At 38.3% G+C, this 72,089-nt stretch overlaps 4 protein-coding genes across 8 annotated transcripts in view; 1 reads left to right on the top strand and 3 right to left on the bottom strand.

The window, feature by feature from the left end:
- Nucleotides 1-18,857: 18,857 nt before the first annotated feature.
- LOC149397753 (uncharacterized) lies at nucleotides 18,858-19,637 on the bottom strand. Its single transcript, XM_089614338.1, has one exon. The coding sequence runs from the start codon at nucleotides 19,635-19,637 to the stop codon at nucleotides 18,858-18,860; it is 780 nt and encodes a 259-aa protein (XP_089470464.1).
- A 4,858-nt stretch (nucleotides 19,638-24,495) lies between these two features.
- On the top strand, nucleotides 24,496-25,705 carry LOC149397752 (uncharacterized). The gene has a single exon (XM_089615480.1). It carries the CDS (start codon nucleotides 24,572-24,574, stop codon nucleotides 25,418-25,420), a length of 849 nt encoding a protein of 282 aa, XP_089471606.1. The 5' UTR covers nucleotides 24,496-24,571; the 3' UTR covers nucleotides 25,421-25,705.
- A 9,691-nt stretch (nucleotides 25,706-35,396) lies between these two features.
- On the bottom strand, nucleotides 35,397-39,805 carry LOC149397751 (spermidine synthase 1). Of its 5 annotated transcripts, XM_089614821.1 has the most exons (12): nucleotides 39,429-39,805; nucleotides 38,858-38,934; nucleotides 38,622-38,744; nucleotides 38,393-38,497; nucleotides 38,219-38,291; nucleotides 38,070-38,141; nucleotides 37,758-37,953; nucleotides 37,195-37,290; nucleotides 36,931-37,047; nucleotides 36,543-36,638; nucleotides 35,962-36,240; nucleotides 35,397-35,840 (listed from the first exon to the last, which is right to left on the bottom strand). In XM_089614821.1, the coding sequence occupies exons 1-9, from the start codon at nucleotides 39,436-39,438 to the stop codon at nucleotides 37,017-37,019; spliced, it is 783 nt and encodes a 260-aa protein (XP_089470947.1). In that variant the 5' UTR covers nucleotides 39,439-39,805; the 3' UTR covers nucleotides 35,397-35,840; nucleotides 35,962-36,240; nucleotides 36,543-36,638; nucleotides 36,931-37,016. The 5 variants fall into 5 exon arrangements, with proteins under 5 accessions (XP_089470947.1, XP_089470942.1, XP_089470944.1 ...); XM_089614816.1 differs by lacking the exon at nucleotides 39,429-39,805 and having other exon boundaries at nucleotides 35,397-35,852; XM_089614818.1 differs by lacking the exon at nucleotides 39,429-39,805 and having other exon boundaries at nucleotides 35,397-35,849.
- A 30,264-nt stretch (nucleotides 39,806-70,069) lies between these two features.
- The window catches only part of LOC149397750 (uncharacterized), a 2,633-nt gene continuing 613 nt past the window's right edge, over nucleotides 70,070-72,089 (bottom strand). The window contains exons 3-5 of the mRNA XM_089614337.1: nucleotides 71,453-71,465; nucleotides 70,849-70,922; nucleotides 70,070-70,771 (exon numbers count right to left, since the gene is read on the bottom strand). Of these exons, the coding sequence (XP_089470463.1) occupies nucleotides 70,214-70,771; nucleotides 70,849-70,922; nucleotides 71,453-71,465 (645 nt within the window). The 3' untranslated portion in view covers nucleotides 70,070-70,213. The remainder of the gene's footprint in view (nucleotides 70,772-70,848; nucleotides 70,923-71,452; nucleotides 71,466-72,089) is intronic.

Here is a 72,089-nt window from a genome sequence, read left to right as displayed (position 1 = left end):
ATTTCCTCTTTCTCTCTTATGTCACATGACCAAGACATGGTATGTAAGTCCTTGGATTTGTTTCCTCTTTTGTTTTGCTTCTCTCTTGCCTTGTGTTTGCCGCCCATCTATTTCCTTCTAGAGGAGATTTGTTTCCTATCTTTCTTTTGGCAAGTATCTTCATACATCAATGCACAAAATAATCTCTCTTTTTCTCTCTTGTTTGGACGGCCAACACCTTCTAGAAGGCGCTTCTAGATTTTTCTTCATTTGTTCAAGACAACATAAGGAAAGTCCATTAAGAATTTTCAAGTAAAATTCTATGAAATGAAATTAATTCTCAAGGCCCAAATTTGATGTTATGGCCGAGTGGTTAAATTGCTTGTCATCATATGACAATGTCAAAAAACTTATTTATTGACATTCATTTCAACACATGCCCAAAAAAGACAAAAATATCCTTTAGACAATTTTCGTAAAACTTGTCTAGTTCTTGTTTTGACTTAGCTTCTAGTTTAACTATTCCTACTCAAAACGACTTGTGATAGTGGCCTCATGGATCCAAATGAACGAAGCTTGAGCTAACATACTTCGACTCAAAAGTTCACAAACCTTTTCCAAGTTTAGGTTAATGTTAACTGACTCCACTAAAGAGTTGACACTGAGAATCTCTCGGTTCAAATGAATTTATTTTCTACTCAAGAATTCAACTTAATTGTGATGAATGGATCCACTGAATATTATCTATGTGTACCCTTCATGAATATCATCAGCTAGATGGGATTTACAAAATTACCATTTTACCCTCCTAGCTGTTATTTTCTCAACTCATTTGTCGCTTGTGAATAAGTTAGAAACAATGTATTGCCGAGGAGCTAACAAGTAACATTGATTCATCCAAAAGAGTCATGACTCAATTTGGACACTGGCCAGTTCATTTTATTCACATTCCAAGGAACAAAGTATGAGGTGATATACATTGCATTTCAGCAATCTTGTACATGAATTCCATATCTATGAGATCTTCACAAAGTTACTCATGACATCTTCATAACTTAGTATTTCACCAATAGGTTCTGTTCAGAATCACATAGTGAATCCGAACTCTGACTTTCTCAAATGAGAATACGTAAGCTATGAAATGACATGTCTCATTTCAGGATTGAGGTAAGCATGATGCAATTCATACGTAGTAACTTCGAGACATAAGAGGTTAAATGGTTTGTTCTTATCTTGTCTCTAGAAATGCACTGGTCAATTCAGTACCTTCATAAGATACCTAGAAGAACTATAGAGTCTCTAACTCTCTATGCCCCATAACCAGACTTCATATATTCTCCTAACAATCATACTGAGATCAATAGTCCTTTGATCCTTAGATTGCGAATATATTGTTTTAAGCAAACCATGAAGAGTTTGTCCATGCAAATCTACATTTGTCTCTTCATATATTGTTAGGTTTGTTTAAGGACTAAAGACTATAGATTATCATAAAGCTTCAAACAGACAAGGAAGAATGAATGAACATTTCAACTTTTATTATTGATTAAGCAGTTACAAGCAAGAGTCTTTGTGAGACTTTATTACATCAAATGTACATAAGTAAAGACTACTACTCTTCTTGTGGGCACTTTTGACAACATAACCATCATCTTTTTTCTTGTGTAGATCATCCTCTTTACATTTTCCTTCATCATTCTTCTGATCTTCTTCTTCGTTCTCATCTTCTTCGTTGTTGTTCTCTTCTTCTTCTTCCTTGCTCTCCACTCCTTTGGACTCTTCTTTCTTCTCTTCAATTTCTGACATCTTCTCCACTTCATCAGAGTCGTTCTTCTCCATTTCATTTGACTTGTTCTCATCTACTTGTTCATTTTCCTCGTCCTCTTCCTTGTTCTCTTCTTCTTCTTCTTCTTCTTCTTCTTCTTCTTCTTCTTCTTCTTCTTCTTCTTCTTCTTCTTCTTCTTCTTCCTTTTTCTCTTCGACATCATCTCCATTCCCATGACCTCCTGCCTTCTTCTCCTTGACATTCCCATTGTTCCCGTCTTCTTCTTCTTTGTCATCTTCCATATACTGGTCATGTTCGCTTCCTCTTTCATCTTCTTATTTCTCCTTCACCTCTTCTTCATGGATCTGATTGTTGATAAAATCATCTGGCTGGTTTTGTTGTTGTTTGTATATAACTTCTTTCAAATTGTCTGACATGGCTCGTATTTCCGAGGAAAATTGTTTCCTCCACTCCGAAAACTCAAATCTAAAATGTTTCAAATAGGTTTCAATGAAAGATATCCGAATCTGCAATGTATACAAATAATTTTGTATTAGTGAGAATATATTCACAAAATGAAGTCTTTTGGGAGAATAAAGTCACGAAATCAAGTATTTTTGTGACAATAAAGTAATGAAATCAAGTATTTTTGTGACTATAAAGTCACGAAATAAATACGTTTTGTGACAATAAAATCACGAAATAAAGTTGTTTCGTGATAATTAAGTTACGAAACAACTGGAATTCGTGACTTTTATGTCTCGAAATAATTTAAGAGATTGAGAACAAAGTCACCGAAATCAATCGGTTTTGTGACAACATAGTCATGATACCACTTGGTTACGTGACTTTATTGTCATAAATGGTCAATAAACCTAACTTAGGCAAAGTTGAAACCTCGACTAGGTCTAGGTCAAAGCGGTTTACGGTGTATGATCATAAAAAGTATTATTGAGCTTAGGCCGGGATGCCTCAAAGAACGACTTCACTCTAGCTTATCCATAAGATCTCGGATCTACGATCTGACAGTTGCAAATACATCCAAATTAATGCATATTTTTTCTTCTTATATCATTGTGGTCGTGAGACCATAGCCGAACGAAAATGTAAGAGGTAATATCAGTAAAGTTGCATACCCTGGCGCGCACTCTCTTAACTCCCTCAATTCCTGACTATTCACATTGTACTATCTCCTGCCTTAATTGAGACTCATGTCTTGATCAAAACACGGCTCTTCGACTTGAGTTCTTACATGTCAATAAAAGCAAAAGCCTGAAAAAGCTCTCCATGTTATTCGTGATCAGCAAATTGTAATAATTTTAATAAGTTTTTTGTTCCTCTTCTAATTATACTATACGTTTTAGGATAGCCTTACCTAACTTCCTATTATATGTTGACAAAATATGGGCAAAATTATTTTACTATCCATTTTGAATATAATTACAAAACAATGAAGAAAGAACTATAGGTAATACACAATTTCTCACATTAAATCATCAAAAAATTAATAAATAAAAGTAATTGAAAACATTGGGAAATAAATTAGATTTTAGCTTTTTAGGATCTCTCACTCTTAAAAAGACAATCTCATTTGACTATTAGCGACCATTCCATCGTCGAAAAAAAAATATTTTTTTCTCTTCGTACAAGTGATCTTTTTGAATGTCTTGACTTAGGTTCGAGCCAAAGTGTGAGTCAAGGGAGTTTGTTTTTCTGATGTGGGCCTGGGAACCAGGAGTGAAAGAGAGTTATTGCCAATTTGGTAGAGAGAGTTTGTAATAGAGAGAGTTCAAAGAGTTATTATTGTATTGTTTAGAGGGTTTGGAAAAAAGAGTGCTAATCATTTATAGTGATTTTTAGTCGTTTCTCTGGTGGAACACTTGAGTGACGAGGATAATGAGATTGTTCAAACTTCTTCGTTCATTGCCAAAAACATGTTCGTATCGGAGAAGGTGGATGTGGATGGAGAAAGTAGAGAACTATTGTTTCTCGCCGAGAAAATAGTATCTCCTTACTCATTTGGAGCCAGAAGAGTCAAAGAGGTCTTTAATGGAGTCTGGAGGTGTTATTCAAGGAGATCAAGTCGGGGTTACTGCAGTTCTGCTTCGAGGGATGTGATGACATGATGAAGGTAATGGCGGGGAGACCTTGGAGCCTAAAAGATTTTCAAATGATCTTGAAGCAGTGGCCGGAGCAGATGATGGAGGATGAGATTGACTTTTCCACTTTTCCGTTCTGGGTCAAGTTATGTAGGTTGCCACCAAGTTATCATAACAATGCGTATGCAAGAGAACTTGCACCGATGTTGGGTGCGCTCATAGGGAGAGGTCAAAGTTCAGAAGACCCTTTTCGCTGGGTTCTTTCTTGACAAAGACATGTTGCCACTTCTTTGGATTCAGTCCAAATACGAGAATCTGGGAAAATTGTGCTGCAAATGTGGCATGCTTGGGCATGTGGAAGGGGTTTGCACGGGAATAAATGGGCGACGGTCCAAGCGATTCACTCGCCGGAGGTCAAGATGTATGGTGCTTGGCTATATGAGTCGTCGAAGATAAAGTCCCGTTTTGCTGGGTTAGAGAGATTCATTGGGAAATGGGTGATTCACAGAGGTGGTGGAGTGGCTGGGTAGATCGGAGAACGACGGCTTTATCCCGGATGACATGGTTCGTAGGTGGTTGGGCTCTCAGATAGCCACCAGCGAGGGTTTGAGGGTTTTGACCCTTGATAACTAGGGGCGCTGCTAACGAGGGGAACCAAGGAAAATCCGATGGGTTCTCTGATGATATTTCTATGGATACTACTAATAAGGATGTTGCACCGAATGACAAGCATGGTGGCAGAGGGATGTGTCAGGCGAAAAAAGATAGAGTGGGTACGAGAATCCCGTGATTATTTCAACAAGTGGGCTTAAAATTGATAAGACCCATTTGATTAATAAAGACGATGGACCTGGATGTTCTGTGCCTAACAAAGAGCTAGAAGAATTGGATGTGGCAGGCCTGTTGTCTTAGGATGATTTAGATGCTATGGATAAATTGGATAGCCTAATTGATGGGATGCGGTCTAATCATAAAAGGAATTCATGGTGGGGAAGTATTATGGAAGGAAGTATTCAGAGTCCGCTAAAAAGAAGACTGGAGGCATCTCTGGATTGTGACATCAGTAACAAAGGTGAATAAGGCTGGGTGGATATCTCTAAATTAGCAGCGGATTTCAAGCTTGCCTTGAACCGGTGAGAATAAGTGAAGGAAGTACAGCTAAAGATAATGGAAAGATCAAATGGTATGTGGAAAGGAACAAATGAGTCAAGAAGGTTAACAATGATAAGAGCTTCATGACCGAGGAGACAGGTCATCCCAAGCCTCATCCCCCAATGTTAGTCCTCTCTTGGAATTGCTGAGGTCTCAATGGAGACTCAGCAGTGGGAGTCCTTAAGGGATTCAAAAGGAAGAGGAATCCGGTTTTAGTTTTGTTGATGGAGACGAAGATGGGTATGTAGGGAGAAAAATGTGGCTTTTGGAGAGCTATGTCTATTCTGGAGCTTAACGCAGTGAGGGGTTTGTTTCTTTGGTGGAGAAGAGGAGTTATAATGGATGTGTAGAAAGTTACAAGGAACTTGATATGAGGGATTGTTCGTGGGGACTCGTGAGAATAAGATTGGGAATTTTTTTGGGGTGCATGGTCCGCCATATGAGAGGGATCGATAAGTGTTTTGGGAGACCATGGGTGATGGTTGAAGGTCTCAATCTAATTAGGGATCCTAGTGATAAGTTGGGGGAGTCAAAGTGACATGGAGAGAGGGTGAAATCTTGAGGAACGTTTTTGACAAGTCCGTTGGGGGGGGGGGGGGGGGGGGGGGGAGGAATCGAGGGCTCTTCGTGTGGTGCAACGGCCGAGGTTCTAGAGACTGAGTTAAAGAAAGGTTAGAGTGAGCCATTGCTAGTTCGGAGTGGTTGTGTCGGTTCCGGAATGCGGGGGTGAAAATCTTGCCTACATTGGGCTCAGACCATGCCCCGTGATTGCTTGATTGCTTTCTTCTTGATGAGAAATGGAAGCGTCCCTTCTGTTTCTATGAAGCTTGGGGGGACAATCCAAGCTATAGGGAAGAGGTGGAGAAAGCTTAGGAAAGTGAAGAGAAGTCCTTCATGTCTAAAGCGAAGGTGGTGGGGAAAAATTTTAGGCTTTGGCAGCCTTTCTTTGGAGGGGGACCATGAATCAGATCAAAGCTCTAGAAGGTGAGCTTGGTGAGTTCCATTCCAGGGTTTTACAGTGAGCAACATTGTGAGAGAAGTAGTATTCAAGTAGGAGATCCTGGCTTGAGGAAGGTCGAAGAGAATGTGTTGTGGAAAAAGTCGAGTGAAGCTTAGCTTAAGGATGGAGACATGAATACAAGGTGTTTTTTTCACATGGCCTCGATCGTTAAGACGAAAAGGAATTACACCGGGAGCTTGAAGCTTGATGATGGGAGTTGGATTGAGTCTCGAATGAGAATCAGGAGATACTTGGATTGGAAATTCGGGCAACTTTTTAGGTCCTCCGAGCCGGAATTCCCAGGTGACCTAGAAGGTCTCATCTCTCCGGTGTTGAACGATGAAGATAATTTAGAATTCGATAAAGTTCCTACCGCCTGGGAGATAAAGAGCATAGTGTGGGCTGTGCACGAGCTCAAGGCTCCCGGGCCAGATGGGCTTCAAGGCCTCTTATATAAGAAATTTTGGAAAATGGCGGGTTCGTCGCTTGTGGAATGCATCCAATGTGTCAACCTCACAAGGAGGTTAGATGCGAAAATGAGTTATGCTCATGTGGTGCTCATCCCGAAGATCGAAGGTGCGGATACCTTCGACAAGTTTAGGCCGATAAGCCTTTATAATTTTAGCTTCAAGTTCATCACTAGGATCATCACGGCAAGGTTAAGGAAGCACTTGGATTTAATTATTTCCCCGTTTCAATCGGCATTCGTGCCGATGAGATGGATTACGGAAAACACGATTATAGCTCAAGAAGTCATGGATAAGTTGAAGAGGAAAAAAGTGAGGGGCGGTCTTTTGGGAATCAAAATTGATACGAAGAAATAATATGATATGATGTAATGGTGTTTCATCTACAAGGTACTCGAACGCTTTGGTCTTCCCAAGGAATGGTTGGAGATAGTGGAACAATGTGTGAGCTCGGCTTTGAGTTCTATCCTCCTCAATGGAAGCCCTCTTAGAGAATTAAAACTCAAAAGTTGGCTTCGTCAAGGAGACCCTTTGTCGTCTTATCTCGTCATCATCGCTTCCTAGCCACTTAGTAGATTGCTCATTCAAGAGGAAGCCAAAGGCAATATCCATGGCATTAAGATAAGGAAGAGTGTGCCAGATACCATCCTGTTTTGCGGAGATAAAGCAGATGACGTGGAGTTTGTGTGGAGGTGTATTGAAAAATATCAAGCTTGGTCCGGACAAGAGGTGGATCGGCGAAAATCAGGGCTTCGTTTTTCCAAAAATTGTTGGGCGCAAGTTAGGGAGATTTTTAAGACTCGTCTTGTAATGGATGAATGTAATGACGAGTTGGTTTATCTTGGTAATCCTGTACGCTTGGGAAGGAATAGGGGTACAACGTTTGATTTTTTTAGGAAGAAAGTTCATGGGAGACTCGAATGGTGGATGGCAAAGTAGACGTCGAAGGCCAGGAGGACAACAATGGTCAAGACCGTTATTCAAAGCATCCCTTCTTATGCGATGGCTGCGTTTAAGCTCCCTGTAACTTTTTGTATGTCGCTCGATAAAATGTCGATGAGATTTTGGTGGAGCGAAAATAGTGGGCAAGGGTACTACTTGGCTTTGCAGAGTTGGGATCGTTTATGTTGGTCCAAAGGCTGTGGTGGTCTCGGATATAGAAGATTTAAAGATACCAACTTGGCCTTTATTGCTAAGTTAGGTTGGAAGGTGGCGTCTATTACAAAGGATTTTTGGGTCAAGCTGTGGAGGAAAAAAATATTGCGCCTATCAATATTTGTTTAGAGTTACGGTCAAAAATCACAACTCGAGCTGATGGAAGGATATTATGGCTACTAGGAATTTTATCCACGAGGCGGCCTGTTTTATCATTAGGAATGGGAAATTAGCTCGAGTTTTCAAGGATTATTGGTGTTTTGAAGACAGGTTGGTTTCACCGAGGAGCATGGGAGTAGGGAGGCTGAATCTAGTTAATGGTTTGCTTGTCCCAAGGAAAAGTAGATGAACCAGGCTGCTGTGAGGTTATGGTGTAGCGAAGCGGATGTTGAGGCTATTCTGAACACTTGGATTATCCAAGGGAATGAGGCGGATAAGTTGATGTTGAGATCGAACTCGAGCGGCAATTTCTTGTTCAAATATGCGGCAAGGTGGAGATGGCGAGGAGCTTTTGGTGAAAGAGATTGAACTTGGATTGTGTTGTGGGCTTTGAAGATTTTAGAGAGGAGCACAGTGTTCTTTTGGATAGTGGCGACACGTTGTCTTCCGGCTAGATATGCTTTGGCTAAGAGAGGTCTAGTGGGGAATGAATAGTGTATTTTATGCAATGTGGCGCAGGAAACAGAGTTCCATTTATTTTTTTCAGTGCTTTGCAACGAGAGGGTTGTGGGTCTCGGAAGTTTTCAGGAGTAGATGGGACGCGCCTCAGATCACAGATGAGTTTGAAGCTTTTAGAGTTATCCTTGAGATCAACGTGGACTGGAACAAGCTAAGAAGAGACACGAATTTGTTTGTGACCAGTGCGTGCGCGTTTTTAGAAAGAATTTGGAGCTGGCGGAACTCTAAAATTTTCAACCAGGATGCGTAGCCTGAATCAGATTGTGCGCAATATTCGAGCAGTAACTGAGGAGAGGTTAGGAACTAGGGGGAGGAAAGAGGCCTCTGACACGGCGTTGAGGATGGTGTCTTCTCCTACAGAGGAAAGTTTGGAGGAGAGGTATGGTGTCTCTTCCAGGATCTCTGTGGATGCGGCGTTTCGGGGAGAAGAGGCGGTTGTAGGGGTAGTGTCGTGGGCGGGGAGCTCTATTGTGTGGATTTGGAGATGTCACATTCTAGCAGCCTCAGCAGTGGAAGCATAACTTCTTGGGGGTTCATATGGCTGTCCTTCTAGCCAAATTCAGAAACTTGAGAAGAATTTCCATTGAAGGTGATAATTTGGGCGTCATGGAAAGTCTGAGAAAGAACCAGAGTTGTTTGAATTGGAATCTCTTTTCGCTTTTTTCTAATGTTATTCAGTCTTCTTTAGATTTAGATGGCGTTTGTTTGAGATGGATCAACATCGACTCCAATGTTACGGCTCACAAGATTTACAAATGGGCCTTAACTTCTGGAGTTTCAGGTTTTTGTAAGGTTGAGGAAGTTCCGGCTCTTGTCCGTAATAGTGCTAACTTTGGGCTTTGAAGTTATGAAACGGATAAAGTTTCAAAAAAAAAAAAAAAAATTCTCTCATTCCTAGATTTCCGCTTCTATAATTTTTTTTTCTTCTAATAGTCTACAATAATTTATCATTCTTCCAGTTTATATATATATATATATATATATATATATATATATATATATATATATATATATATCATTCTTTTAAATAAACCATTATCGATCGCATTCAAAGAGATCTCTGATGTGATGGCCATTGAGTAACTTTTTTCAACTTTATAGCTTATTCCTAGGGAAAGAAAAGCTTGAAATTTCAATTCATTACTATGAAAATGATAAATAAGTTAAAGATATAATTTAATGACACGTGAGTGGCACAGATCTTAATCATGATTTGAAGGATAAAATTGTCAAATTATCTTAGGCTAAAAAATAGTAAATGATTCTTCTCTTATAATAATAATAATAATAATAATAATAATAATAATAATAATAATAATAATGTTGACTCTAATTTGATTTTGGTATCTAGTCCATGTCCAAAGCTCAACTAACTTTAAAACTTTCTTCAAATAATTGAAACTATTAATGGGAATCTAGCTATGAATGACTCATGGGTTAGATTCGTAGTCTTCTAGTAGATTGGGAATTCAATTCAACTTATACAAACCATTCATTCACTCATTTGTAAACTAGAATCTGCTGAAAACAACTGTCATAAGATCTGCTATTATATCTAATCAATTTTGATCGATTATTATAGTTTAAACTTTAAACCGCAGTAAGATAGAAAGTGTGCTTATTTTTTATTTTGGGTAGATAGATCGATCAACTATTGATTTTTATACGATGTTCTAGCAGAAAATAACTCCCAATATTACTAAGAATATATTTTAAACATACTATCAACCTGTTCAGCCTTTTTTGGGAGTTCTTACAGTTTGTTCAGTTACATTTTCACTGCATTCATTACATCTAAAAAAACTTTCGTGAACATGGGTATTTTTTTTCTCAAAGAACAAGTTATATAGTTTTGTAAAAAAATATTTAGGGAGATTTACTGGTTTTTTTTTAATTAAATATGTGACACTCAGAGAAGCATTTTTGTTTCGTATTACTATTAGAATTGAAAATAGTAATATAACTTGATCAAACTTAATGTGGTTTAAGAATTGTTCTAGTTTGAGCAAGTTTTTCTTTTAATCATATCTTGTTTAGAATTAATTATTTTAAATGGACAGGTGAGATCAATGGGTAGTCGCCCTTAATAGTCATAGGTCCCCAAAAATAAACGATTCGTTCAAAAAATAAAAATAAATGTTGTCACAATTGTAGTAGGTTATTGAATTAAATAAACTTGACTACTCTGTCTACCCTTTTTTGTTTAATTACTATCTGGCCTTCTGTCCAACTCTACAAGTTTTACCATCTAGTTTTTAGTTTTTGCATGCTCTCTACACTACACTTTGTAATTTGGACCCATGATCTCAACTAATGCATTTAAAAAAAAAAAAAACTATATAGAATGCTTTCGTTAATAAATAAAAATTACTTAAAGCACCTTTTTATTTAGAATTTTCAATTCGCACTATAACAAACACATATTTATGTTTTCTCAAAGTATTGTATAAATCGTAAAAAGAACAAAATGATTGATTTTCTATGTAGTTCATTTTCTTATACCTTTCACTTTTTGGTTTTTAAGATATCCAGGAAAAAAAATATGTAGTAATATAAATGGACAAGTAGAAAGCTATTACTAATAGCCAACGTTTTAAAAAAAACAAATGAAGAGATACCGATATCTATTTCTATTGCAAATTAAATAATTTGGAGTATAATAATTTATTTCACAATTCTGATTTGTCGCAAAAAATATATATTTGCTATCAGTGATAGAGTTATTTTTAAAAGAATTTTTTATAACTAACCAATTCTCTAGATTTGTTTAAGATTCTAACCAAAGTATCATTTTATTAAGAAAATAATTCATTAAACCAAAATACATTAATTAATTGGTTAGGTTAATTTAAATTACTCAAAGTCAAAGTAAATTAAATCAACCTAGTCAGTTAATTAATTTGCTTCGGCTTAATGAGTATTACTTTCTTAATAAAATAATACTTTGACTATTTTAAAAAAAAATAATAGGCTATTGAGCTACTGGTTTAACTGCTCCTTATTTTTATAATGGAAGAGCATAAATTATACCCCGCTAAATATAATAGGTTTCATAATAATAAAAATAAAAATAAAAACTTTAGCCACGATTACCAAAAACTTAAGCAATTCTGAAATAACTAAATTTAGCGGAAATTAGTCAAAATAATTTAAAATACAATAAAACCATAAACTTCTACCGAGATGAGATGAGTGTAATACTTATGTTTGATTTGTTTATAGTTTATAATAATTATGTAGAATTTTTTATGCCTAATTTATTAGCTCAAGACAATCTTCAAACCATTGTCAAAATAACGTCAATTTTTTACACAAAAATGTTGTATTCGTTACATCTAAGAGTAGTTTCAACTTGAGACTATTTCTCTAGTTTTAACAGACACAAAATGCTATCTTTTAATAATTTTAATAGTATTAATACTTAAAACTTTACGGAAGAAAAGCTAATAAACTTATAAGAAACTTGAATAGATAGTATTAGCCATTTTAGTGTTTAGCCATCTCACCAAATTTATTAGTTATGCATTAATTTTTTTTTTTTAATTTTATTTTAGATAGTGATATACACTATTTCACAAAACTAAATAGTAATATACTTAAAATGGGTTGGAGCTCTTTCTCACTTCAAACTCCTAATTAAAACACAATATCGCCTAAGTTAGAGGTCATTTTACTCTGATTAATCTTTGATGATCGACTTGGTGGGAGGTTTCTAATTTAACATGACAAATTTTACTAAGTAGCCTCACTAACATACATAGAAATGTTTCGTACGTAAAAAATTACAAAAAAGATCATCGGCGTCGTACCATGCCACAATCCACTTATTTTGACACTATTTCATATTAAAATGCCCTTACGTTCAATTACTTCATTTTTGTTTTCATTATCAATTCAATTTTTACACTCAATTTATTGTATTCACGTTTCATCTCTGATATTATATCTATTTTCAGTTAAAAATTATAATACTCGCATTTAACATTATTTATTCGTACTAGTAGCTTTTTTTTTACTTGTATTTTCTTATACATATTTTCGGATATTTTGAACACACTTTGAAGATTATAGAGTAACACATTGAATTATTTCATCGGATAATTCTCCGGATTTCGATGCCCCCAGCTTTTTTCCCGGCTTCTAACGGATTTCGATGGCTTTCGATGCGTCAAAACTAACCAAAAACATACAAAAAAAAAATATTTATTATTGGACTTTTCAAAATGAAAGAGAGACCACATGATGAGATATATATAAAAAACAAGTATGTTTAAAAATAGAGTTAAAAAATACCGCTAATAACCTTTTATTCTTAAATATAAAAAGTCTATTGTATATAATAACTTTTGAGATATCAACATTTCTGTGTAACTTATTAGTACATTACTTTGTGAAATTTCTTTTAAACGATTCTCACTTTTGCTTTACAAAAGTATTTTGTCTGCTCTCATGGCAAACATTAAGCAAGGAGTAATTTGTGGGAACTTTAAGACAGATCGATTTGTATATGCAAAAAGAAAAAAATATTATAAACCTCAACTTGGTTTCTACCGAAAAATATTTGTTTATTTGCAAAAAAAGAAAATGCTAATAATTTAAGGTATTTTCATGAGAAATTGCTCAAACTACAACCATTTCAATACTTTTTTCCAAAAATCCACCAAACTATAACTTTGGCCAAAAATACAACTTCCTCAAAAGTGAAAAACCAAATTTACCCTCAACTTTATTTTTTCTTTCAATTTCACACCAACCTCATTTAATATCATTCCAAAATAAAATTTCTATTTTTTATCTCTTTTTTATTCATAATTATTTATATATCTCTCTCTCTCTCTAACCGTGTAAACCATTTACCATTTACTCTCTCTCTCTCTCATTCGAACTCACCTAGCCAGAATCGCCTCTCTCTCTCACCCTGAATCGCCTCTCTCTCTCTCTCTCATTCGAACTCACCCAGACCTCGCGACTCTCTCTCCCTGAATCGCCTCTCACTCACTCACTCTCTCTCTCTCTCTCTCTCTCTCTCTCTCTCTCTCTCTCTCTCTCTCTCTCTCTCTCTCTCTCTCTCTCTTATTCAAACTCACCCACAATCGCGACCAGTCTCACTCACTCTCTCTCTCTCTCTCTTATTCAAACTCACCCACAATCGCGACCGAAACCCTTGCCCGAACTCGATTTCACTCGACCAATTCCTCAAGTCGCCATGTCTGACCCACCCAATCCTATTTTCGAACCCACAACGCGAAAGAGTCCTAGGATGATAGGGCTCAAACAACCGGAGGCGTCCGGAGCGACCACGCCAAACACTTCTCCGGCCCGAAAAAGGAAAATGAGTGCTTCGCCCAAGTTGAACTCGAAGAAGGCTACGAAGAAGCCCCGCCGTGGCCTGAAACTCACCTCTGATACGGACCAGGTAAACTCACCGGTTTAGATCTCTTAGATTTATTGGTTTTGGGTAGTGAATTAATTATGTTGGGTAGTGAATGAATTCTGGTGTGGTAGTGAATTGATGTGTTACAAAATCTTTGATTATGGTCGGAAATTGTGTTTGAAAGTGTGTGAAATTGTTCTCGGAATTTGTGTGAAATTGTGCTCGGAAATTGTGTTTGAAATTGTGTGAAATTGTGTTTGAAATTGGTTGAAATTGTGTTTGAAATTGTGTGAAATTGTGCTCGGTATTCAGGGGTGGAGGAGGTACATTTGTGAATCAAATGTGGTTGATCATAATATCAGTTTTTATGGGACGTTGGAGACGTTCGATAAATCAGCGGCTATGGGTCCAGAAGTGAAGGCTATGTTCAGCAACTCTTGTTTTGGCCAATTTCTGGATGTCCCGAAGGTCACCCGATCCTCTAAGATAATTAACCATTTATTGATGAGGGTCGGTTACTTTGTCGGTGAAGAAGAGAGGGAAGATACTCTCCTTATTGAGCTCGGGGGAGAACCGCGGGCGTTCACAAGAGAGGATTTTTGTTCTATCTTAGGGCTGCGCCATGGAGACGTCCCAGCCTTGGATTATACCGAGCCGGCCGAAGGTGGACTGTTCAGTGAATTGTTCTCCAAGGGGACGACCAACAGTCGCGTCGTGCTTACAACAAAATTGGTGGAATCGCAAGGGTGGCCGCATGAGAAGCGAGTCAAGCTCTTGCTGCTTCATTTTCTCTTCAACGTACTTCTCGGTGCCCCTTTGGGTACGACCATTCGAGATTGGTCGTACGTTAAATTGGTAGAGGACTTGGACCAGTTTAACTCGTACCCGTGGGGCAATGTGGTTTGGAAGTTCTTCGTTGAAAACTGCCGTAAGTACGTGAAGAATGTGGAGAAGAAGGATTCCAAGGCGAAGATAAACCTTCCTTCTTTCATGTACCCACTTCAAATTTGGGCGTACGAAACCATGCCCGTCTTCTCGACACTCTCGTATTGCGAGAGATTGTCTGATACCGCTGTACCTCTCATGCGTCGGTGGAAATCAACGACTCATGTCGTTGACAACACGTTCTCAACCATTTCGTGGCAATCTGAGAACTTTGTGTTCAAGCCAATGGGAGGAGAAGAGGTTAGCTTGAAGACAATGAAGAAGCCGAGCCAACCGAAGCTGAAACAGAAGGTAATCGATTAATCTTGATTATGTGTTTTTTTATGGTTTTAACGTCAATCGTTGACATTGATGTCAACAGTTGACGTCAATCGTTGACATCGATGTCAACAGTTGACGTCAATCGTTGATATCGATGTCAACAGTTGACGTCAACTGTTGACATCATTGTCAACAAACAGAAATGTCATAAATCACAGATGTCAACAGTTGACGTCAACCGTTGACATCAATGTCAACAGTTGACATCAATTGTTGACATCAATGTCAACAATTGACGAATTGTTGACATCAATGTCAACAATTGACGTCAACTGTTGACATCTGTGATTTATGGCATTTCTGATTGTTGACATTAATGTCAACAGTTGACGTCAATTGTTGACATCAATGTCAACAATTGATGTCAACTGTTGATATCTGTGATTTATGACATTTCTATTTGTTGACAATGATGTCAGCAGTTGACGTCAACTGTTGACATCTGTGATTTATGAGAGTTGCCTAACCTTTGTTGACATTAATTTTGACAGGCACCGGTGGAATCAAGTGGAGGCACATCCACTCCGTATACAACACATACGTCCGGCATCGGAGAAAACTCTGAGGTTTGTAAATCTTTCATACATGATTTACTCTTTAACATAGGCTCGGTTGATGTCAACAGTTGATGTCAATAGAAAACATTGGCTTACGTCTACTTTTAACATAGGCTCGGTTGATGGCCGTTGAAGCCTCTGTCACCCATATAAGGACAGAGTTCGCGGCGTTCAAGACGGAGATGGAACAGAGCTTCAAAGAATTCACTAGATGTGTGAATGAAAAGTTGATGGAGCTGGCCAAGAGGATACCGGGAGCTGTCCAAGATGCACAACCTGAAGAGCTACAGGATCCAGAAGATTCGACCGAGAAAGACGGTGATGAGGAAGAGGCTGAAAAGAGAAAAAAAGACAAAGAAGAAGATGGAGATGTTGAGCCGGTTGTCAGCATAGGAGATGACATAAGAGATACACAAGAGACTCAAGAAGGTATTATTGGTTGAAGAGTCGAGTTTGGTTTGTGTTTTATGAAAAGTTTTTGGTTTGTCTTTTATGAAGTTTTTGGTTTGTGTTTGATGAAAAGTTTCTGGTTTGTCTTTTATGAAGTTTTTGGTTTGTGGTTTATGGTCTATCTATGTTCATCAATGTCAACAATTGACGTCAACAGTTGACATCAATTGTTGACGTCAATTGTTGACATTGATGTCCACAGTTGATGTCAATTGTTGACATTCATCTTTTTAAATTCAGGGTTGATCAAAGACAGCCAGTTAGAATCAAGTCAAGAACTAACAGAGTCCCAATCGAGAGCCCGCCTTCTAGAATTAGATTGTGAGCAGTTTGAAGATGAGATGTATGATGATAGTCAAGTTATCTATGTAGGCTCGGTTCCTGAGGGACAAACCCGCGAGGAAATGGAGGACGTGTTAAATGCCGCAAAGGATAAGGAGAATCGGGATTCATGGAAGATGATTCCGATTAACATAGACGATTCACCGCAAAGACCTGTGAGAATCACTCGACCGCCGGATAGGTACACTCCTACACCCATTCCGAGGCCGTTCGCGAAGTTTACGAAAGGAATTTCGCGTCCATTCAAAAATCCATTGACTCCTCCTTTTACTCCATCAAATCTTGAGGACATCACTGTAATGGAGACATGGCTGAAGTTTGGATTGTTGAAGAAGAAAGATGATGAACAACGTTGGTACGAGGCACTGGAAGATAAATTGCCATGGGGATGGAATTTCACAGAAGTTGAAATTAGATCAAAGACATTTTTCCGTAACCTCTGGACCGAAGAAGAATGGCTTAGCGATCAGGTACAACAATTCAACTCTACTGTTGTTTTTCAATGGTTTTGAAGTCTAGACATTGGTGTCAACAATTGACGTCAACTGTTGACATAGGTGTCAACAATTGACGTCAACTGTTGACATTGATGTCAACATTTGACATCAACTGTTGACATCTGCGATTTCTTTCTGTTTGTTGACACAGATGTCAACAATTGACGTCAACTGTTGACATCAATGTCAACAGTTGACGTCAATTGTTGACATCTGTGTCAACAGTTGACGTCAATTGTTGACATCAATGTCATCAATTGACGTCAACTGTACGTCAATTGTTGACATCTTTGTCAACAATTGAAGTCAACTGTTGACATCTGTGACTTAAAAGCTCTTTGTTCTCTAATATTAATCCCTCAATATTTTGTGACAGCATGTTGATATCATCTCTTACTACCTCCGGAAGAAGAGAATGACTGGAAAATTGCAAAAGTCGTTCACAATTATGCCGGCTTTCTTTGTCACCTATTGCCTCCTTGGGTATGACGCTTGGATGAAATGCAAAGACAAGGACAAGTTTAATTGGTCAAGGCAGTCTCGGATCTATGATTACATAACCGCGACCAACAAGTCCTTGACACACTCTTGGCCCTGGGTAGACGTCGATCACGTCTATTTGCCCTGTTGTTTCAAGGATAGGACGCACTGGTTGCTTCTGGTTGTATCGATTCGAGAACGGTCCATTACAATCTATGATTCTATGTCAAGCAACAAGCCTCATAACAAAATGGTGACATGCCACGTCCAACAAATTGCAGAATTCCTCCCACTAGTCCTGTGCTCTATTGACGCGTTTGATCGTATGAGTATTGAAGACACGAGCTCAGCCCCGTTCACAGTATCCACGTCGCTCACCATGCCACAACAGAACAATGGGTACATATATAACTATTATTTAATAATACCGTATTTATATGATGAACAAATTGTCTAATCGCAAATTTGTTCAAAACAGTGGTGATTGTGGCATGTTTGTCGTCAAGGCTATGGAGTTTATGAGTCCCGGCATAGATCTGCTTGGGGTCAAACAAGAACATATGAACATGCACCGACAACAGCTCACGATCGACTTATACAGGCATGGGGCAGTGAAGTTGGCGACCCATGTTGGATCGAACATGGAGATGGATGAAAATTAGGAAAAAATGTTGTTCACGTAGTACTATTATCTTAATCTTTTGGTAAATTAGGAAAAAATGTTGTTCACGTAGTACTATTATCTTAATCTTTTGGTAAATTAGGAAGCAATGTTAACAATAGATGATAATTAGGAAACTTCTCAAACTTTTCATTTCTCTTTATTTTATGATATCATGTTTAATGAATATCAACAATATTTCAATTATCAATCTGTATTTCTCTTTTTAATGGTTTTTACGTCAATTGTTGACATTGGTGTCAACAATTTACGTCAACTGTTGACATCTGCGATTTATTACCTTTCTGTTTGTTGACATTGATGTCAATTGTTGACGTCAACTGTTGACATTGATGTCAACAATTGACGTCAATGTCAACAATTAACGTCAACAGTTGACATCAATTTCAACAATTTACGTCAACAATTGACGTCAATGTCAACAATACAAAAGTACTCTAAACAAAGTATAATTAAACAAAGAGATTCTTAAAAAAAGACATTCTCTCTAATAAAAGTAGTCTGAAGAAAGTATAATTAATACAATACATAAAGCTATAACTAATCCGTAGACAATGGAGTAGCACTACTGCATGTTTGACGGTTGTGGCCGAGTACCCCACATCGCGCACACTTGCACCTCCTAACTTCCTCTCCTTGAGAGGGTATTCTTCTCTTTTTCGGCCTACCGGCGGCACGCGCTGCGTGTTCAGGCGGAAGAACTACGATATTCTCCACCTCGGGGGGGATAACACAACTCGAAATGTCGCCATGAGGATGGTGTACATCTGCGTAGGTTGCCCTCAAATACTCGGTTGAATAGAACTCGGAAATGAAGTTCTCAACCGGAAGATTACGTTCACGACAAGCCGCAATTCCATGTGGACAAATAAATTCATGAGCTTGCCATCGCCGGCATGAGCATGTATGTTCTTCTAAGTTAACATACACCTTGCCCATCTTTGGTACCCGACATCATTGGCTAAGTAGCGACGTATTTCAGGATTTTCAGCGTCCAACATGACCATAAAACTTTCAAATTCCCGCTGAGTGTATGCTTTTGCGGCACCGTAAAATTTCCACTTCACCTCCTTCGTGATCCCCTTGAAAGTAGTCTTCAAATTACCGTGTAGATGGAACATGCAAAAACCATGATCACAATTTGGAAATACCGTCTTGAGGCCATTGATTATACCAGCATGTCTATAGGATACAAATACTTGTTGCTCCCGTTCCCCAATTGCGTCCTTTAATTTTTCAAAGAAGGAAATCCAAGCCTCGTTAGATTCTGAAGGACCAATACTGTAGGCTAGTGGAAAAATCTGCTTGTTTCCGTCCATCCCACATGCCGTATATAACGTCCCTTTGTAATAATTCTTCAAATGCGTACCATCGACAATAATAACAGGCCTTACGTACTTCCACCCCGTTCTCCATGGCCCGAGTGACATGAAAAAACTTACAAATACACCGCCATCACCAGTGACAAGGTCAAAAAAAGAACCCGGATTCTTAGTCTCGATCATGTACCTTAGCTTAGGCAAGAACTTGTACGAGTCTGTCGAATTGCCGTAGAGGGACTTTAGAGCCTCTTCTCTGGACCGCCAAGCCTTTTTGTAAGACATAGACACTCCGTAATCCATTTGCATGTAATTCCTTATCTCTTTTGGTTTGCTCATTCCAACGGTTGGATCAATACACTTATGCTTAACCATCTCTCCTATTAACGAAGCTGTTGCTTGAGGGTGACGTCCTTGCCTTAAGTTTAGGGGACAAGCGTGCTCATTGTCAAATCTAAAATATGAAAATTACACAATTAGTTTCAAAACCAAAATGTCAACTGTTGATTTTAGAGTTATCACCTGTTGACATTAATTGTTGACATCAATTGTTGACGTCTGTGAGATATTCGCTCTCAGTCAAAAGAAGGAAAATAATTCACCGACGTCAACAATTGATGTCAACAGTTGACGTCAATTGTTGACATCTGTGACTTATTTGCCTTCTGTTGACTGAGAGGAAATATCTCACAGATGTCAACAATTGACGTCAACAATTGATGTCAACAGTTGATAACTCTAATTCAAATTCATAATTCAACAAAGAGTTTACCTTCTAATTTGACAAAGAGTTTTCCTTTCTCACAGCTCGAACAGCCCATTTACAATGCTCTCCCGGACAAACAACGTGCAAGGTGTTTTTGTCCGAGCTCTTTGTCATATACGAGAAATTGTTGCTTATGGCGAACAACATCAAGTGTTTCTTTAAAGTCTTTTTATTCGAGTACAATGCATAACGCTCAATAAATACAGGGGAATCACCATCCAAAATAAGGGTGTCCTCTCTCGTAGTAGACGAACTTGGCACACTATGTGGAGGGGACGGTGGATGACTTGTTCTTCGCGGTGGAAGGGGGGAGTTTCGTGGTGGTGGATGGGGGGAGTTTCGTGGTGGTTGAGGAGGGGAGTTTTGTGGTGGTGGAGACATAGAGTTTCGTGGTGGTTGAGGGGGGGAGTTTTGTGGTGGTTGAGGGGGGGAGTTTTGTGGTGGTTGAGGAGGGGAGTTTTGTGGTGGTTGAGGAAGGGAGTTTCGTCGTGGTGGAGACATAGAGTTTCGTGGTGGTTGAGGGGGGGAGTTTTGTGGTGGTTGAGGGGGGGAGTTTTGTGGTGGTTGAGGATGGGAGTTTCGTCGTGGTGGAGGAGTTGGGTTTCGTGGTGGGAAGCCTCGTCGTTGTTGTTGTGTCTCATTGTCTGACAACCTAATGTCATCCAATCCTAACGTAGAACGAATTGCCGATTCATGAGTTGGGACCGAATCACACCCCTCCTCGGGTATTGATGGCATAAGGGGATTTCCGTCACAACCACTATCACGGCTGTTGCGAGTGGATCCAACTCTTGGAGAATCGAGCCCCGATGGTTTTTCTTTTATGTCCAATATCAATTGTAATTTCTCCGTGTCATCTTCCCTCCTTCTTCTCAAGTATAAATAACCTTTCAGTGAGTCGTCGTTGGTTATCTCAACAGGTATCATTGCACCAGCCATCGAATATGAAACGCCAATTGTATGGGTAGATGGTGATTTGCGCAAATACGCGTAAATTATTTGCATCAAACTAGCGAAGCTCACTTCAGACGGCACCATAATTCCGAAAGATCCTTTCTCATGATACCGACCAGGTTCAACCCAAGTACCACTATGCTTGAATAATAAATAAATTTCCGTCATCACTGCATACAATAAACAAAGGTAAGTTAGTAACTGTTGACTTCAGATGTCAACAGTTGATGTCAACAGTTGATCTCTAAATCTCGCTAATGTCAACAATTTACGTCAACAGTTGACGTCAACAGTTGACATCTAATGTCAACAACTGATGAACTTCGATGACATTACTATCAGCGAAGTTCATGAGTTGTTGACATCAGATGTCAACAGTTGCGTCAACTGTTGACATCTGATGTCAACAACTCATTAACTTCGCCTAAAAACAAGAGAAAACAATAAAAATTGCCCAGAACAAAAAGAGTCTTTTTTTTCAATCTCAAACATACCCAGAATAAACATACCCAAAAACCAAAGAAAAGTTTGATAAAACAAAAAACAAAACAAAACTAACCTTGAGTCCGGATCTATGAGCTTTGGTCGTGTTTCCTTGAGCGTGTCGGAGGGTGAGCTCAAAGTTGAATGAGAGAGAGAGAGAGAGAGAGAGAGAGTGAGACTGGTCGTGAAGGATTCGGGTTCGGTCGCGATTTTGGGTGAGTGAGGCTGGTCGCGAATCAGGGAGAGAGAGAGGCGATTCAGGGAGAGAGAGTCGCGAGGTCTGGGTGAGTTCGAATGAGAGAGAGAGAGAGAGGCGATTCAGGGTGAGAGAGAGAGGCGATTCTGGTTGGGTGAGTTCGAATGAGAGAGAGAGAGAGTAAATGGTAAAGGGTTTACACGGTTAGGGAGAGAGAGAGAGAGATATAAATAATTATGAATAAAAAAGAGATAAAAAATAGAAATTTTATTTTGGAATGATATTAAATGAGGTTGGTGTGAAATTGAAAGAAAAAATAAAGTTGAGGGTAAATTTGATTTTTCACTTTTGAGAAAGTTGTATTTTTGGCCAAAGTTATAGTTTGGTGGATTTTTGGAAAAAAGTATTGAAATGGTTGTAGTTTGTGCAATTTCTCTATTTTCATTAGAGAGTGAAGACAAACCGGAGAAGAAAGCATAAGGCACATAAAAATCCCCAGAGACTGTCCATTCTGCATCTCCATGAATGAGGAATCCAATGCAATATTATTTCAAATTATTATTGTTATATATATATATATATATATATATATATATATATATATGTATGTATACATACACATGTGTCTCTCCTTCCTTCTAATAATTATTAACACTTTATCATTTATTTGTTAGCATTTTATTTTTCAAAAAAATTATGAGACAAAAGAGCGATATATATTTTATAGAATTTTTTTGTTAAAATTTTAGTTTTATTATCTAATGAATAAAAAAGTAGCTCAAATTAAGACAATGCGTAATGAGAGAAATAGACATAAATTTGAGTATGTTATTGATATTTAAATAATTAGACTATAATTTTAATTGGATTTTTTTTATAAACATTATCTTATTGAAACTAATATTTGTTTTAAATAATGTTGAATAATAATAGGGTTATTTAGATATATAACCATATAAAAACTTATTTTTTGTCATATAGTCAATTTTTGATAAATTTTAAGTAAATAGTGACCATATTTTCTTAACTAAGTCAAAAAGATATTCGTTAGTAATTATAAATAACTAGCAGATTTCAAGGGGATAAACGTAATGCTAAAAACGTTTAAACAATGTCACATCATCATAATAATTATTTACTTCAAATTTACAAAAAGTTAACTATTTAGCGAATTTTGGTGGTTTACTTACTCAACTAATTATTGATAATATATATATATATATATATATATATATATATATATATATATAAATAATGCATAACAACAAATCAATTAAGAAGTAATGTTTTAGTGTCCAACTGTAATAAATGTACATACAGCGGCATGAGTCCTTGCTAAATAACTTTGACAGACACACGCACGTGTGTGTGTATATATATATATATATATATATATATATATATATATATATATATATATATATATATATTGTTTCAAATTGCATTGCTAATACTACGTTAATGATGCGAACACGACTTAATTAAGATGGAGTGCACACTACTACAAATCTGGGCTACCACAACGGCAGACAGCCGTTGTGGAAGGTTTCGTTGATGGAGGCCTCCACAACGGGAAGCTGAAGCTTCCTGGTTCAACAACGTGAGCTTCCCGTTATGCTATAGGAAGTCTGATATTTTATACTCGAACTCTAAAAATTTTACGTGTTTTAGCCGCAGCGAAACTTCTGCCTCGCCGCGGTGAAATACTTCCACAACGTTAACTGTCATGTTGTGGAAGTGTTTCGCCACGTCCAAGCACAAATTTGGGCTCGGCAATTTTTTTTTTAACTCCCTCCCACAACGGGACATCTCTGCCGTTGTGAAAGTGTTTCGCCGCAGCCAAAAGACTATGTTTGTCGCGGCGAAATTCAACAACAGGATCATTTCCCATGTGGAATTTCAAACTTTTTTTTTATTTCACAACGGAAGAGTATTGCCGTTGTGGGAGCTATATGATTTCACAACGGAAAAACTCTACAGTTGTGGAATCATATAGCTTCCACAACGGGAGAGCTTTCCGTTATGGAAGTTCCGTTTTGGTATCCAACATTTGTAGTAGTGTGATCAAACTTCTAGTACATCTCAGGAAATAAAAAACAATATTATTTTATTTTTTATGAAAAAAAAAATTGGATAGAAATGAAAGTTCATAGTTAGCAACAAATGCTAGCATATCCTCATATAGGCTTTTATAGCATTCCAACTTGCTCTACGGCTTTATTAATACTTTGACACATTTCTTTTTGAAAAAAATATAGTGTATTTCATATATCATGCTTACCAAGTGATTACGAAACATTTTATTAAATTTACAATCCCAGGAACATCTTATAGACGCATTGAAATTACCCCTCTCAAGTTATACATTACACGTTAAGAAAATTTTACCAAACGAAACCTAATATATTGACATGATAAAATGATAAAAACCTGTTTCAGCAGGTCGTTTAATTCGGTTTTCTTTACTTACACGCGTCAATTTGCTCACGGAGAGTCCTATTTTGATTATAATGTGATATAATATTACCCACATGCATTGCTAGTTATTATAGTACCACTACCAAACAAGGTTTTGCATTAAAAACCTACCACACCACTTTCTTAAAGGACCACATGCAATGAAGAAGAAAAAAAGAGAAGAAGAAGATAAATAAAGGGTGGTTAATTAAGTTGATCATGCAAACCCTACTTCTTGTGACTCTCCTGTCACTCTCAATTCCCAACTACCATCCAGAATTTCTCACACACAAAACAATAATAATTATTGAAAGAGAACAAACGTAACAATTGGATATATTTACACACATATACCACCCCATTGATTACCCTCATATCTCAACTCATCTTCTTATATATAAATCTATCATTTCACTTCTCACAACCCTAGAGAAGCCATTTTGTTTTTAAGCCATGGATTGGTTGTCGTGGCTATCGAAAACCGGGCTAGACCCTCCAATTGTGTACGAGTACAGCCTCGCCTTGGCTCGTAACGAGCTTCGGTATGAGGACACGGCTTACTTTGACCACGAGTTTCTTCAGAGCATGGGAATCGGCGTGGCTAAGCACCGGCTAGAGATCCTCAAGCTCGCGAGGAGGGAAAATGGCCCGAGATCTATCTCGAGGCTCTTCGTCGCTCTCGGGAAGAGCACCAAGAAGTCCTTCGGGAAGTACTTTGGGAAGTTGGTCTTGTTTCATGATCATGATTTGTTCTCTCATCAAAATCATCACCACAACAAGCACAAAGACTTGTTTGTTCGTGAGAGTGTTGTTCGGTGTAATAACGAGCATTGGAGAGGGGCTTTGTTGAGGAAGCAAAAGAGCGGCTGTGATGAGGATGGGCCGGAGTTGAAGAGCCGGGCTTTGGCTCTTTCTGGACCGTTGGATTCGAGGGTCCATGAGAGGTTGATGGCCAAGAGCTTGAAGCTATCCGGGCCTTTGGATGGTAAGGTCCACGAGAGGTTGATGTACCCGGCTAGAAGTCCGAGGTTGACCGGGCCCGGTGGGCCCGAGCCTGGGAGAGCCAACGAGAGGCTGATGATCGCGACGAAGAGGAATCCGAGGCTTTCGGGTCCGTTGGATGGGAGGGCCGAAGATCGGGCTCTGGTGAACAGAAGCCCAAAGAAGTCCGGGCCTTTGGATGGGAGAGCTTTGAGTCCAAGGTTTGTAAGGCAATTTGACCAAAATGAGAAAGTGAACGTTGTTGAGTATGACGAGCATTCACTTTGGACTGCTTTGTTCCAAGACATGAAGCCCACTTGAGAATTCAGATTTTTTTTTTTTTTTTTTTTCCTTTCCTTGTTTACATTTGGAGTGGTGTGAGACAGATATAAATACAATGTACAACTTTTACACATACATATATACTCGCGCTTATTTTATGTGATATATAGGTAAATGCTTACTTTGTTTTTTGCCTCTTTACTTCATATTGATCCCTCATCCTTATTAGGCTTTTGTCACTACATATCATGGTTTGTTTATGCCTAAGCAATTCCTTAAGTTGTTGTGCATGGATAACTATATCGGGTAGTATCTATATTTTCGTGGACCATTTTTGTATCGATTAGATTTTAGTCCCTTTTTATCCACCTTCGACTAATCTTGAATTTGTACATACAATCCATTGTGTTTATTGGACCTCTATGCCAGTAGTTTTCATTTTTATTTTTAATAATTCAATTTTACATCAAATATTGTATCATCAATTACATTGAACATTTAAATACAAATTATAAAATATCATCTTCAAACATCAATATTACGTTTCCTAGGAATTGAACATCCTCTCGCAGAGATCATCTCACAGACAGGAGGTCTTACATTCCAAACTAAGTCTTTGAGGTTCTATATGACTAATTTGGTAAGCGCGTTTTCATCACTTTACGTGGTTTAGGGGTCTACATAAACTTTTTTTTCTATAGAATAAATGATAATTTTTGCCCCTTTCACTTATAAAATGTCCGCCATAACTTTAAAATATGTTCTTTTTGCCCTTCAAACTTTGATATTTTGGCATTTTTGCTCCATCAGTCAACTTTTTCGTCAACAGCTCTGTTAAATGATCACATGTAATTCACATTATATAAATGGAGGACATTTTCGTTAACTTATATATAAGAAACTGAATTAAATAAAAATGGTTATAAAAATGAATAAAGATAATAACAAAAGACGACTCTTCTTCTTCTTGTTCTTCTTCTTCTCTCTCTCTCTCTCTCTCTCTCTCTCTCCATAACTTAAACGAATGTCTCCCATAACTTTGACAAAAGACGTCACTTATAACGAATGTCTCCCATAACTTTAAAATCTGTTCTTTTTGCCCTTCTAACTTAGATTTTTTTTGGTATTTTTGCTCCATCCGTCAACTTTTCTGTCAACAGCTCTGTTAAGTGGTCACGTGTAATTCAGATTATATATAAAAGGAGGACATTTTCTTCAACTTATATATAAAAAAACTGAATTAAATAAAAATGGTTATAAAAAAAAAATTAAAGATAATAACAAAAGACGACTCTTCTTCTTCTTCTTCTTCTTCTTCTTCTTCTTCTTCTTCTTCTTCTTCTTCTTCTTCTCTCTCTCTCTCTCTCTCTCTCTCTCTCTCTCTCTCTCTCTCTCTCTCTCTCTCTCTCTCATGTCCCCCATAACTTTAACAATAGATGTCACTTATAACAAATTTCCCCTATAACTTTAAAATCTGTTCTCGTTGCCCTTCAAACTTTTATTTTTTGGCATATTTGCTCTCTCCGTCAACTTTTTTGTAAACAACTCTGTTAAATGATCACGTGTAATTCACATTATATATAAAAGGAGGACATTTTTTTCAACTTATGTATAAGAAACTGAATTAAATAAAAATTGTCATAAAATAATTTAAAGATAAATTGGCATCGTTTGGCATAACTTTGTTTTGAAAAAAAAGCGCTTTTAACTGACACGTCTTTGGTAAACTATTTATAAAACAGTTGTTGATGGTAACAAAAGCATATTAAACGTTTGGTAAAATAAATATATTATAGTAAAAAGACTAAAATAAACATATTCTTAAAAATTAAATAATAATTATTAATATGCTTATTAATATGTTCTTAATAATTATTAAGCTAAAAGAGGAAAATTGATATTCAAGTATTTCCAAAGAATGAGATTTTGGAGATGGAAGACAATTATGTAATTCCAAAATATAATGTTGCGTACCATAAAGATTTTACATCTCTCGTACAAAGTCATTAGCTATTCTTACAAAAATGAAAAAAAATGAAATAAACCTTTCGCTAAACAAAAGCAATAATTATTATTAAAAATACAACACTGCTGGAAATAAAATTGTAAAATAGTAATCACATCACATGTCAATCAAATTAGTATTGTACTATTGTATTTTCTGTTCTCATTACATCAGTCATAGAAAGAGCAAAAAATAAAATAAAAAAATAAACAGAGAAGAGAGAGATAGAGAGAGAGAGAGAGAGAGAGAGAAAAGACATCGTTGTCTGAGAAAAAAAAAACTATTTTCTGTCTCCTGTATGAGGATATTACAATAATTTGTATAGCAAACTTAAAAACACTTTTTCCAAATGCCAGGAATCCAAGCTTTTCTAACTCACGTACAAATCTAAAATCGATTTTGAAGTTTTTTGTAAAAACAGTTTTGCCAAACACCAGATAAACAGTTTAGTTTATTCTAAAAACAAAAACGACTTCTTCTTCTTCTCTCTCTCTAGTGTTGAAGACCTGGTAAAGATTTGAATATTATGAACAATCATGAATCATAGTCGAATTTAATTGAAAACAACGTGATAGGCTTCGAACAGATAGAACAAGAGGATTCTATTCCGTGACCACAGAAGGGTCATCGTCGGCCTTCGAACACACCGTCATCATCGCTCCCATCGACGCTCAGCTGCTCTCTCGCGCCCCATAACCAGTGAAGATGTTGAATTCCACGTCTTTGATGCCACAGAGAAAAGCGAGGTCTGGTTTCTTGCGAAGGGTGTGAAGAAGATAGTGATTTATTTGTTGAAATCGAGAGATTAAAATATTTCTAGTACAAGACCCCTCTCTTTCCCCGCAAATTTTATATCTCTGGTTTCCTCAAGGGCGAAAGCCCTAATTTTCATACCTCTGCACTTGCTGTAATTAGATTAGGGTTTTCTTGTGTTCCGATTCTTCATGTAAAATAACTTGTACCTAGGGTTACCTGTTTTCTTTTTAACAACTTGAACTTTTTCTTCTCTTGTAATTGAACACAAAGTTCTTTGGATGCTTTGAAAATCTGATTTTTCTTCTTGTATTCCTTGTTTGGATTTTAATGGAGATGGAAATCTCTCGGAGACTGTTTGATTGTTTTGGATTATCTAGTTCAAATATGTTGGGACTCGTGTGCAAATCTGTTTCTTTTTGTTGGAAGAATTGTAAATAAAGATGATTTATTTACAAGTGTATGATTTGTGGCTATTATTCGAGTGGGGTTCGCTCATCGGAATTTGTTAATTCTTGTGTATTATTATTCCTCGTTGCGACTGGTATAAGATTGATTATTTATTTGCCAGAATCAATACTATAATGAATGAAAAATTGATGCTCAAATTATGCTTAGAGAACACATTTGTTATGTGTATATGAAATGAATTGCAAGAGTCTCACATGGGTTGGGTAAGTGTGTTGTGTAGTGAATATATACTATCCTATTTCTTTAGTAGATAATCAAGTGCAATAGAGGACTGTGGGTGGGTTAACTCTTAAACCCTCGCGCGAGCGCACACACCCGTGCGCCGCCGGTGCCGAGCCGGGCCGGGCACGGTTTCGAGTTTCGGGTTTCGAGAATGTCTCGGGCTTGGGCTTGGGCTAGTCCTTAACTTTTTTATTGCAAAATTCACTTACGAAATGTTTGAATTACTTAGATAACTTTTGTGTTATGTTGGGAATTAATTCGTAGTGTAACCGTGCATTTAGTACCTCGGTTTAACGTGTGTAACCAAAGTTTAATGGCTGAGCGATTTTGGTACGTTTAATGGTTGACATTAAATGGTTCCACTACATCAAACGCCTTAACCGTGGCTTGCTTCGCCCATAAAAGCAAGGCTCGAGCTCTCATTTGAACACACCTTGAGCATTCCTCTCTCATTCTCTTCGAAATTGTTTTCTTTGTTTGCAGTTCAGTGGTAGTTCTGACACTTGTGTTCTAGTTCGCTGAAGTCAAGCCGAGTGGTGCTAAGCTTGTCTTGTGGTCGTTGTATCCTGGGAGGCCTTCGCTCAACTTTTCCCGTACCTGTGGAGGGCGATACAAATCTTCAAAGAAACCGTCTAACGGGCCTCGACGTTTTCTCTTTTTTCCGATCTCTTCTCCTCCTTGTTTTATACCGGTTTAAGGTTCCTTCCGGTTTTGTAGTTTATTTAAATTAATTAATTAATTTAATTCTTGCAAATTGTCTTTTTCTATTTCGTCAATATAATTGTAATATTTGCTAACACTTTTTTCTTATTTGGATAGTCTTTTCTTGAATAATCAACAATGGGGTCCCTCTTTTTATTTGCTTTGTCAATCTTGATTGTCCAAAAGAAAAAATAAATCCCCAGATCGTCAGCGGTGATTCTCGGCCTTGTCATGGCTCTGGAATCTCGTGTGCGGTGGTTAACCTCCTGACGTCGATCATCGAACTGGGAACCATGGTTGTTTGGGCAATGATTTTTATTTTGGTCGTGGTATTCGCTTCAATCATCGTCGAGAGAGAGAGAGAGAGAGAGAGTTTTTAATTAAAAAAACCTAATAAAAATAAGAATAGTTGTAATAGTTAAATAAATATTTTTCAATTTATATTTATTAGACAAAATGAAATGAAAAATTGGTGTATAATAAAATACAAGGGCATTATCATAATTTCATATTCTTAAGTTCACGTAACTATTAAACAGAGTTGTTGACTAAAAAGTTAACGTAACGGGAATAAATGCCAAAATCAAAGTTTGAAAGGAAAAAAAAAAACAGATTTTAAAGTTCCGACACGTTCATTATAAGTGACATAGCTCAGGAGCTAAAAATATCATTAATTATTTTTTTAACTAACATCAAATTACGAGTCAGTTGCATAAATACACATCAACAAACTTATTAATTTGAATTGAAACTATTTAAATTTTAATTTTTGAAAATATAGTATGTGATGTTTAAAGAATCACAATAATAATTTTAGATTGATCTTAAATGAGTTAATTAACATCATATTTTAATAAATTTACGATATAAAATTAGAAATTCCATTAGTTGATATGATAATAATAAATTAACTTATAATTAAATTAATATCATATTTATTATTAATTGGAAATAAGCTAAAAATAAACGTGGAGATACTTGAGATGTCAATACTTTTTTATGGGATAAATTTGACTTCACCTACAACTTGTACGTGAGATAGGGTTAAAACTAGATCGGTTCGATTCGATTTTTTCTATTTTTCATATCCGAATACGAATCCGAATTTTTTGTTTTAAAAAATTTGGAACAATAATCTGTCCAGTTTAGTCCATAACCGAAATTCGATTATCCAATTTCTTAAATCCAATATCCAATTTTAATAGCTAATTTTAAAAATTCGATTATTTGATTCTTTAAAATCTTGATCTAGTTTTAAAACTTGTTTAAAAAAACCGGTTATCAAGTTCTAAAAATCCATTATTACTTTGAAACTAGTTTTTAAATTCATACCCGGCTATAAAATTATTTCAATCAAAATCCAAGTATAAATTAATCATACAATCCTAGCGTGATTATTTATTAAAAATATTTAATAAAAAAATCGGTTAAAAACATGATATCCAATTTTTATAAAATTAAAAATCGATATCCGGTCTAATTAAAAATCGGAAAATATTTTTATATTCGGTTCTATGACGTGGGACCGATTTTTGATTGGTTCAATTATCGGTTTTAACCGATTTTTGGTTCGATTTTGTACACCCCTACGTGAGATGATATAAAAAAAAATCGGCGTTATAAGTTCTTTGCCGTGGTGAATTGGAATCGACGCGATATTAAGGTCCATAATATTCCGGTGAAAACTCTAGCTGACCTTATCTATTGGTCAATCGAGTTTCTAGATGAATAACAAAGCGTGAACATAAGTGGCGATTTCTCGCGATTAAAACATGCTTAGCCGCCACAGTGGACTCCTCCAAATCACGACATAACGGCCTTGAGCATTGATGCGACTATTGACATACCTGGGAAGAAGTGCGAAGTAGGAGGTATTTTTCGTAACTCTATGGGTGTCGTTCTCTAGACTCTTTTTTTTTTTTTTTTTAGAAAAAGGGTGTCATTCTCTAGACTTATATGTTCTTATAGCTCGGCCTTTTGTCTTCTCGTGGCGGAAGACCGTTTTGAGGAGTTTGAAGGGGGGATTCACTAAACTCTTAGGCTCCGTTTGGAACCCGGAAAATATAGGAGAAAGTGAAAATAATAAAGAAAATGAAAATGTAGAAGAAAATAATAGAAAAAGTTAAAATTCTAATTGTGTTTGAAAGGCATAGAAAATATGAGAAAAAATTGACGGGAAAGTAACGATGAGACTAGGGACGGAGCTAACTCAAGTCCAGGGTGGGCTCTATCCCCCTTCCCCTCAAATTTTTTTTATTTACATTTGTTGCCCATTTTTAAAAAAATTAACATTTTTTACTCTAAAATATTTACACTTTTGACCCATTTTTTAAAAAAAATTCATTTTTACCATGAATTTTTTTTAATTATAGCCCTCCTAAATTTTTTTTACATTTTTTGCCCATTTTTAAAAAGTTTTACATTTTTACCCTAAAAAATTTACACTTTTGACCCATTTTTTTTAAAAAAATTCATTTTTACCATGATTTTTTTTAATTAGACCCCCTAAATTTTTTTATTTACATTTTTTGCCAATTTTTAAAAAGTTTTACATTTTTACCCTAAAAAATTTACACTTTTGACCCATTTTTTAAAAAAAAATTCATTTTTACCATGATTTTTTTTAATTAGCCCCCCTTAAATTTTTTTATTTACATTTTTTTGCTCATTTTTAAAAAGTTTTACATTTTTACCCTAGACAAATGTGATCCCCTCATAAACAAATGTGGAGAGATTCTCATTTTCCATTTGATTTTCGAAGGAAAACGAAATCCTCATTTTAGTTATACACTTTTCCTCGCATTTTCCATCATATTTTTTTTCTACCATATTTTCCTCAATCCAAACAACCCAAGTAAAATAGGAGGGATTTCCATTTTCCTTTCCCTCCTATTTTCCGGGTTCCAAACGGGGCCCTAGTGCAATCGGATTGCAAGATGATGGTGAATCTCGTTATGTCTAAGACAATCTCAGCTACCGGGTAGACCTTGTCATTGTAGATATTATTGTGGCTGATTTTTGGAATGTTGATATCATATTTCTTACAAGCCAATATAATATATAAAGTTAAGAAAACTCTTTTATACCAATATTAGACGTAGGTCTTCCTATTGCGTTACTAAAGGAAATCTTGGCAAATTTGGCTAATTAAATTTGGGTCTGCGTACTTTTTCTCAAAAAAAAAAAAAAAAAAAAAAAAAAACTATATATATTGACGGTTCTTCTACGTAGTTCTTCAGTTCCTTAATGTTTTCAGCCTTGGCACTATATTCTGTTAAATTATTTGTTATCTAATGGCTAACTCAAGGTTTTTATTCTAAAAACATCTAAATAAACATTATTACATTCGGGTTTAATTAAACCGAGAAAGTGTATTTGATGAGAAAAGCAAGTGGTCTTGATGAAATAAAGCTGTGTGAAAAGCCTCTTAGGTCCAACCTTACACAAATTTTATTGAAATTAATAGAAGGGCTAGCCATCACTGTTTCCCTTTAATTGAGACAACTTGCACATTTTTTTTATATACCTAAATACAAAAGTGACAACTCAATAGCATTTAATTTCGCGAGAAATTACATAAATGAAAGAAAGGGTATAATTTCACAGGTTCATGGGATTTAAAATACAATAAAGAAAGGCGCTATGACATCTGATTCAAGTTTTTAAGTTAGAAACAAATACAATTTACTCAATTCTATACAAACTTTGCAACTGGCTCGAAGTTTTTAATGTCATAAATGATATTACGCGCTTCGTCTGTTTAATTATGTTATGTAGTCAAAATAATAAACCTTTGGACACAAATAAGTAATTTTTAGTAGGGGTAACCTTTATATTCTAACTTATTATTTATGCCAGTCCTATTATAATATACATTTATTAGAGAAACTTTTTCTGGCTCTTTATATTCCTCGCAATCCCGCTACAACCTGTTTTTCTTCTCCGAAACGCTTGCTAAAATTTCAGTAATTTCAAATTCGAAGGAATATGTGTAGGTATTGCGGCACATGTAATTTTTGAGGGCTCCGGGATGATTATGCGAAAGACGAAGAAGAACAAGATGGCAAAAAGTATTTAAAACGTGAAAACCCGAGAACTTAATGGAAACATCTCCATTTAAGTTCGCATATCTCAAAACAATGGCCATTTTCTCTTTCACGGAAACATCGCAAGATTCATCTACGAAAAAAAAATTCATCCATAAATATATTTAATCATAGCATCCAATGTAAGATCAGCTGCAACTCGTAAAATATATTTATGAATATCAGTTAGTTCGAAACTAATATGTGCTTTATCAAATGTTACTTTGTCTATGCCATCATTATGAACACTTCAAATCTTCAATAAGCTCAAGAATGTTACCTTGATTTGTTGATGTTCCGATTCGTCGTGACCACATCACGCAAGACCTTATTGTAGAACAAATCGAACACACTTCATCGATGCATTTAGGTGAGTTTGATATTCACTAAGTGGCAAAAGATGTTTAAATGGAACCAGTTATTCAGTTGAGGGTGACCGATAATAGATAAATAGTATTACAAGTCATATATGCATTATTATTTAAATGTATTAGAGATCAAATATGTTTGTGTGTGTCGTTTATGTCTATTAAACGACAAGTTCGACAAGTCCTTTATTTCTTTTATGTTTCATGGCTATATAAAGCCCTTTACTTGTACATTTCTCTTTTAAGATTGGAATAAACATTTTCACTCTCAATCATTCAAGATGAGAGTTAGTTTTTCCCCAATTTTCAAATCATATTTCTATCTATCCTAACCTAGAATGTAATATAGTATCAAAGCGGGGCCCAATTTCGAATGTGGGATCACCCGTGAATGTTCATTCTCACAAACTTCACGCTCCAGTTGTCCATCCTGAGTGTGAGGGGGGTGTACTAGAATGTCTCACATCGATTGGGTATTTGAACAATGTGTTCCTTATAAGTGTTTGACATCCCTCCACTCTTGAGCTAGTTTTTGATTGTCCGTTATGCCCACACTTCTAATAAAATGTCATAAAAAATATTAGAATGAAATATTTACGAAAAATACATTTACAATATTTTGTATACCATAAAGGAAGTACTAAATAAAGCTAACAATTTTCAAACTAATTCTTAAAGGAATATCAAATTCATTTAAAAAAAATTCAAAGAAATGATTACTGGAAAACTAATGAATTATGACTCATCTAAAAAAAAAAAAAAAAAAAAATCTCAAGGAAAACCTTATAATTTTAAACAATGCCTTTTAACTTAACTTTAGCACATGGCTATTAACTATTGATATGCGCCTGAAGTGTTATACTTTTGATTGACCAGGAAAAAAAAAGAAAATTATAATTCTGCATTGTATATAGAAACAAGAAAAACAAGGTGACATGTTAAAGACTTGTTTGTCTTTCATAATGTCTATTGTTAGGCACCAGAAGAGCTTCTCTTAATTGTTGTGAAAGAAACACAATATTTATAATATCATATAATATTTAATCAGTATTTAATTTTTTTTTTTTTTTTTTAAAGCTTGGGGTAACTAGGCACCCCCATATACCATCTAGGCCTGCCCTTGAATACGTTGATTTTGGTTTCTCAAAGCGTCCCATCTTTATTATGAATATTTCTTATGCCTCTTACGTGCTTTTGAAAATTTTCTTTTTTCTTCTAATTTGAACTAGTGGTGGTTACGCGCCACGCGCGAATGATCGTATATTGAACATGAGTATGTATGAAGAAATTCAAAATCGTTCTTGTAAGATAGCGTTGCAGTGAACGAAACTATGCACTTACCAACTAATTGAACATAATTGTACTTCTATATAATTGATAAACTATCAAGTAAATGAGGAGACTATAAATATCATGAACATAGTATAATTATATACTTGTCATTTTCAAGTTCAAAATGTTGGTAAACATACGTCCAACGATCGATTTTTGACATATCACAAAATCTAGATCGGCAACCGAAACATTCGGATAATACAAGAAAAAAAATTCAAGAGCAGCCCACATTCTATATCTATAATCAAAAGAGTGAATTTAAGGGCAAGTCATCCAAAAAACAGAGTTTGGTTTCGACAAAAAAGTAACACGTTAGTTGGTTTTTTTTTCTTCAATTTTTGGCTTTTTCTTGAGCTTGGTGTTCAGATTTTCACGGTTAGAAGTACCGTTCTTGGAGGAGTGGCCATCACTTTGTTGTGCCTCAGGTTGGTATGTTGTAGATATGACCTGCTCTTTCTCAACGGATTTTGGAACGGAAATGTCATTCAATTCTGTGTTTTTTGGCTGACCTGGAACATCTGCAGATTCTTCTTCGATGAGTGCAAGAGATGTTGAGATCTGACTTATTAATATCGCACGATTTTCGAACAAAGAATAGTTGATTTTTTTTTTTTTTTATGTGTGCACGCAAGTACTTACTACTGGTCAAGAGGCATCCACTCGAGTTCTAGCTCCATTTCTCCGGACTCGACATTCTGGAGCTTGAGGGTCAACTCCTGTTTGACTTTTCCGTCGGCGATGTTGACTGTGCTGTCCTCTTTGAGGGCATTGTCGTGAGACTTCAGACACTTCCCGATTTGCATGTTCCCAAACATACCTGCGTCTCCAAAAGCCATCGCCGAAGTAATCAAGGGCTGGAGATCGATCTCCGCCTCTCCCATTATGTCATCCGCCGAAAACGTGTCGTGATCGAAAACCCTGTGTCCACACCGAAAACCATATTGCGTTTTAAGATTGCCAGAAATGATTTTCTTCATCACCCTACAACTTTAACTATGATATGTTTTTACTGTAAGTGGTGTCTCAAATACCCGTTAATCTTGTCCTTCAGACTATTTTATCAATGAATATTGAACATCAATTTGTTCAATGGTATCTAATCACATTGTTTGTATGCATAAACAAATAATTAAGGCGCTTTAGGTAGGAACAGATTTCTCGTTAGAATAATAATTTCTTTTTCCACTACTATTTAAAAATAAATAAATAAATTTGCTTACCAACTTTAAGGCTCCGAAATGCTGAGGAACTGATAGCATGAGTTCCTCGGTCCATACTGGATTCAAATTGCCTTTGACCACGATTGTTTGAACGGTCTACAATAACAACAACACTTGATCATCACCAATTCATTTTTTTTTTTTTTGCATCAATTGATCATCTAAATGTAAAACTATGCTAAGAAGACCTTTAGGGACATCAAGCTCTGAAGCCGCCGGAGGAGCAAACAAATCAAACTAATATTGAAATTTAATCCTAATGCAAAAATATTTCTCCAAAATGGATGTTTCTTTTTCCATGGCAATCACTAAAGGGACTTCAAATGCGGGCAGTACTTCTATTTATATGATTCTCAGGGACATGAAGACAAAAAGAGAAACAACAAACCTGTTGACCAAGAGTCAAAACAACATAAGGATCGCTGGACAGCATATCTCTGATAGCTAAACCCGTTCCTTTAACCACTTTTACCTTCAATAGTCCGATAAACTCAACCACGCGTTCCTGTCACCACGTCAAACGTAAGATCATCAAGACATAAATTTATCATCTACATAATTATCAATTAGCCTCCTATATGAGCCAGATTATTACAACTAAAGTTTTATGAGCCATAAATTTCACGATAAAAAGAAATTGCATTGTCCTTACAGATATGTCATGCTTTCAAGTCTCTGCAAAGCACTCAAGATAGTTCCATTAAGTCTGTTTCCGTGCACATTCCTGACAATCAAGCTAACTGAGACACTAACAAAATAAATTTGTAATAAAGCAATATTTTATACGGTTTTCAAACTGTATAAAATTCAGAAGCAAAAGATAGGGCTGTAATAATTATTTTTTATGTTTAACAAAAATGAAGAAATATTTTTTTTTTCAACGCACAATATTTATTAACTTTTTAAAGGAAGGAGACAAATATATAGGTAAGTCTGGCTTTCAAAAATAGAGTTTAGTCTCACTAACGGTTTTTAATAATCACTAAAGATAAAAAAAAAATAAAAAAAACAAAAAAAAAACAGTATTTTCAATGCACATTATTAAATAACTTCTAAAGGAAGGAGACAAATATATAGGTTTTACATAGTTTTGAATAAGTTTAGCTTTCAAAAATAGAGTTTTCAGTCTCACTAATGATTTTAATAATCACTAAGTTGCCCCTCTTCACAACCATGTAGCTTTGTCAATGTATGTATGTATGTATGTATGTATACATCGGGTAAGTAGGGACGGTGGTCCAAGCATAGTTGACCGAGCCTTTGAATGTCTGGCGACAGTTTGAGACAATGTCCTCGATGATGTGCATGTGCAGCCAAATGCTCTCGGCCTGAGTGCACACAACTCCGCCCGGTCGTAGAGCCTTCCCCACCGACTCGAAGAACGGCTTCTTGAAAAGCTCTTCCGCGGGACCTGATACGAGCCACACACAAAAAAAAAGAAAAAGAAAAAAGATTTCAAGCCTGAATTTCAAAGCAGAGAATGCGGGTTTCGAAACGTGGTGTTGGTATTAATATTATTATTATTACCGATCGGGTCAGAAGAATCGACGATAACAGCGTCGTACGTTCCTTCCGGAACAGCTTTCAGAAACGCAACTCCTATGTTGATCCAAGAAAACACACGATTAGAAAAGGAAAAAAAAATGGAGAGAGAGATGTAAGAAAGCGATCGTTACCATCGCCGATATGAAGGTTCACGCGCGGGTCCCCGAACCCGATGGCTACTTGAGGGAAATATTCTTTCGACACCTGAGGGGGAAAAAAAAAAAAAAAAAACCAGAATCAGCAAAGAATTCACTCGAAAAACTAACACTTTTTTTTGTTGTTGCATAAACAAAAGTAAAACTTACATCAACCACCATTTTATCGATTTCGCATATATCGATCTGATCCACAGAGGCGTGACGAGCCACTTCACGCAAAACCCCGCCATCTCCGCCGCCGATAACCAACACCTATAAAACGAGACCGGTTTTTTTTTTTTTAATCAGTGAGAGAGAGAGTTCATGCTATAGTTAAAACTACGATTTACATTCTCTCGCTTCCTTAGATGGTCAACCATTTGGCTTCTGAACTAACCTTCTTCGGGTCCGGAATCGAGCACAAGGGAAGGTGGGTAATCATCTCTTGGTACGCACACTCGTCTCTCTCAGTGAGCTGAATCACACCGTCCAAAACAAGAACCTTCCCGTACGAGGCCGACTGAGAAAACCAAGAGAATCGCAGCATCGATGTCAATAACAACGAGACGTAAATAATCGGAGCGAAATCTTGTGAAACATGTTTTGTTCTTATTTATTATTATTATTATTTACCTGGAAGACCATCACATCCTGGTAGTCAGACTTTCCTCTGAATAAAATCTTCTCCATCTTCAACGAGTGAGCCTCTCCTGTGAAATTCAAAAGTATGCCAAACCATATTTTAAAAATACAATAATCTTTTTTTTTTTTTTTTTTTTTTTTGTAAATAAAATATCACCAATAGACTCAGTTCCAACGTGATACACAGAAATCAATATGCAAAATCCAAGCTTCAAAGCATCTTAAGGTGGAATATTTAGGCAAACAAAACAACATAATTATCAGTCACAAACTCTTGCCACTAACGTAGTAAATAAAAACATAGCATAACGGTTTTGTATGCTCAATCTTGAAAACTGAGAACACCAAACCACAATAAAGATGCGATTTCGATTCATACTCAGTTATATGTGCGTATTATACAGTAAAAAAATTCAATAATCAATACGAAACCCAAGCATGTTCATATCAACAAAAAAAAATATATAAAAATCCGTGGTTTTAGAAAGGATTAAGACTTTATTTTATTTTATATTCCTTTCTCTGAAGCCAAACAAACAAGAGAAAAAGGTGAGAATCGAACCAGGCCACATTGGGCTGATCTCGGAGAACCAGCCTGGGATTACGGATGGAACGGAATCGGCGTCCAAGGGAACCGCCGGAGTAGCAGAGACTCCGTTCTCTTCCTCTTCACCGGCAAATCGGTGGACACGGCGGCGAACTCGTCGGCCATGGCTCTCTCTCTCTCTCTAGAAAAAAAAAAACAGGAAAACCTAAAAAGTTCTGTTCGATATTAGAAAAAGAAGAATAGTGTGAAAGTATAGATGAGCTATTGAAAGGTCACACAACACACTGACACACACACATCAAGAAGTAAGATAAATGAATTTGATTTTAGAAGAACACGAATCGATGGCGTGGGTTTTTAGAAGAAGACGAATCGATGGCGTGGGTATCGAATGAAGCTGAAGAAGGAAGAGGAAAAGAAAACGCAAGGAATAGGCCAATTTAGCCACGTGTCGCGCAAAGAAGGTGGCAAATTTAGCCACGTGTCGCGCAAAGAAGGTGGCAAAGGAGTGCCACGTGGCATCCGCTGGATAGAAGTTTAAGTACCGTAGATTCTTATTATCTATGGTATGGATATCCAATCCCAACAAAAGAATCACCACATGTTTGTTCTCCATAATTTGATCTAAAAAATAGCAATAAATACAAAATGTTGCATATTTGTTTCTATATTGTTGTCAACCAATCTACGAATTCAAGAAACCATATTGCTCCAAACTTTTTAAAACGAAAAGAATGACCTTTGAGCTAACAAGAGTCTTTAAGCATATAAGCTTGCGTCATCGTGTATACTTGGATGATATGCTATGATAGGAAGTACAAGACCGTCACCGGTCGGGGAGATCTTCAATGCTAAATTCAACGGAATCCATTTTTGCTCTTTTATCATCATTACTTCTTTTATCCCATTTAAAGTCCGATATTTTAACTTTTAAAATACAGCATAAAGAAGCTGAAGGATACATTTTAAGACTAGGAGAAGAAAAATATAATAATAATAAAAAAAATTATATAGACTAAGCTACTTGAAACGTGGATGTTGCAATCTAGCCAACGTTTCAGCTAAGTTTCAAACATAGCTACAATTAATGACGTGGCTTTTATTAGTCATTTAACAATTACATGTTTATCTTTTGTTTCAAAATCGGCTGAATATCTCGCCTATTTATTTTGGTTTATTTTCATTTATTTATTACATGCATAAATAAAAATTAATGAAAATTTATTGACGATTCACAAGTTACTTATTTTAATCAATATTTAATTTGTTTCTTATATTATATTCATTAATGATTTTCCTTTTAAATATTCAAATTTGAATCCAAGCGTGTACTAAGTCTGATGATGTTGTTGACTTTTTTATTAGTAGGACTCAAACGTTGGCTACTGTTTTATTTTCACTCATTTAAACCACACAAGGGTATATTCGATATTTCATAGTCGTAAATTTCAGTAAATGGCTAGATTACAAAATTTACCAAACGTGGGTTAGATCTTAAATACCACGTTTCAAACGTGTAGGCCACGTTTCAAAAAACCAAAAAATTAAAAATTCAAGACCGGATCGTAATACCGCCCATCCGTATAACTACAACTATGAGAGGATCCTTAATTCAATAAATTTCATATATACAAAAAAAAGGTTTGATTTTCTACATGTAAGAAAAATTTAAAAATATATATAAATTTGTTAGGATATGAACTTACCAAGTGTTACGGGATAAAATAGTCAGACTCCGAGTAGGGTAGTCGGAACCCCGAGCAGAATGCAAAACCCAGCACCGAACTCAGGTAAAATAGACCTAAGAGTTAAACACTGAAAAGGAACGACCGGTTCATAAGTTAAGAACGAAACCTACCGATCAGAACTTCGGAGAGAAGAGAAGATCGTGGGCCAAAGACTAGTCAAACCAAAAGAAAACATGTTTCAAACGCTTAAACGCGCACCTTGACGGTTCAGAAATCGTGTAACCATCCACCTCAGCGAGAGGGAATCGACAGTTACCCAAAAAACCGTCTAGAACGTGGGATTGATCACCCCACGTTCCCCAGAATAACCGTCAAAACCCACAACCACGAAGCTACACCAGACAAGTATAAATAGGAGCTCGCAGAGGACTTTAGGGGGAGATTACGGATTGATTGATACTTAGAACCTCTAGAAAATATTGCTCTCTTGTATTAGATTCGTCTGTATAAAGAGAAAGTCTTACCTAAATCATCTCTGTACTCGGAGTCCTTGTACTCGGAGTCTGTGTATTTTCGTGAGATATTGTTGTACTAATTTTACAGGTCAACAGTTGGCGCTAGAAGGAGGGGGCAGCTGAAGAATATGGCTAGCTCATCCACCCCGATCACTATCCCCAACCAAGAGACGAAGATAGAACAACATAATCGCACCTTGCCTCTCACCCTGGAGGAAATGGCTGAACTTCTCCCAAAACCTAGTCTCGAAGAACAATTCAGACAGATGCAAGAGCGTCTTTCGGTATTAGAGGCGAATAACAGGGAGCTGAAGAGAAGGCTGCAGGCAAAGAAAGTCACACTGCGAAGCGCGGTAGTGATTCCAGATGAAGAACCCTCACACCGATCAGGGAAAGAACCCGTCGGGCAGGATCCCCAAGTTAAGAAATCTCGGAAACATGCTAAAGATCGGTATGAGAGGATGGAAGATGACTCTGAATCCGAGAAAGAGCAGTCCAGTCAGGAAAAGATTCTTCATCGGTACCTGCCCACTATGGACAGAGGTCATTCAAACACTTTCAGAAATAGCATGGTAAGCTCGGAAACTGAAGACAGCGCGAGCACCAACAAAACAAATTTTAGAAGATTGGAGCGTCGAATCGAAGAAGTGGCCCTAGGTCGGAAGGAGTCTATCCCGAAAATTGGAGAAGCTGTCTCCCCTTTCACAGCACGCGTGTTAGAACACCCGCTGCCTGATCGTTTCAGGATGCCGAGCATCCCAGTATACGATGGAAAGACCGACCCAGGAGACCATCTAGACACCTTTTCTTCTTGGATGCTGTTGCAAGGGGCCGGACCAGAAGTTATGTGCAGAGCATTCTCTATCACTTTAGCTGGCTCAGCCAAAAGGTGGTATAGAAAACTAAAGCCAAACTCCATAGGATCCTGGAAGCAGTTATCCAGAAAATTCATGGAACAGTTTGTCGGCTCCAGCTCGGGAAAAACTCCAAAAGAAAGGCTGCTAGCAGTGAGACAAGCCCACGACTAGTCATTGAAAGATTTTATTAATCGCTATTCGGAGCAAGCTCTTCAAGTTGACGATCTGAACGAAGACTTTAAGCTCTTCGGGATCTCCTCCGGCGTCCGAACAGAATCGGAGTTCTAGTGGTCACTTCAGAAGACTAGTCCAAGAACTACAACGATTTCCTGAAGAGAGCTCAGAAGTATATCAACGCGGATGAAGCAAGGTTGGCGGCAAGAAAAGCGAAGCCACCAAAGAGCTACGGAGAAGAGCACAAGGAGCGACATTCTGAGGATAACCGCCCACCAAAGAAGAGCCGATCTGGAGCAGGACCTCTGAAGCCTTTTTCCAGTAAGTTTGATAAATATCATAAACTCAATGCCCCGATAGAGGAGATATTTAGTCTTACACATGACAAAGAAGATTTCCCTAAGCCAAGGCCGATCAAGAAAGATATCTCAAAGAGAGATAAAACAAAATATTGTGCTTTCCACGCGGACATCGGTCATCGCACTGCAGACTGCTTCAACCTCAAAGAAGCTATAGAAGCTCTGATCCGAAGAGGAGCACTGAAGAAATTCAAGGCCGAGCACGGGGATCAAGAGGATAAAAAAGGTGAAGCATATGCTGAAATCTCGCTCATAGTCGGAGGACCACATGTCGGAGGAACTTCAAGGAGCGCTCAAAAGAGCTATGTAAGAGAGGCCTACGAGGGCCCCCGAAAAATCTTGTTCACAGCCGAACAAAGGCCTAACAAGATAGCCAAGCCTAGCTCGGAGCCCATCACCTTTACAGCAGAGGATGCTCGGTGGGTGATATTTCCTCACAACGATCCACTGGTCATATCAGCTCTTATTGGTAACAGGAATGTGCACCGAATATTGGTGGACACTGGGAGTGCCGTCGACGTGCTCTATGAAGACACCTTCAACAAAATGGGTCTTAAGCAAGACGCATTAGCTCCTTCTCCTGAAAATCTCTATGGTTTCACAGGAGACTCAATCCAGCCTAAGGGGGTAGTCTCACTCCCGATAACTGTAGGAGAGAGCCCGAGGAGTAAAACCACTAACACAACATGGGTGGTGGTCCCCGGAAAATCTTCGTTCAACGCGATCATTGGCAGGCCAACCTTGCAGTCCCTTGGGGCTATCTCTTCTGTGGAATATTTGAAAATGAAGTTTCCTACCGAGCACGGGGTAGGTGAAGTAGTCGGTACACAGGCTATCGCGAGAAGCTGTTATGCAAATTACCTCAAAGAGAGTCAGGACAAAGATGTCCACAAAGTTATGATGATCGACTCGGATTTCGACCCACGCCTTCCGAGCCGAGAAAAGATTGGCCGAGGGGATGAAGTCGAGGAAATCACTCCGGATCCAAAACAACCTGAGAAGAAGCTCAAGATTGGAAAATATCTTGAATCAGGTACCAAAAATAATTTAATTACTCTCTTGTCTAATAGCTTAGACATATTTGCCTGGTCACAGTCCGACATGACGGGGATAGATCCCCAAATAGCGTGTCATAGGTTAAATATAGATCCTAAAGAAAAACCCATTAGACAAAAGAGAAGGGCTTTGAACTCCAAAAGGTATATAGCCTTAAAAGAAGAAGTAGATAAGCTAATTTCTAACGGATCAATAAAAGAAACTAAATATCCAAAATGGGTAGCCAATCCCGTCCTGGTCAAGAAACCTAACGGGAAATGGAGAACTTGTGTGGATTTTACAGATCTGAACAAGGCTTGCCCAAAAGATAGTTTCCCTATGCCAAGAATAGATCAGTTAGTAGACGCCACAGCAGGCCATGAAATTTTAAGTTTCATGGATGCCTACTCTGGTTACAATCAAATCCCTATGTATGGTCCCGACCAGGATCACACAGCATTCATAACTGACCGAGGACTATACTGCTACACAGTAATGCCCTTTGGGTTAAAGAATGCTGGAGCAACATATCAAAGATTAGTAAATCGTATGTTCGCTGAATTACTCGGGATTACGATGGAAGCATACATTGATGATTTACTGGTTAAAAGCCGAAAAATAAATGAACATACGGACGATCTTAGAAGATCATTCGAACTTTTAAGGCAGTATCGCATGAAATTGAATCCTCTAAAATGTACGTTCGGTGTCTCTGCAGGTAAATTCTTAGGTTTCATTGTTCATGAACGAGGCATCGAAGTAAATCCAGAGAAGATCACAGCCTTATGGAACATGACACCACCACGGAACATAAAAGAAGTGCAAAAGTTGACAGGGTGCATAGCTGCATTAAGCCGTTTTATTTCGAGATCAACCGATCGGAGTATTCATTTCTTTAATGCACGTAGAGGCTCCAAGGAGTTTGAATGGACCAAGCAATGCAATGAGAGTTTCGAGTCTCTAAAAGAACACTTGGCATGGCCTCCTACTTTAAGAAAAGTACAGGAAGGAGAGCCCCTGGAAATTTACTTAGCCGTATCGGAGCATGCAGTGAGTTCAGCGTTAATCAAGAATGAGGGAAAGCACCAGGTCCCGGTCTATTATACTTCGCGACGTCTCAACGAGGCGGAAGGAAGATACCCGGAACTCGAAAAGCTAGCCTTCGCCCTCATCACCGCTTCTCGGAAGCTGAAACACTATTTTCTCGCACACCCGATTACAGTCCTTACCAATTTCCCGCTACACCAGGTGCTGCAAAAACCTGATGTGTCCGGAAGGCTAATGAAATGGTCGATCGAGCTGACACAATATGATATACACTTAAGCCCCTGACCAGCAATCAAAGGACATGCAGTTGCTGACTTCATTGCAGAATTCACGTACAGACCAGTTGATTTCCCAATTTGGGACATGTACGTAGACGGAGCGGCCAACGAAAAGGGGTCCGGGGTCGGGATTGCGCTATCCAGTCCAGAAGGAGACAAGGTAAAATTCGCTTTAAAATTCGATTTCAATGCTTCAAACAATGAAGCTGAGTACGAAGCTATGATACATGGGCTACAAATAGCAAAAGATTTAGAAATCAAAAAGCTCAAAGTATATTCGGATTCTCAGTTAATTGTTAATCAAATGAAATGTGAATTTCAGGAAAAAGGTGAAAAGATGTCGCTATATGCCGAGAAAGCCAGAAACCTGGCAAGCAAATTCGAACTTTGCGAAATCACCCAAGTCCCCAGAGCCATGAACGAAGAGGCCGATGCATTAGCGAAGCTTGCCACTCAAGGATCCGACTCGGAATCAATCCCAGTCATCAAAATCGGGCAACCTAGCATTGAGCAAGCTCCCCATGTGCTTCAGGTCGATCAACGAAAGTCATGGCAAACTCCGATCAGGGAGTACTTGCAGCACGGAGCTCTGCCCGAAGAAAAAAATGAGGCTAGAAGCTTGAAGTTCAGAGCTGCTCGGTATTTCCTATAAGGCCAAAATCTCTACAAAAGAGGATTTTCTCAGGCTCTCCTCAAATTTCTAGACGAAGACGAAGTCGAGTACACTCTCAAAGAAATCCATGAAGGGATATGCGGAAGTCACATCGGATGCGAAGCATTGGCGCAAAAAATCATCCGGCAAGGACTCTACTGGCCAACGCTAAAAGCTGACGCTCGGTATATGACACAAAAATGCGTCAAATGCCAGAAGTTCTCTAACATCCCGAGGCTCCCTCCTAATCCACTCATCTTCCTCTCATGCCCGATCCCATTCGCAGAATGGGGAATAGATTTGATCGGAGCTTTGCCAACAGGCCGAGGTGGATGCAGGTACGCGATTGTAGCCATCGACTATTTTTCAAAATGGGTTGAAGTCGAGCCTTTAAATAAAATAACAGCTCATGCAATTGAGAAATTTGTATGGAAAAATATTATCACTCGTTTTGGAATACCAGTCAAAATTGTATCCGACCACGGAACTCAGTTTGACTGCGATTCCTTCAAAAGTTTTTGTGAAAAATATGGCATTAACAAGGTTTTTTCTACTCCAGTAAGACCACAGTCCAACGGATTGGTGGAGGCCGTCAACAAAACAATAAAACACGGCCTAAAAACGAAGTTAGGCGACCAGAAGTCAGAGTGGGTGGATATGCTCCAAGAAGTCCTCTTGTCATACAGAACCACCGAGCACTCCGCAACTGGCGAAACGCCTTTCTCCCTCGCATACGGTTCCGACGCGGCCATCCCGACCGACATCATGATACCAACACTGAGAAGTAAAAACTACTCGACAGAGGTAAATAACGACATTTTAAAAATTAGCCTAGACTTGCTAGAAGAAAAAAGGGAAAAAGTCAGATTAAGAAATCTCGCTAACCAACAAAAAGTTACTCGGTATTTCAACAGGAAAGTCCGACCAAGATTTTTCAAAGTCGGTGACAAAGTCCTCAGAAGAGTTTTTCTCCACACCAAAATCCACTAGGAAGGAGCCTTCAACGCAAACTGGGAGGGACCCTACATCATCTGAGAAGACTTTGGAAACGGGGCATACCGACTACAACAGTTGAACGGTGATATGGAGAAAAACCCTTGGAATGCCGAGCACCTTCGCCGGTTTTACGTTTAAGTTTTTTAATTTGTAGACATTCAAAAAGCGGCTTGGTCGCATGTATTGTGTTTGCAATTTCAAAAAGCGGCTTGGTCGCATGTATTGTGTTTGCAATTTCAAAAAGCGGCTTGGTCGCACGTACTTGTGATTTCCAGAAGTTATTTATCTTTCGTTTCTCTACTCGGTGTTTAATCGCATGGTTTTTACAAATTACGGTTAAATAAACTAGGCGGCAGGATAATTAGCAAACAGTTGTTTAGAAAACTTAAAGGAAATATACTTAGTTATACTTTATTTTGCCAAAATTCAGAAATACTTTTTACTCTTTTTCGCCAAAGTCAGAAACATAGATAAATTAACATGGATTATAAATCCGACCAAGGATCAATTGTTCAAAACCCGAGCGGGTTAACAAAAAATTACATAATAAAAGATCCGACTACGAATCAATTGTTCAAAACCCAAGCGGGTTAACATAAATTAAAATGCAAAAGAAAAATAAAATTCTACTCCTGGTCGCCTCCATCCGCGTCATCACTAGCTCTTGATTCCGAATCCTCATCGAGATCCGTAGTATCCATAGTAGGATTCTTTGGGCCGAGGATCCGAACGGCCTCGTTTATCCCAGCGGCATAAAGGTCATCGCGCATGTTGCGATAATCCTCGGAAGCCTTGTAGTCTTCCACCGCTGCTAAACGAGCATCCTCAAGATCTGATTGGAATTTTCGCGTGAGCTCCATGAGCTCCGATCGGGTCTTCACCATTTCGTCCCTGGCCGCATCCCTCTCCTTGAGAAAACGATCGTTCCGTTGTCTCAAAGATGTGAGCTCGGAGCCTAGTAATCTGACAAGGCCGACCACACCAACGAAAACCTGTGGTAATCTAAAGGTCAGTTACAAAATTTGTCAAGGAAAGAAAAGAGATACCGACTAGGTGAGTAAAGCGTACCGAAACCGCGGAGTCGGTGACCTGGTTAAGCCTCTCTAAAGGCTCAGACCCGAGAACCGCTTGGACCTTCTCGACAGGAAGATGCTCGCGAAGGAAGGTAACGATCGGAGTCAGGTGGTCGGATGCAGAAGAAGTTTCGATCAGGCTTTTCACCGGAGAAGAACTCGGAAGTTCCGAAGCCTTTGAAGCATACGCGGTCGCCCGCTTACTAGCAGCCGAAGTCTTGGGAGCCTTAGTACGTTTCGGGTTAGGAGGAACCTGTTCAGGAGCGGGTCTCTTCTTCGCCATATGTGCAATCTCTGTTAAGAAAAAAAAGTAAGAACGAGAAAAGATTGGAACATATGAGATTTGATAAAAGAAGAATAGAATGCTCACTCGAGTAGGGATAATAATAGTATTGATCGAGTAAGTCTGGGTCCGACAACACAAACGTCGACCGATCAGCCTCTGAAATGTCAAAGATCTCCGAGTGGAGTGGTCGCTCGTCCTCGGAATACTGTGGAATGGACCCTGGAACCAAACATAAAATATATGAGGAAACCAGAACAACAAATCTGGTCCAGTTTATCAAATAAGAATGTTGAACCAGAGTCACACCCAGTTCCGAGAACGAAGCTCTTATGGGGCACCTTTCGTAAGAGGCGTTCCCTTCAACCCAAAAGAAGTAATCCTTCCAATTTTTCTGGCTGGAAGGAAGACGAGTAACCACCCTAGATTGGTCATCATGGGCCCAAGCATAATAATAACCATGTTGGCCGGGAACCGACTTAAACGAATAATATTGCGAAAAATCTTGTAAAGTGACGGGCCGATCGTAAACTTTCGCCCATAGCACAGCCATCCCAACAAAAATCTTATACACATTGGGGACGAGCTGAGTAGGAGAACAACCCAGGTCAGAAACGAACTGAGAAATAAGAGGATGCATCGGTAATCCTCCGATCACATTCAAGATAGCCTTGTTGAACGCTATCTTCCCGGCAGGAGGCTGATCGGCCCTATCATTTTCTAAAGGCGCCGAGATGATAATTCCTTCTGCTATCTCAAATTCCTCCCTCAGTTCTTGTATATATTTTTCGGTTACCCGAGAAGTCCAAACCTTGGCCGAAAACTGGCCCTCTTTCCGTTCAAAAACCAAGGCCTCATCCTCTTCCTCCGGGAGATCAACCCCGAAAGTCCTCCCGCTCAGGCCTGGAGCATCGTGGGAATACTCGCACGAAAAGGAAGGACTCATCGTCTCTCGGGACTCCGACTCGCTTCCCCTCGAAGAAGCAGACGAAGACGATATCTCCAGAACCATGGTCCCCCTACACGACAGGGAAGACGAATCAAAAACCTTTTCCTCGTTATCAACCCCTCCGACTCAGGACTGGGATACACGCATGATTCATCAAAAGCCATTACGGGGCGGTCCCATCCGATCTCTGGGACATGATACCAAACGCGACTCCTGAGGAAAGGAAACGTGGACCCATCCGACAAGATAACACTATCGGGATCAGGCTCCGATCGTCGAACGACACGAGGGTCAAAACTCAGGTCAGGACGCGCAAGTCCTCCCATGTCCCTAAGGAAGTCGAAAACTATGATCCCTAAAGTCCGAAGGGTCCGAATACGAGAAGTAAAGGAAAACACAAATCACCGAATAACGATCTCAAAACAAAGAGATGTATCGGATTAATGATGAAGAAGCCTTACTCGCGAGTTTGAAGATCGGAAGATCCGAGCAAAAAACGAGAGAGGCGAGAGCACAGTCTGAATAGGCAGATCAAGCCGAGAACGCTCCGAGAGTAAAATTTAGAAGAAAACGTGGAATGAATCCAAAAACTTAGGAGAAGCCTTATATAAAGACCACGCGAACGGCTTGGATTAAGCTTGTCCAAGAAGCCAAGCAGATCTGACCGTCAAAAGCGAAATGACGCGATGATTCAATATCACCAAAGGTAAACGACGTCGTGCGATACCCTACGAAAAGATAAAAATGTAGAACGTTACTCGGATCATTCCGAGATGAACAAGCAAAGATGAATGCGGTAATCTGTTAAACCGAAATAGTTCCTTACCATTTTTGCTGAAAATACTAAGAAACTGGAGGACTGCTGTTACGGGATAAAATAGTCAGACTCCGAGTAGGGTAGTCGGAACCCCGAGCAGAATGCAAAACCCAGCACCGAACTCAGGTAAAATAGACCTAAGAGTTAAACACTGAAAAGGAACGACCGGTTCATAAGTTAAGAACGAAACCTACCGATCAGAACTTCGGAGAGAAGAGAAGATCGTGGGCCAAATACTAGTCAAACCAAAAGTAAACATGTTTCAAACGCTTAAACGCGCACCTTGACAGTTCAGAAATCGTGTAACCATCCACCTCAGCGAGAGGGAATCGACAGTTACCCAAAAAACCGTCTAGAACGTAGGATTGATCACCCTACGTTCCCCAGAATAACCGTCAAAACCCACAACCACGAAGCTACACCAGACAAGTATAAATAGGAGCTCGCAGAGGACTTTAGGGGGAGATTACGGATTGATTGATACTTAGAACCTCTAGAAAATATTGCTCTCTTGTATTAGATTCGTCTGTATAAAGAGAAAGTCTTACCTAAATCATCTCTGTACTCGGAGTCCTTGTACTCGGAGTCTGTGTATTTTCGTGAGATATTGTTGTACTAATTTTACAGGTCAACAATTTATAAATAGGATTGTTAGCTAGGTTGTCTTTTAGTTAGTTTGTTAGCTAACTTTTTTTTTATAGGAAAATAGGGTCTCAGTAAAATATTTTCGCCCCAAATAAGTGCGACGAAGGGAAAATCACATGCATTAACATTTCAATTCATTCAAATTAAATGTTCCGAACAAGGATCGGATCTTAAGAGAAACATAAATTGAGAGAGAGAGAGAGGTGTTTTGTTCTCGTTTATACTCACTGCATATGAATTCATCATATATCATGGTTCTTATGAGAATTGATTTGTCTCCCTCTCAAAGGAGCTAAACCTCAAGGTTGTGTCATTCGGCCAAGAAATTAGAGGTACACTTTAAATATCAATACATATTTTAGTGTGTCATATTGTTGTAAAATGTGATTGTTGGATCAGTTGACTTTGATCGTAGCAAGTTAGTTTAGATGGCAAGCTAACATGTCATTCTGATTTCCTTTTTTGTCTTCATTAGATTTGTGATCAGTCTCGGGTTGTGAGGTTTTACGGTGGATTTGAAGGGTGTATTTTTTTCTCGTTTACACTTAATGCAGACAAATTCAGAGAGAAAAGTTCTAGGGACTAGGCTTATTGCCTAAACCTAGTAAAGAGACCATTGTGTTCTTCGTGTTATTATATGTATATGCATTGGTATGAGTCGCTTGGTGTTGACCTGTAAAATTAGTACAACAATATCTCACGAAAATACACAGACTCCGAGTACAAGGACTCCGAGTACAGAGATGATTTAGGTAAGACTTTCTCCTTATACAGACGAATCTAATACAAGAGAGCAATATTTTCTAGAGGTTCTAAGTATCAATCAATCCGTAATCTCCCCCTAAAGTCCTTTGCGAGCTCCTATTTATACTTATCTGGTGTAGCTTCGTGATTGTGGGTTTTGACGGTTATTCTGGGGAACGTGGGGTGATCAATCCCACGTTCTACACGGTTTTTAGGGTAACTGTCGATTCCCTCTCGCTGAGGTGATTGGTTACACGATTTCTGAACCGTCAAGGTACGCGTTTAAGCGTTTGAAACATGTTTTCTTTTGGTTTGACTAGTCTTTGGCCCACGATCTTCTCTTCTCTCAGAAGTTCTGATCGGTAGGTTTCGTTCTTAACTTATGAACGGGTCGTTCCTTTTCAGTGTTTAACTCTTAGGTCTATTTTACCTGAGTTCGGTGCTGGGTTTTGCATTCTGCTCGGGGTTCTGACTACCCTACTCGGAGTCTGACTATTTTATCCCGTAACAGCAGCCCTCCAGTTTCTTAGTATTTTCAGCAAAAATGGTAAGGAACTATTTCGGTTTAACAGATTACCGCATTCATCTTTGCTTGTTCGTCTCGGAATGATCCGAGTAATGTTCTACATTTTTATCTTTTCGTAGGGTATCGCACGACGTCGTTTACCTTTGGTGATATTGAATCATCGCGTCGTTTCGCTTTTGACGGTCAGATCTGCTTGGCTTCTTGGACAAGCTTAATCCAAGCCGTTCGCGTGGTCTTTATATAAGGCTTCTCCTAAGTTTTTGGATTCATTCCACGTTTTCTTCTAAATTTTACTCTCGGAGCGTTCTCGGCTTGATCTGCCTATTCAGACTGTGCTCTCGGCTCTCTCGTTTTTTGCTCGGATCTTCCGATCTTCAAACTCGCGGGTAAGGCTTCTTCATCATTAATCCGATACATCTCTTTGTTTTGAGATCGTTATTCGGTGATTTGTGTTTTCCTTTACTTCTCGTATTCGGACCCTTCGGACTTTAGGGATCATAGTTTTCGACTTCCTTAGGGACATGGGAGGACTTGCGCGTCCTGACCTGAGTTTTGACCCTCGTGTCGTTCGACGATCGGAGCCTGATCCCGATAGTGTTATCTTGTCGGATGGGTCCACGTTTCCTTTCCTCAGGAGTCGCGTTTGGTATCATGTCCCAGAGATCGGATGGGACCGCCCCGTAATGGCTTTTGATGAATCATGCGTGTATCCCAGTCCTGAGTCCGAGGGGTTGATAACGAGGAAAAGGTTTTTGATTCGTCTTCCCTGTCGTGTAGGGGGACCATGGTTCTGGAGATATCGTCTTCGTCTGCTTCTTCGAGGGGAAGCGAGTCGGAGTCCCGAGAGACGATGAGTCCTTCCTTTTCGCGCGAGTATTCCCACGATGCTCCAGGCCCGAGCGGGAGGACTTTCGGGGTTGATCTCCCGGAGGAAGAGGATGAGGCCTTGGTTTTTGAACGGAAAGAGGGCCAGTTTTTGGCCAAGGTTTGGACTTCTCGGGTAACCGAAAAATATATACAAGAACTGAGGGAGGAATTTGAGATAGCAGAAGGAATTATCATCTCGGCGCCTTTAGAAAATGATAGGGCCGATCAGCCTCCTGCCGGGAAGATAGCGTTCAACAAGGCTATCTTGAATGTGATCGGAGGATTACCGATGCATCCTCTTATTTCTCAGTTCGTTTCTGACCTGGGTTGTTCTCCTACTCAGCTCATCCCCAATGTGTATAAGATTTTTGTTGGGATGGCTGTGCTATGGGCGAAAGTTTACGATCGGCCCGTCACTTTACAAGATTTTTCGCAATATTATTCGTTTAAGTCGGTTCCCGGCCAACATGGTTATTATTATGCTCGGGCCCATGATGACCAATCTAGGGTGGTTACTCGTCTTCCTTCCAGCCAGAAAAATTGGAAGGATTACTTCTTTTGGGTTGAAGGGAACGCCTCTTACGAAAGGTGCCCCATAAGAGCTTCGTTCTCGGAACTGGGTGTGACTCTGGTTCAACATTCTTATTTGATAAACTGGACCAGATTTGTTGTTCTGGTTTCCTCATATATTTTATGTTTGGTTCCAGGGTCCCTTCCACAGTATTCCGAGGACGAGCGACCACTCCACTCGGAGATCTTTGACATTTTAGAGGCTGATCGGTCGACGTTTGTGTTGTCGGACCCAGACTTACTCGATCAATACTATTATTATCCCTACTCGAGTGAGCGTTCTATTCTTCTTTTATCAAATCGCATATGTTCCAATCTTTTCTCGTTCTTACTTTTCGTTTCTTAACAGAGATTGCACATATGGCGAAGAAGAGACCCGCTCCTGAACAGGTTCCTCCTAACCCGAAACGTACTAAGGCTCCCAAGACTTCGGCTGCTAGTAAGCGGGCGACCAGGGACGAAACGGTGAAGACCCGATCGGAGCTCATGGAGCTCACGCGAAAATTCCAATCATATCTTGAGGCTGCTCGTTTAGCAGCGGTGGAAGACTACAAGGCTTCCGAGGATTATCGCAACATGCGCGATGACCTTTATGCCGCTGGGATAAACGAGGCCGTTCGGATCCTCGGCCTAAAGAATCCTACTCTGGATACTACGGATCTCGATGAGGATTCGAAATCAAGAGCTAGTGATGACGCGGATGGAGGCGACCAGGAGTAGAATTTTATTTTTCTTTTGCATTTTAATTTATGTTAACCCGCTTGGGTTTTGAACAATTGATCCGTGGTCGGATCTTTTATTATGTAATTTTTTGTTAACCCGCTCGGGTTTTGAACAATTGATCCTTGGTCGGATTTATAATCCATGTTAATTTATCTATGTTTTTGACTTTGGCGAAAAGGAGTAAAAAGTATTTCTGAATTTTGGCAAAATAAAGTATAACTAAGTATATTTCCTTTAAGTTTTCTAAACAACTGTTTGCTAATTATCCTGCCGCCTAGTTTATTTAACCGTAATTTGTAAAAACCATGCGATTAAACACCAAGTAGAGAAACGAAAGATAAATAACTTCTGGAAATCACAAGTACGTGCGACCAAGCCGCTTTTTGAAATTGCAAACACAATACATGCGACCAAGCCGCTTTTTGAAATTGCAAACACAATACATGCGACCAAGCCGCTTTTTGAATGTCTACAAATTAAAAAACTTAAACGTAAAACCGGCGAATGTGCTCGACATTCCAAGGGTTTTTCTCCATATCACCGTTCAACTGTTGTAGTCGGTATGCCCCGTTTCTGAAGTCTTCTTGGATGATGTAGGGTCCTTCCCAGTTTGCGTTGAAGGCTCCTTCCTGGTGGATTTTGGTGTGGAGAAAAACTCTTCTGAGGACTTTGTCACCGACTTTGAAAAATCTTAGTCGGACTTTCCTGTTGAAATACCGAGTAACTTTTTGTTGGTTAGCGAGATTTCTTAATCTGGCTTTTTCCCTTTTTTCTTCTAGCAAGTCTAGGCTAATTTTTAAAATGTCGTTATTTACCTCTGTCGAGTAGTTTTCTCTTCTCACTGTTGGTATCATGATGTCGGTCGGGATGGCCGCGTCGGAACCGTATGCGAGGGAGAAAGGCGTTTCGCCAGTTGCGGAGTGCTCGGTGGTTCTGTATGACCAGAGGACTTCTTGGAGCATATCCACCCACACTGACTTCTGGTTGCCTAACTTCGTTTTTAGGCCGTGTTTTATTGCTTTGTTGACGGCCTCCACCAATCCGTTGGACTGTGGTCTTACTGGAGTAGAAAAAACCTTGTTAATGCCATATTTTTCACAAAAACTTTTGAAGGAATCGCAGTCAAACTGAGTTCCGTGGTCGGATACAATTTTGACTGGTATTCCAAAACGAGTGATAATATTTTTCCATACAAATTTCTCAATTTCATGAGCTGTTATTTTATTTAAAGGCTCGGCTTCAACCCATTTTGAAAAATAGTCGATGGCTACAATCACGTACCTGCATCCACCTCGGCCTGTTGGCAAAGCTCCGATCAAATCTATTCCCCATTCTGCGAATGGGATCGGGCATGAGAGAAAGATGAGTGGATTAGGAGGGAGCCTCGGGATGTTAGAGAACTTCTGGCATTTGACGCATTTTTGTGTCATATACCGAGAGTCCTTGCCGGATGATTTTTTGCGCCAATGCTTCGTATCCGATGTGACTTCCGCATATCCCTTCATGGATTTCTTTGAGAGTGTACTCGGCTCCGTCTTCGTCTAGACATTTGAGGAGAGCCTGAGAAAATCCTCTTTTGTAGAGATTTTGGCCTTCTAGGAAATACCGAGCAGCTCTGAACTTCAAGCTTCTAGCCTCATTTTTTTCTTCGGGCAGAGCTCCGTGCTGCGAGTACTCCCTGATCGGAGTTTGCCATGACTTTCGTTGATCGACCTGAAGCACATGGGGAGCTTGCTCAATGCTAGGTTGCCCGATTTTGATGACTGGGATTGATTCTGAGTTGGATCCTTGAGTGGCAAGCTTCGCTAATGCATCGGCCTCTTCGTTCATGGCTCTGGGGACTTGGGTGATTTCGCAAAGTTCGAATTTGCTTGCCAGGTTTCTGGCTTTCTCGGCATATAGCGACATCTTTTCGCCTTTTTCCTGAAATTCACATTTCATTTGATTAACAATTAACTGAGAATCCGAATATACTTTGAGCTTTTTGATTGCTAAATCTTTTGCTATTTGTAGCCCATGTATCATAGCTTCGTACTCAGCTTCATTGTTTGAAGCATTGAAATCGAATTTTAAAGCGAATTTTACCTTGTCTCCTTCTGGACTAGATAGCGCAATCCCGACCCCGGACCCCTTTTCGTTGGCCGCTCCGTCTACGTACATGTCCCAAATTGGGAAATCAACTGGTATGTACGTGAATTCTGCAATGAAGTCAGCAACTGCATGTCCTTTGATTGCTGGTCGGGGGCTTAAGCATATATCATATTGTGTCAGCTCGATCGACCATTTCATTAACCTTCCGGACACATCAGGTTTTTGCAGCACCTGGCGTAGCGGGAAATTGGTAAGGACTGTAATCGGGTGTGCGAGAAAATAGTGTTTCAGCTTCCGAGAAGCGGTGATGAGGGCGAAGGCTAGCTTTTCGAGTTCCGGGGATCTTCCTTCCGCCTCGTTGAGACGTCGCGAAGTATAATAGACCGGGACCTGGTGCTTTCCCTCATTCTTGATTAACGCTGAACTCACTGCATGTTATGATACGGCTAAGTAAATTTCCAGGGGCTCTCCTTCCTGTACTTTTCTTAAAGTAGGAGGCCATGCCAAGTGTTCTTTTAAAGACTCGAAACTCTCATTGCATTGCTTGGTCCATAAGGCTGTGATCTTCTCTGGATTTACTACGATGCCTCGTTCATGAACGATGAAACCTAAGAATTTACCTGCAGAGACACCAAACGTACATTTTAGAGGATTCAATTTCAAGCGATACTGCCTTAAAAGTTCGAATGATCTTCTAAGATCGAACGTATGTTCATTTATTTTTCGGCTTTTAACCAGCAAATCATCAATGTATGCTTCCATCGTAATCCCGAGTAATTCAGCAAACATAGGATTTACTAATCTTTGATATGTTGCTCCAGCATTCTTTAACCCAAAGGGCATTACTGTGTAGCAGTATAGTCCTCGGTCAGTTATGAATGCTGTGTGATCCTGGTCGGGACCATACATAGGGATTTGATTGTAACCAGAGTAGGCATCCATGAAACTTAAAATTTCATGGCCTGCTGTGGCGTCTACTAACTGATCTATTCTTGGCATAGGGAAACTATCTTTTGGGCAAGCCTTGTTCAGATCTGTAAAATCCACACAAGTTCTCCATTTCCCGTTAGGTTTCTTGACCAGGACGGGATTGGCTACCCATTTTGGATATTTAGTTTCTTTTATTGATCCGTTAGAAATTAGCTTATCTACTTCTTCTTTTAAGGCTATATACCTTTTGGAGTTCAAAGCCCTTCTCTTTTGTCTAATGGGTTTTTCTTTAGGATCTATATTTAACCTATGACACGCTATTTGGGGATCTATCCCCGTCATGTCGGACTGTGACCAGGCAAATATGTCTAAGCTATTAGACAAGAGAGTAATTAAATTATTTTTGGTACCTGATTCAAGATATTTTCCAATCTTGAGCTTCTTCTCAGGTTGTTTTGGATCCGGAGTGATTTCCTCGACTTCATCCCCTCGGCCAATCTTTTCTCGGCTCGGAAGGCGTGGGTCGAAATCCGAGTCGATCATCATAACTTTGTGGACATCTTTGTCCTGACTCTCTTTGAGGTAATTTGCATAACAGCTTCTCGCGATAGCCTGTGTACCGACTACTTCACCTACCCCGTGCTCGGTAGAAAACTTCATTTTCAAATATTCCACAGAAGCGATAGCCCCAAGGGACTGCAAGGTTGGCCTGCCAATGATCGCGTTGAACGAAGATTTTCCGGGGACCACCACCCATGTTGTGTTAGTGGTTTTACTCCTCGGGCTCTCTCTTACAGTTATCGGGAGTGAGACTACCCCTTTAGGCTGGATTGAGTCTCCTGTGAAACCATAGAGATTTTCAGGAGAAGGAGCTAATGCGTCTTGCTTTAGACCCATTTTGTTGAAGGTGTCTTCATAGAACACGTCAACGGCACTCCCAGTGTCCACCAATATTCGGTGCACATTCCTGTTACCGATAAGAGCTGATATGACCATTGGATCGTTGTGAGGAAACATCACCCACCGAGCATCCTCTACTGTAAAGGTGATGGGCTCCGAGCTAGGCTTGGCTATCTTGTTAGGCCTTTGTTCGGCTGTGAACAAGATTTGTCGGGGGCCCGCGTAGGCCTCTCTTACATAGCTCTTTTGAGCGCTCCTTGAAGTTCCTCCCACATGTGGTCCTCCGACTATGAGCGAGATTTCAGCATATGCTTCACCTTTTTTATCCTCTTGATCCCCGTGCTCGGCCTTGAATTTCTTCAGTGCTCCTCTTCGGATCAGAGCTTCTATAGCTTCTTTGAGGTTGAAGCAGTCTGCAGTGCGATGACCGATGTCCGCGTGGAAAGCACAATATTTTGTTTTATCTCTCTTTGAGATATCTTTCTTGATCGGCCTTGGCTTAGGGAAATCTTCTTTGTCCTGTGTAAGACTAAATATCTCCTCTATCGGGGCATTGAGTTTATGATATTTATCAAACTTACTGGAAAATGGCTTCAGAGGTCCTGCTCCAGATCGGCTCTTCTTTGGTGGGCGGTTATCCTCAGAATGTCGCTCTTTGTGCTCTTCTCGGTAGCTCTTCGAAGGGCTTCGCTTTTCTTGCCGCCAACCTTGCTTCCTCCGCGTTGATATACTTCTGAGCTCTCTTCAGGAAATCGTTGTAGTCCCTTGGACTAGTCTTCTGAAGTGACTGATGAGAATTTTCCTAACTAAAGAAAAATTCTACACGACGCAAGCGAGCGTGTCGTCAAGTAATAGAGTGCAAAAGCACGGATATCGATCCCACAAGGACTCTAGACTATTTTCGAATCAAACTCACTAGCTCTCTTTTCAAGTTATAAAAATATAAAAAGGGGGTTTTTAGATGATTTTCTTAAAACAAAAGCAAAAATGAACAAAAAACAAATAAACAAGGATTTATACTCAAGATAAAAGGAAAGGGGCACGATTTCGTTATTTCATCGAGTCGGTCGGTCTTGGTACGATTCTAAGCTCGGGTTTAGAGTTGTAAAATTTAGTCTCAATCCCTCTTAAAACATTCACTAATCTCTCTCGAGTCTTTAGGAATCTAGCTACGTGTCGAACTTACACCTCTCGGTTTGGGTCCTACTAAAACACAAAACCGCATTTAGCCCGGGATTTCAATCAACTACATCTACCCCCTAGTCTTTCTATAGCTCTAGGAAGGTTAATGATGGGACGGGTAGAGCTCACTCGTTTATTACCTCTCGGTTTCTAAACTCGTCTAAGGTTCACTAATTAGTTAGCTACTCTAATTAGCGTTAACACACAACCCATACCCATAATATTTCACTCTCAACCCAACCATGAAGCACAAAATATAATCTAAAGGTTTGACCGACCAACTCAATTACTTAACTACATCGCACCCCTAAATCTACTTAGCTACTCATGATTATGATTAAACAAAGCAAAATAGAAATTAACAAAAGAATTAAAGCAATAAAATAAGTAGACATTGAGTGCTAAAATAAACAAACACTTAAGCTCTCATTAATATACTACCACCAACTCCAAAAATCCACTCAACCAAAACAATAAATTCAAAACACAAATATTCAATGTTCAAGAGACTAAAGTAATCACCAAAACTCAATAGAAATAGATTGCAAGCAATAAATGATGTTCAAAGCAATAAATGGAGTAATAAGTTCGATAAACAAGAAATAAGTAAAAAGAGAGAGTTAAGGGTGAACAAATGGAGTTGATGATGATGATGGAGGTTGTCACTCTCCTTCTTCTTCTTCACTCCAAGAAATCTCCTTCAAAACCTAGTTTCTCTCTCTAAAACTCTCTCCAAACTCTCAAGAACAAAATGTAAAAGTGTTATCAATGTAAAAGTTTCCCTTTTTCTCTTTGAATAAGTGTATATGAGGGTTTAGGAAAGGTTTTCGGAGCAAATATGGACCCTTGGATGAGATCCAAGGGCCAAAAATGATCTAAAGGACGAGCTCCAAAAAATGCTGAAAAGGCAACTGGCGCGGCGCGCCACTCGTGAAATTCTGAAGGCGCGCCGCGCTTCTCTTGCGCGTCGTCTGCTCGAGCTCTCGGTGTAATATTTAAACACCAGGGCGCGGCGCGCCATACAACAGGCGCGGCGCGCCACCCTTGAAACGTTGACTCCATTGACCATCGTTGACTTTTGTTGACTTGACTTCAAATGACCATAACTTGCTCGATTTAGCTCCGATTCAGCCCGTTTTCGCACCACCACCTTCTCATACTCTCTCAAACCTGAAAATGCAATAAAAACTACAAAATAATATCAAAAACATTAAGAACAAGCTTCGATTCTTATCTAGGAGCTATATATAAGTGTGAGTAAATCTCACTTATCAGTGACCACCAGAACTCCGATTCTATTCGGACACCGGAGGAGATCCCGAAGAGCTTAAAGTCTTCGTTCAAATCATCAACTTGAAGAGCTTGCTCCGAATAGCGATTAATAAAATCTTTCAATGACTCGTCGTGGGCTTGTCTCACTGCTAGCAGCCTTTCTTTGGGCGTTTTTCCCGAGCTGGAGCCGACAAACTGTTCCATGAATTTTCTGGATAACTGCTTCCAGGATCCTATGGAGTTTGGCTTTAGTTTTCTATACCACCTTTTGGATGAGCCAGTTAAAGTGATAGAGAATGCTCTGCACATAACTTCTGGTCCGGCCCCTTGCAACAGCATCCAAGAAGAAAAGGTGTCTAGATGGTCTCCTAGGTCGGTCTTTCCATCGTATACTGGGATGCTCGGCATCCTGAAACGATCAGGCAGCGGGTGTTCTAACACGCGTGATGTGAAAGGGGAGACAGCTTCTCCAACTTTCGGGATAGACTCCTTCCGACCTAGGGCACTTCTTCGATTCGACGCTCCAATCTTCTAAAATTTGTTTTGTTGGTGCTCGCGCTGTCTTCAGTTTCCGAGCTTACCATGCTATTTCTGAAAGTGTTTGAATGACCTCTGTCCATAGTGGGCTGGTACCGATCAGGAATCTTTTCCCGACTGGACTGCTCTTTCTCGGATTCAGAGTCATCTTCCATCCTCTCATACCGATCTTTAGCATGTTTCCGAGATTTCTTAACCTGCGGATCCTGCCCGACGGGTTCTTTCCCTGATCGGTGTGAGGGTTTTTCATATGGAATCACTACCGCGCTACGCAGTGTGACTTTCTTTGCCTGCAGCCTTCTCTTCAGCTCCCTGTTATTTGCCTCTAATACCGAAAGACGTTCTTGCATCTGTCGGAATTGTTCTTCGAGACTAGGTTCTGGGAGAAGTTCAGCTATTTCCTCCAGGGTGAGAGGCAAGGTGCGATTGTGGTGTTCTATCTCCGTCTCCTGGTTGGGGACAGTGATCGGGGTGGATGAGCTAGCCATATTCTTCAGCTGCCCCCTCCTTCTAGCGCCAACTGTTGACCTGTAAAATTAGTACAACAATATCTCACGAAAATACACAGACTCCGAGTACAAGAACTCCGAGTACAGAGATGATTTAGGTAAGACTTTCTCTTTATACAGACGAATCTAATACAAGAGAGCAATATTTTCTAGAGGTTCTAAGTATCAATCAATCCGTAATCTCCCCCTAAAGTCCTCTGCGAGCTCCTATTTATACTTGTCTGGTGTAGCTTCGTGGTTGTGGGTTTTGACGGTTATTCTGGGGAACGTGGGGTGATCAATCTCATGTTCTAGACGGTTTTTTGGGTAACTGTCGATTCCATCTCACTGAGGTGGATGGTTACACGATTTCTGAACCGTCAAGGTGCGCGTTTAAGCGTTTGAAACATGTTTTCTTTTGGTTTGACTAGTCTTTGGCCCACGATCTTCTCTTCTCTCCGAAGTTCTGATCGGTAGGTTTCGTTCTTAACTTATGAACGGGTCGTTCCTTTTCAGTGTTTAACTCTTAGATCTATTTTACCTGAGTTCGGTGCTGGGTTTTGCATTCTGCTCGGGGTTCCGACTACCCTACTCGGAGTCTGACTATTTTATCCCGTAACATAAACCATAAGACAGTTAGTTACAATTTAACTTACCGTCTAAACCAATTTGCTACAGTCAAAATCAACTGATCCAACAATCACATTTTACAATAATATGACACACTACAAAACGTATTGATATTCAACGTGTTCTTCTAATTTCTTGACCGATCGAATGCATAACCTTGAGGTCTAGTTCCTTTGAGAGGGCGACAAATCAATTCTCATACCCTGATTTTAAGTGTTTGCTAGTCTTTGTGTAATTTAAGTGTTTGCTTGAATTGTACGCCACTTAATTAAGTCTTTGTATTCTGACTCATTTAAGAGATCTTAGTCTTTTTAGATTTATTATCATTTTTTATATGTCTTTAGTATATTTAGTTAAGCGATTGTTGTTTTATTGATCAGTTCATTAACACTATTATTGAAATGGAATTTACCTGTATTTAAATAGATTCCAAACTCTTCTTTCAATTAATGAAATTCATTATTTCTTCATTTCCTTCTATTCTTCAATCCCCAAATCTTCTATCTTCTTCAACGAGTTCTCAGATTTAATATGGTATCAGAGCTTATCCGCATAGATTGAAACCTCAATTCCATCTTCTGGCGATTTCTCTTTCTCCATTCACAGCACGATGTTCTGATTCATCAATGGCAGAGCTTGAAGCATCATCGACATAGACTCGCCCATCCCGAGTCACCGAAAATCCTCTACAGAGAACAACCATGGATGATCCTCTGTCTCCTTTCTACATCCTTCACCCAGACTCGCCGGGGTTTGTCCTAGTGACGCATCTCCTAACCCGCTAGAACTATATGACTTGGAGAAAATCTATAATGATTGGCCTTGACGCCATAACAAGCTAGGCTTCATAGACGAATCGATCTTGAAACCTACTGCATAAGATCCAAATATTCTTCGACTATGGAATCGCAACAACAACATCGTCACATTGTAGATTCTCAACTCGGTGAGCAAAGAGATTTCTTGCAGTGCTCTCTTTGGAGGATCGGCGAGAGACATTTGGTGTGATCTTGAGAGTAATTTCAACAATCGAATGATCAAAGAATCTTTTAGCTTCGTCGCGAGTTTGTCAATCTTGCATATGATTAGAAATCCATCGTTGTTTACTTCATAAGATTGAAGACGATCCACGAGGAGCTGTGCAATTTCCGACCGGAATGCTCTTGTGCATGCACTTATGAAGGAAAAGAAAAACTGAGTGCCATTGTTCAAAGAAAATACGTGACGCAATTTCTCATGGGACTCCATGATTCCTTCACTCACACGCGTGGTCAAGTACTTATAATGGCACAGTTCTACCTATCAACAAAGTCTACACGATGCTTAATCAAGAAGAGAAGCATAGGTCACTTGGAGTGGATGCTCTTGGAGTTGTTGATGAAGCAAGTTCTCATGCTACGACGGTTCGTGATGACCATAAGAAATTTAACAACAAAAAGAAATAGAATTGAACTATGTGCAAACATTGCAAATGTTGGTGATTATGCACCCATATAACCATACGGAAAATTAATTACACTAACAAGAGCTAATTAATACTGATTATATATAACACGATCTAGATTTACTTTTAATTAATATAAGTATGAGATCAATATCAAGCAACCGAATTAAACAGAAGAGTCATTAGGAAAAACTTACACATTTCTCCTTAGCTACAGAATCTTCAATGCGTTCTTCAAGATTTCGTTCCGAGTTCCTCTGACTCCTTCTTCAAGCTTTATCTTCCATGATCAGATCTCATGGAATGGCTTTAGTACTCTCTTCATTTGGCACTCAGAAGATGACATCGTAGTCTTCCGAAACGTAATCTCCGAGACGAATAAAAAGATAATGTGGGGGAGAGAGAGAGAGATAGAGAGATAATTTCGCCAACACGTCGGAGTCGGTCGAAATTTTTAGCTATGAGCTTGAGTGATTTTTGCTTTCTCTTAGACCCCTATTTGTAGTTGTAGAAATGAGATATTCTAGGAATCTTCTAGATATATTTTATTCTCCTTTATTATTTCATATTTTGTAGTTAACCATAAACCGTTGGATCTTGACTACAAATCCTACTTTTTCTCTCATCCATCAAATCATAACCTATGATATTATTATTTCCTTATTTTTCTCCTATATTTAAGGAATCTATATATTTGAGAATAATGATGACAATATCTTATTTTCTTATTTAATGGAGAGAATATCTCTACCATTATTATTCTCCTAGATATTAGGAAATTAATTATGAGAGAGAATAAATGACAATATCTTATTTCTTTATTTAATGGAGAGAGAATATTTCTACCATTATTATTCTTTCTCTTATTTAATTAGTTACCTAATTTATTTTCCACAAATCTAGCAACTAATTAAAAAGCGAATATTGGGTATTATCAATCCAAAGTAGGCGCCCATATCCCATAGTCATGGGCCAAGGAATTTCGAATTTATAGTGTCCATAAGGCCCAACTTAAAATTCAATTGATTATTTACTTGATCCAACAATAAATAATTAATTCCACAATAAATATTTGATTCGGCAAATAGACAAATTTCATTGTAAAATGCTACTAAACAATTTACAACTGTGAGATTGTAATAATAATACTTATTGTTACTTGAGAGTTCTTATCCGTCTTTATCAGAGTCGAATCGGGGTCTATGGATCTAGTAATAGGAGCTTAACAAATCCGATTAAAAAGGCGAAATAGTGCTTTCTCTTTTTCCATCGATTCGTTTAATCTTGGTCAAATACTCCAGTACGTAAGCCAAGACTGAACCTTTTTTTATATTAGAATTATATTTACTCATTATGACAAGTGTGTTGTCAATGGTGCCCACAAGAAGAGTTGTAATCTTTATATTCTACATTTGATGTAATAAAGTCTCATGAAGACTCTTGCTTGTAATTGCTTATTCATTAATAAAAAGTTGAAACGTTCATTCAATCTTCCTTGTTTGAAGCTTTATGATAAAAAACCTTAGTCTTTAGTCCATAAACAAACTAAACAACTTACGAAGAGACAAATGTAGATTTGCATGAACAAACTCTTCGTAGTTTGCTTAAAACGATATATTCGCAATCTAAGGGTCAAAGGACTATTGACCCCAGTATGATTGTTAGAAGAATCTATGATGTCTGGTTATGAGGCATTGAGAGTTGGAGACTCTATAGTTCTTCTAGGTATCTTCCGAAGGTACTTAATTGACCAGTGGACTTCTAGAGACAAGATAAGAACAAACCATTTAACTTCTTATGTCTCGAAGTCACTACGTATGAATTGCAATGTGCTTACCTTAATCCTGAAATGAGACATGTCATTTCACACCTTAGTATTCTCATTTGAGAAAAAGTCAGAGTTCGGACTCACTATGTGATTCCGAACAAGGCCTATTGGTGAAGTACTAAGTTGTGAGAATGTCATGAGTAACTTTGTGAAGTTCTCACAGATATGGAATTCATGTACAAGATTGCTGAAATGCAATGTATATCACCTCATGCTTTGTTCATTGGAGTGTGAATAAATGAACTGGCCAGTGTCCAAGTTGATTCTTGACTCTTTTGGATGAAACAATGTGACTTGTTAGCTCCTCGTCAATACATTGTTTCTAACTTATTCACAAGCGACAAAGGAGTTGAGGAAATAACAGCTAGAAGGGTAAAATGGTAATTTTGTAAATCCCGACTAGCTGATGATATTCATGAAGGGTAAACATGATAATATTCTGTGGATCCACTCATCACAATTAGGTTGAATTCTTGAGTAGAAAATAAATTCATTTGAACCGAGAGATTTTCAGTGTCAACTCTTTAGTGGAGTCAGTTGATATTAAGCTAAACTTGGAAAAGGTTTGTGAACTTTTGAGTCCAAGTATTTAGCTCAAGCTTTGTTCATTTGGATCCATGAGGTCACTGTCACGAATCACATCGAATAGGAATAGTTAAAGTGGAAGCTAAGTCAAAACAAGAACGAAAATTGTCGAAAGGGTAATTTTGTCTTTTTGGACATGGCATGAAATGAATGTCAATAAATTTTTTGAAAATGTCATATGATGACATATTATATCACACGGCCATAACATGTTTATTGGGCCTTGTGAATTAATTTCATTTCATAGAATTTTACTTGAAAATTCTTAATGGGCTTTTCTTATGTTGTCATGAACAATTAAAGAAAAACCTAGAAAGCCTTTTTAGAAGGCTTTTGGCCGTCCAACCCAAGTGAATGGGAGACCAAATTTCGTGCAGCCCTTAGTGTGAAAGAGAGATTATTTTGTGCATTAATGTATGAAGATACTTGCCAAAAGAAAAAGAGGAAACAAATTTCCTCTAGGAGGATATGACATGGGCAGCCAAGGCAAGTAAAATAGGAAACAATTTTGCTTCTAGAAGCCAAGGCTCACACGCCCAAATGAGAAAAGGAAATAAAGAATATTTCCTCATGAATATGTGATATTCTATAGAAGAGGAAAGTACCTTATTGAAGGTAAAACCTCTCCTATAAATATGAGCCTTATTCTTCTCATTTTTCTCATTCCACATAAGTTAGAGATTGAGAGTCTCTCTCTCTAGAACTTGTGGCCGCCCCTCTCCTCTCTCTCTCTCTCTTCAATTTTGTTTTATTGTTTTGGCACCTAGGTCCTCATTTGACCTAGAGTTTAGCTCTGCGACTTCAAGACTCGTTCTTAAGTCGTAGTGTTTAAAAGTGCCGACTCATTGATTCCTTTTATTTCGAGTGATTTAGTGATAGAAACTTTCGTGGTTGCTCGAGTCGCCGAGGAAAGAAAGAGAGACGTGTTGCGAGGGGAGACGAGCGTTGCAACTTTCCAAAAGCTTCTCAAAGTTCAAGCTTCAAGAAAGGTTAGTAAACTTCTATGCTCATTATAGTTTTTATTTATATGTACTTGCTCTTTGTCTAGGTTAGTAAAAAACTGTTTTTACTTGGAAAGAAAATTTTTAAAATTCCGCCGCTTTGCGAAGCGTTAAACTTTTTCTTAAACCCTAGATCAATTCCAACAAAGTGTCCACTAATATAGTCAGTTCATGATCAAGATCCTCCAAGTTCAACTCGTATCGAGAAAAGTCAATTATTCTGTTATACCTTTCTTGATACTTATATTCCCAAAGCACTGTTGCAAAGATTCTTTCGAACGTTACTTACTTCAGAAGTACGCACACTCTATTGGTTCTTGAATCAACCCTTAGGTGAGTGAACATTTACCTTCTTTCAGTAAGGCTGGATTCCGTATCTGTGAATCATTTTCCGCTCAGATCATATTTCGGATTCCCAAGGCATAAGTTTAATCAGCGTATCAGTAGCCTTTAAGGAAATGAGTCAAAGAACCCGGCGAATGACCTTGAAGTCCATGATCACTTCAGGATTTAGATCAAGTCTCACTATGACCATCATAAGCGATCCTAGTTAGTGTGTCGTAACGGTACTTAAACGAAACATCTACAACCAAGTCTGTCCAGGTCGTACATTTACCACAAGTGCAGAATGCTCCCACTAAGTGATCAACCTTCACTCGTGTTCCACATATATGATTTTAGATTCAGCTACCCATGCATGAATCAATCATCAACCATGTTTTAGTTCACTGCCCGAACTCGGATGCCTAGCATGCGATTCATTTTAATACGGAGACTACGGATTGATGAATGTTTGATAAATCTTTTATAAGAAATAACTTCTTTCAATTCAAATAGATAATAAATGTCGAGCTTTATTTTATTAATAATTTCAACGAGAATTACAAAATAAAATCTTCTCGTTTGCAAGAATTCCTAACTGCAAAATGTTAGGGCACATGATTGATAAACGTTACAAAATCCATGGTTATACATCGGGTTACAAGTTCAAGTCTAAGCTATATGCCGACGCTACTGACGGATCTACAAATGGTTTTGGACTCAAAAACTCAATCTTAACCAACTCATCCTACCTCTCTTCTGAGCAAATCCATCATATCATCAACCATCTCTCAAACCAGATTTCTTCATCAGGCCCAACCAAGACTAGCTAGTCTAGAGAAGTCAACATGACCTCATTCCAATCAGGTTTTCATGGTTTGGTCAACTATTTTGCTGTGGATCTTGGATTCAGGTGCATCAAGGCAAATATGGGCTAGAAATCACTATTTTCTAGACTAAGGCCCAGTTTGGCATTGCTGTGCTGCTTTCAGAATTGCTTTTAAAAAGTACTGTCAGAAAAAGTGCTGTTAGATAAAATAATGTACTGTTTGGTTAATCAAAATCAAAAGCAGTTAATTTTCTAAAAAGTTATTGTTTAGTGTTTGGTAAACAGTTTTATTTAATTAGCTTCTAATGTCAAAAAAGACTAAAGTAAATCTAAATAATATTAGGTAAATCTCAATATTAATATAAATAGCAAAAATAAATAATTTAAATAATATAATAATTTTTAAATAATATAAAATAAAATATCATCTGTCTAGTAAAAAATATTATTAAACGAATAAAAATTACTGCCCCATCAAACTTGCAGCAATTTGATCCCTTAAAATTTTCATCTCTAAAGTTCCCGAATTATCTTGACCTTCTCCATCTTCATTGCCGTCGTGATCATCATCTATAGTAATGTTATCTTCAGTTGTATCTTCAAAATCCAGATCATAATTTGCGTACTTCCTGATAAAGTTATGCAAAGACATTGTTGCGATAACTATTTTTACTTGTTTGCGAAATGGGTAGCTAGGCATATCGCGTAGTACCTTCCACTTTTTCTTCCAAACTCCAAATGTTCTCTCAATCACACTTCTAAGAGAAGAATGCGCATGATTAAATACTTCTTGGTAACCATTTGGTTGTCCACTTGAACGAAATACTGGAAGATGATATCTTTCACCTTTGTATGGTCCTAAAAATCCCTTAATTAATGGATATCCAGCATCAACCAAGTAATATTTACCTATGAAATAAAAATAAATTTCAAAACATAGAAATAATAAATTGTTATTAAAATTCGAAAAAGTATAGTTGATGTGAAACGAACCTGTAGGCGGCTTTGGAAACTTAAGACTAGGATCACGCAAAGCTGTTAAGAATATTCTGGCATCATGAGCCGAACCTTCCCACCCCGCATATACGTAGGTAAATTGCATATCAAAATTACACACTGCCATGATGTTTTGAGTTGGAACTCCTTTTCTTCCAATGAATGGTACTTGATCTTCAGGAGATATGATAGCAGAAACATGGACACCATCTATAGCACCAATACAATCCTGAAAAATCAATAAAATAGGTAAATGAAGAAAGGAAAAAAAAAATTAATCATAAAATTTATAAAAAGAAAATACATAATTACCTTAAAATGCGGCATGAATCTATTGTCTTTCAAAATTTCTTTTGGAGTGGATTTGAATTCTGGATCTTCTGGCTTCAAATTGTTTACACTCATCGTACATATGCAATCCAACACCATATTAAAATATCTACTGACAGTCTCTCCAGAATGTTGAAATCTTTCGCTGACTAATCTATTTGAAGCGCCATGACCTAATGTAAATAAAAACATCGCCAACATTTCATCAACAGTCATTCTTCTTGAGTCTTTCAATCCGTAGTTGCTTCGTAATTCAGTGCTTAATTTGATAAACACATTTATGTCCATTCTGAACATATTATAACATCTATGTCCATGTCCTCTTAACATCTCCATTAGCCACGCATGTCCAGTTTGAGAAGAAGTCATACATGGAGTCTTGTATATGTAAGTCACATAATATTGTCGAATAAGATGGGCAGCCGTGCAGATGATTTGATCTGTGATACGTTCTTCGTCCTCGTCAATATTCATCTTCTAATTATTCTATATAACAACACAACATTTTCAAACTGTAAAAGATCAAATATATATATTAAAAAAAACATATGACATTCAAAAGTAAAAGAAAGTCGTTACAAACTTAGAAATATCCCTAAAAAACTTAAAAGTAGTAAAAAAAACAAAAAAAAGACGCGTCATATTCTTTCAGCCTGTTCAAATTTGAGCCATGTAAGTTTCTTGTCCGGATCTTCAATTGACATGAACATTTCTCTTTTCTCCTTGATCATGAACAACCTGGTTGTAAATAAATGTAACTCGCTACATATCTCCACTCCAGGTAAGGAAGTGACAATTTTCATAACAGTGGCTATGCTAGAATCAAGTTGATCATTTGATGTGGTTGCCGGTGCACTCCTTTTTTCGACAGCTTCACATAAGCGATCAATTTGTGCTGATAATTTCACCGCACCTCCGATTTTCTCACTTTTTCTCTCTCTTTTTCTTTTCAAGGAACCGAATTCACCTGATTTAGAGTTAAATTTTTTCTTGGTACTCGAATCATGTGACTCGTTATCACTCTCAAGTGGAGCAACATCTTCTACTCCGTTGCTAACCTCACTTGGAATAGTTCCAAAGGCAGGTGTCCAAGCATGATCACCAGTTGCTGTGGTATTCATAAACATCCTATCTAACATCTCTACGAATTCTGGTTGAAAACCTTCTTTTCGAAATTTCGCTGCAGTAGGGTGCATCTGTAAAATGAATGATGAATTTTTAGATTGATAAATGCGCACGAAATGTAGATAAATTCTAAATATTTGATAATTACCTGTAATTTCTTGTCCCACCATTCATCACTTGCATCGATTGTTCTCTTTTGAATGTTCCAGCCAAGACCAGTTTCTTTGCCAATGAGTTGTTTCCACAATTTTCAATCATTCTTGAGAGAATCCCATTTATTTTTCAATTGAACTTTATCGTACGTCTTTCCGGTGTTAATTTTGAAGTTCTTGATCAAGTTTTCCCATCCAACCTTCGTAAAATGAGTTCCTGGTCGTTGTCCACCTTCAACTTCTTTAACGCATAACTCACAAAATAAATTGAGAGTCTGCGCGTCCCAAACCGCTTTCACTCTTGATTTAATATTTTTATTTTCTACTTGGTTGTGGTTGTTTTGGCTATCCATCTAAAGCCAAAATAATACATGTAAATTTTAATTATAATATTTTATCAAATCAATTCAAGTTTCAGCAGCTAAACCGTACACATCCTATATACATATTAAAATAATAATGCATAATAATGTTACCACAGCAAAAAAAACCCCTCAATTTTAATACATGTATTGTTTAATGTTTAGAATATGTTTATACTGTTTTTAACTAAGGGTTCATATTGTACAAATTCTACAACGAGTATAGTCTATAGTGTACCAAGAGTACGAACCTGCCAAAGTTAAAGATTAAAAATGGAAACTATATTCTACATGATAGAAAACGGTGTAATTTTGCTGAGCAAATACATTGCACAAAAATATTTTTTAAAAAATTAAAAAAAAAAGTAGTGAACGCCATTTACAAGCGCAACACATTGTTGTGACCAAGGATCCTATTGACTACTACAATAAAATAATATATTAAAATATGTTAGCCTATCTATGACTATGCGTTATAAGGCTTATATAATAAAATATGTGTTTTGTCATGTGACTGATATAAAGCAATTGAAAGCAAAGCATGTGACTGATTGAAGCAATTGAAAGCAAAACAAAAAAGTGAAAACTACAAAGAAGTGTAAACATGGATGTACGTAACCACATATAAATAATATAAAAATCACATACCTTTTTACTTTTTTTTTTTGTTGCAGAGAATTGTGAGAAGAGATGCGGGAAGAAACCAATTACACAGAAAGAAACCCTACTACGGAAAGAAAAATAAATAGCGTGTGGAGAGAGAAACTAATCCCTACAAAAGTGGCTTTTAGAAAAAATATCAAATATCTGCTTTTAAAATTTGCCTATGAAAAAGCAGAACTTTTTATTAAAGTGTTTTTATTTTAACTTACCAA

The sequence above is a fragment of the Urtica dioica genome, chromosome 5 (assembly GCF_054948205.1).
Source record: "Urtica dioica subsp. dioica isolate 48M chromosome 5, U.dioica_male_clone48M_v1_H2, whole genome shotgun sequence".
NCBI classification, from domain to species: Eukaryota; Viridiplantae; Streptophyta; class Magnoliopsida; order Rosales; family Urticaceae; genus Urtica; species Urtica dioica.
The sequence above is the reverse complement of the archived record's forward strand: the minus strand, read 5'-3'. Positions and strand labels throughout refer to the sequence as shown.

Excerpts from the sequence above, each read along its gene's own strand:
- LOC149397753 (XM_089614338.1), bottom strand. The coding sequence starts at position 19,637 with ATGGTTAAGCATAAGTGTATTGATCCAACCGTTGGAATGAGCAAACCA.
- LOC149397752 (XM_089615480.1), top strand. The coding sequence starts at position 24,572 with ATGGATTGGTTGTCGTGGCTATCGAAAACCGGGCTAGACCCTCCAATT.
- LOC149397751 (XM_089614821.1), bottom strand. Across the intron at positions 38,498-38,621 it reads CGATTCCGGACCCGAAGAAG|GTGTTGGTTATCGGCGGCGG; the intron begins GTTAGTTCAGAA and ends CTCGTTTTATAG. Across the intron at positions 37,291-37,757 it reads ACCGTCCCTACTTACCCGAT|TGTCTCAGTTAGCTTGATTG; the intron begins GTATACATACAT and ends TTATTTTGTTAG.